Source organism: Vigna unguiculata, chromosome 4, assembly GCF_037176805.1.
Source record: "Vigna unguiculata cultivar grain cowpea cultivar isolate G323 ecotype 2 chromosome 4, ASM3717680v1, whole genome shotgun sequence".
NCBI lineage: Eukaryota > Viridiplantae > Streptophyta > Magnoliopsida > Fabales > Fabaceae > Vigna > Vigna unguiculata.
The window spans coordinates 6,167,758-6,239,846 of NC_140795.1; the positions used below are offsets into that span (position 1 = coordinate 6,167,758).

General features: G+C 31.5%; 5 protein-coding genes across 7 annotated transcripts; 3 read left to right on the forward strand and 2 right to left on the reverse strand.

Annotated features, from left to right (window-relative positions):
• Window positions 1-1,618: 1,618 nt before the first annotated feature.
• LOC114181548 (TPX2 (targeting protein for Xklp2) protein family) lies at window positions 1,619-4,640 on the forward strand. Its single transcript, XM_028068028.2, has 8 exons — window positions 1,619-2,615; window positions 2,939-2,981; window positions 3,077-3,172; window positions 3,275-3,394; window positions 3,653-3,751; window positions 3,991-4,050; window positions 4,163-4,257; window positions 4,329-4,640. Exons 1-8 carry the CDS (start codon window positions 1,771-1,773, stop codon window positions 4,450-4,452), a joined length of 1,482 nt encoding a protein of 493 aa, XP_027923829.1. The 5' UTR covers window positions 1,619-1,770; the 3' UTR covers window positions 4,453-4,640.
• A 1,070-nt stretch (window positions 4,641-5,710) lies between these two features.
• Window positions 5,711-7,647, reverse strand: LOC114180310 (small ribosomal subunit protein eS19z). The gene is made up of 4 exons (XM_028066604.2): window positions 7,455-7,647; window positions 6,686-6,776; window positions 6,417-6,600; window positions 5,711-6,023 (listed from the first exon to the last, which is right to left on the reverse strand). The coding sequence occupies exons 1-4, from the start codon at window positions 7,536-7,538 to the stop codon at window positions 5,951-5,953; spliced, it is 432 nt and encodes a 143-aa protein (XP_027922405.1). The 5' UTR covers window positions 7,539-7,647; the 3' UTR covers window positions 5,711-5,950.
• Window positions 7,648-21,039: 13,392 nt separating this feature from the next.
• Window positions 21,040-25,150, forward strand: LOC114180378 (biotin carboxyl carrier protein of acetyl-CoA carboxylase, chloroplastic-like). Of its 2 annotated transcripts, XM_028066687.2 has the most exons (8): window positions 21,040-21,201; window positions 21,355-21,667; window positions 22,503-22,535; window positions 22,679-22,848; window positions 23,114-23,423; window positions 23,566-23,637; window positions 24,634-24,699; window positions 24,800-25,150. In XM_028066687.2, exons 2-8 carry the CDS (start codon window positions 21,509-21,511, stop codon window positions 24,821-24,823), a joined length of 834 nt encoding a protein of 277 aa, XP_027922488.1. In that variant the 5' UTR covers window positions 21,040-21,201; window positions 21,355-21,508; the 3' UTR covers window positions 24,824-25,150. The 2 variants fall into 2 exon arrangements, with proteins under 2 accessions (XP_027922488.1, XP_027922487.1); XM_028066686.2 differs by having other exon boundaries at window positions 21,049-21,667.
• Window positions 25,151-29,812: 4,662 nt separating this feature from the next.
• EMB2773 (PHD finger family protein) lies at window positions 29,813-48,787 on the reverse strand. Of its 2 annotated transcripts, none has more exons than XM_028067649.2 (28): window positions 48,320-48,787; window positions 46,453-46,562; window positions 45,907-46,043; window positions 45,728-45,818; window positions 45,330-45,589; window positions 39,660-39,767; window positions 39,332-39,443; window positions 39,002-39,095; window positions 38,689-38,875; window positions 38,132-38,563; window positions 37,513-38,027; window positions 37,225-37,435; window positions 37,096-37,146; window positions 36,815-36,973; window positions 36,514-36,681; window positions 36,000-36,299; window positions 35,772-35,924; window positions 34,775-34,944; window positions 34,246-34,354; window positions 32,832-32,993; window positions 32,649-32,753; window positions 32,346-32,579; window positions 31,727-31,860; window positions 31,353-31,643; window positions 30,866-31,277; window positions 30,591-30,683; window positions 30,342-30,467; window positions 29,813-30,252 (listed from the first exon to the last, which is right to left on the reverse strand). In XM_028067649.2, exons 1-28 carry the CDS (start codon window positions 48,568-48,570, stop codon window positions 30,013-30,015), a joined length of 5,415 nt encoding a protein of 1,804 aa, XP_027923450.2. In that variant the 5' UTR covers window positions 48,571-48,787; the 3' UTR covers window positions 29,813-30,012. The 2 variants fall into 2 exon arrangements, with proteins under 2 accessions (XP_027923450.2, XP_027923449.2); XM_028067648.2 differs by having other exon boundaries at window positions 39,002-39,098.
• Window positions 48,788-63,263: 14,476 nt separating this feature from the next.
• Window positions 63,264-63,979, forward strand: LOC114181664 (uncharacterized). The gene has a single exon (XM_028068173.2). It carries the CDS (start codon window positions 63,356-63,358, stop codon window positions 63,710-63,712), a length of 357 nt encoding a protein of 118 aa, XP_027923974.1. The 5' UTR covers window positions 63,264-63,355; the 3' UTR covers window positions 63,713-63,979.
• Window positions 63,980-72,089: the final 8,110 nt, after the last annotated feature.

Below are 72,089 nucleotides of genomic sequence, written 5' to 3' on the forward strand. Positions count from 1 at the left end.
GTACAGTCCTTCATTACGGCGTCACAGAAAAGGATTAAATTAAACACAAATTGCAAAAATGAGGACCATTTAAAACATTTGATAAAATATGAGGACCATTCACAATAAATACTACGAAAATGAAGACGAGAAAGGTATTTAAGCCTAAATTTTTCATTTTTCCACAATTCTCGCCACAAAATGCGAATTCTTTTTGCTTGTTATTATTTCACTAATAAAAATGTTAATTAATTAACAACAATATAATATTATGATATATTATTAGGGATGTTAACAGGTCAGATAAGATACGGGTACCCTACTCGCATTATTAACATGTATCCGTTATTCGCGGATATCTATTTACGGTATCCATTATTTATCTTATGCGAGTTCGAGTTTTATTTGTGAATATTCACATATACGAATTTTTTGCTATTCGTATGTATTATTATAAAACAATTACAAATTAATGTGTTTTAAACAAATCAATAATATTTAAGTTTATTATATTATTTTTGTATTTTTGTATTGATATTTATTCTTAATATTATTTTGTAGTTTTTAATCTTTATCCTCGAAGTTAGATTATATGTAGCAGTAATATCGTTTAAGGCTATTAATTATAATTTTTTATTTGATCAATTTTTTAATAACTCTTCTATGAAGCAAAATCGCAACTTCCCAAATTTTTAATGACTCTTAACAGAATAATAATAATGTATAATCCCTCCTAAAAACTTAAATTTTTCATTTTTTTTTCTTCCAAATACAACCTCAATGCTTAATTCATTTGTGACTTTGAAAGGTATTTCCAATGCATTTCCCTTCAATTTTAAGACAGAAATGTTCCAAACGTAAAAACAATGGTAATTAATTTAATTCATTGTAGTATCAACCAATATTTTACAATTGGATTTGACAAAATGTTAAATGTTTTGAATTTACTTTTGCATAATTTTCAAAACATTTTTTTTTCATTTAACAAATAATAAAATAATCTGATACGTTATAGAACCTTATAATAGGATTAACCTGTTAGATTCACTCATAATTAATCAACAATCAATATTAACTTGTAACTTTTGTGCGTAACCAGAAATATCTGAAACATAATGATAGATTACCATTGTCAAAACTTGAATTTTGTTTTTTTTTTATCAGCACTGAATTGTGATTTATACTAAAATAATGATTTTTTATTGAGCAAATAGAAGAAAAAAACACAAATATATGTAAGTTGATTTAACTCCTCAAAACTATTTTTTTAGGGCTTAAAAATAATTCAATAAACATAAATATAAAACCCTAAAACTTAATCGTAGAGAAATTCATTTTAGTTTCAGAAATTTAATGTCGGTTAAAAATAACATTGTTTAAATTGAAGGAAAAATAAATAAAACTTGAGGTAGTAAAACTAAAATTATTCTGAACTTTAGAGAATAAAAATATTATTAAATAAAGAATCACCAAATTACTCTAATTAAATTTTAATATTTTAGAAATAAACAAAAGAACTTGTATATAAATAATTTCTGCATAAAAAAACCCATGACAATATAACGGTCCAAACCCTAAGTGGAAACAGAATTTCAGATTACATCACATGTATAAAAAACCTCACCCACACCAAAACTAGCCGTTAGAACAAAGAGCGTCTTTCTCTTCTTCTTACGCTCTCTGCACACACAAAATTTCATTCATTTTCTCTTCGCCATTTTCAATCCAATTCAATCAAATTCATTTTCTTCTCTCTCTCTCTCTGATTCTCAGAATCCATTTCGATTGCAAATGGAACTAGCAAGCAATAACAGTAATCAATCAACGACCGCCACTCCTTCAAAGAAAAAAAATTCAGAAAACACAGAGAATTTGAACCCTAATGTGCCTCATCGAGGCCTTTCTTCAAAATCCCCTGCTTTGAAACCTTTCAAGCCAAACAACACGAACCCAGTTGTGCAATCGCCGCAGAACAGGATCAGGCAGAGGAAGTTCGTGGTGGCCAAGAAGAATAATCGAAAGGGTTCTCGAAACGATGCCGTTTCGTGCAAATGCAAGCACAACGGTGGCGCCAAGTGTGTTTGCGTGGCGTACCAGACCCTGAGGGCTTCCCAGGAAGAGTTTTTCCTCAAAGAGAGGAAGGACTTCGGTGAGGAAGAAGAAGAAGAAGAAGAGGCAAAAGATGAAAAGGGTTATGATTTTGAAACGGAGGGAACAAAAAGTGAGACTGTGGAAGATGAAGAAAAAGAAGACGGAGGTTCCACTGTGAAACGGAGGAGGGAGAGGGACAGGTTGTTGGAAGAGGCAAGGAACAGTGTCCCTGAAAATGGGTTTGGAAAGGTTATGCATTTGGTTAAGGCCTTTGAGAGGCTTCTCACTATACCAAAAAACTCAAAGGAAAAAGATCACACGGAGGATCAAGATCAGGATCACGATCTTGGAGAGAAAAGGGATAAGAACAAGGTGATGAAATGGGCATTGCCAGGGTTGCAATTTGAACAACAGGCACTTGAAGCTACTTCTGGTTCCGGTTCTTCTTCGTTTTGTTATAATTCTGATTTGGTTTTGACGTCTGAGAACCTTGGTTTGGATCAGGGAATATCAGTTTCTTCGTCTTGGGACAGTAGCCGTGCAAGGTTTGACTTTAGGTTCTATTTGATTAGATCAAGGGCAAAACTTAGAAGCAATTTTTTTAACTGTTTTTGGTATTGTTCTCCAAACGCAATTTGTGTTATTGACTTTGGTAATAGTTACAGTATAAGTTTACATCTAGGTCAGCATATGTCCCCCAAGGTTAAACTTCAATTTTGATTAGAAAACAGTGCCAAAAGTTCCTCTGGGATGGTATCTAAGTATTTTGCTTAGATTAATGATGTCTTTTGGTTTGTATGTCATTTGTTATTATGTTGGCTTTTGTTTATTTGTGTATTGTTTTTTGTCTTTGTTGGTGCTGCTGCAGTGTGTCGAGTAGGACTTCTGGGGGTAGAAGGAGCAGGAGAAATGTAAGACTTTAGTTGCTTTTTCTCATTATATGATTGAGTAATGGTTAATGAATTCACAAATGGGATTTTGAATCTTAACTGTTGGTTTTCTTCAGAGCTCAGAGTCATCTGGAACTTTTGGAGGGAAGAGGTGGAAGAGGAAAGAGAGGGTAAGAGTCACTAGGCAACAACCATTTAAGTTAAGGACAGAGGTAATTTACGATGATTGGCTGAGTTTTTATGATCTCTTTTGCTTTTATTTTTTCAATGACTTTGGAGTCTGGAGAGTAACATTTGTAATGCAATGACTGTAGCAAAGGGGAAAGTTGAAAGAGGAAGAATTTATGAAAAAAATACAAGAGATGACGGCAGAAGAAGAAAGGATGAGAGTACCAATTGCTCAAGGTCTTCCATGGACAACGGATGAACCTGAGGTGAGACCATTTGTTCAATCAAGTCCTTAGTTTGGAATCATAAGACACATTTGGCCTGAAGATTACTTGTTTACCATTTGCACAGCTTAATTTCTTTTGGTGTCACTTGTTAGAGAACTTGTCATTTTTAATTACTTAGAACGGATTACTTAGCTTAATGTCTTTCAGTGTCACTTTTTACAGTTCTTGTCATGCTTAATTGCTAAATATTATAGATTACTTAGTTTGATATCTCTCTTTTGGTGCCACTTGTTACAGTGCCTGTTGAAACCTGCAGTTAAAGAAAGTACAAAGCCTGTTGATCCAAAGCTTCATAGTGATATTCGGGCAATTGATCGTGCCGAATTTGATCAGCAGGTGCCTCTTTTATCCATTTCTTCCCCTCTTTCTATTTGATTACCTGGTATTTTCTTTAGTTTTACTTTAGTTAGTGCAATATTTTGTGGGTGTATTTATACATACTACTAAACTAAGTGTTCATATTTTTAACTGCTAAATTCAGTTGAGCCACTGATATATCTTTCATTGGGTACAAAATACATGATTGTAGAGAACACAACCAATATGTATCATTTGATGGATTTTTAATTGTATAGGTTGCAGAGAAAATGAGCTTCATTGAACAACTCAAGTTGGAGAGGGAAAGACTACAGAAGGTACAATATCTAACTAGCATCTTTCTGTCTTTAATCAGTGAGACATGCACTGAGTTACCATGTTTTCTTTAATCCAAAATGCTGATTTCTCTTGTACTTCACTTTTCTACAGTTGGCAGAAGAGGAAGAGATCAAAAGATTGAGGAAAGAACTCATTCCAAAAGCTCAACCAATGCCATACTTTGATAGACCTTTTGTCCCAAGGAGGTAATGGCTGCAAAAACATAGAACATGTTTTTGCAAACTCCGTCTCTCATTTGTTTTTTTCTTCTGAATAGGTCAATGAAGCATCCAACAATACCAAGAGAACCCAAGCTTCATCTACCCCAAGTTCAACACAAGAAGATCAAGTGCTTGTTGTCATGGAATGACATGAACCCCTACTCCTCATATCTCAACTAAGCATCCAATGGACACTTGCTGATATGATGAAGTGAATGAATGTTCATTTTTCCATAATGCTTTTTTGTACATGGCCAACTCAATATATATGGTTGCAAATTCTTTTTTGCCAAGTATATCAATGTTACTCCATGGACAATCACAGTTTGAGATCTTCATTGAAATGCAAATTAGTTCACTTTGTACTACATACAATTTACCTTTTTCTTGTTGTGAATTTGCTGTTAGGTCAATCATTGTAAAATGCATGTTACTTGTAGTATATTATGATATTTAGAAAATGGGTTCCAAACAAGTTCAAATTAATAATAATATTAAGTTTGTTAAATCATTTTGTAGTTTGTTTTTCACACTCCTCTAAAGTTAGAGAGTGATATGTATTTTTAAGAGGGTGGTGTGTGGGTCAAATGTTGAAGAAGAGGAAGAGAGAAATAACAGAACAATTATTTACTTTATTGATTTTATAGATTGTTTTGGTACATTTTTTAAAAAATTTCACACTAAAATTTTTAACTATTAATTGTTAAATTACATCGGCCAACACATGCTCGTCGCTATTTAAGATTTATATTTTAATAAAAATTAAACAATATATTTATTGGGAAATAATATACTTAATGAATGAAACACAATAATATATTTATTGGGAAATAATATAGTTATTGATCTAAATGTTGCTTCAATTTTCAACGTATAAAGTAATATAAACCAAACACATTAATGTAAAGTTCAACTGAAACAAAACAAAATGGATAAAAATTAAACGTTATGTTATCAGATAAAACTCAATAATACTATGAAATATTAATAATTATTACTTGAGCCGTGATTAACATGAAAAATGGGAATTAATATAATTATGAAGATTTCTATGTAAATTCATATATGTATTAACTACACAACAAACCTCCCAAAAAATTTATATCATTCCTAATCAATCGCCCTGTATCTAGACTTGTAATACCTACCTTGAAAAACATGCTACATATAGCGACATCTTAGAATTACCATACAAATAAATAAACTAAGTGGTGACTTATGATAGGTATTAATTTTTTAACATTCATATAAATGTTAATTATCTCGGTCTTATTACTTAAAAAAGACCAAAACCATAGCTTTGCTTGATCACTTTAAGATCCCTCACTGTTTACCTAGGTTTTATATCGCGCTTTGGTTTGATTTTCAGCAAGTCCTTTTTTTCTTATTATTTTGTTTTTTTTCACGTTTTCTTATAGGGCAATGTGCAATAGATAAATAACAGAGCTGAACAGGGAGGTTTAATATAATTATGAGATTGGAGAATATAACACAATGAGAACTTGAATCAAAACCTTAAGACCAAAACTCCAAATCCAAACTAGAAAAAAACTTCAACATTTAACAAAACAAATCATAAAATTCTCAGCAAACAATACTTAATTTTTCCTTGATTCCAATTCTACTAATAAGCAAACATACATCCTAGAGTATGCATTATCGATTCTCAATAACATGTTCAAGCAGCAACCACAATTCGCCCAGCAACTTGGTCAAGATCCCTTCGACCACTAGAAGTGATTTTCCTACCTCTGCAATGAAAATATAAGGCACAAAAAACTTTGAATACCAGAACAGAATTAAGATACAAAAGACAAATAAATGCTTAAAGAACCAACGAGAAGAAAGGATGTCTCAATGTTAACAATGGCAGATGGCTGAATATGGCACAAGGCAAACTAGCATCATATAGACACACCATTGCATTTACGACACCATCAAAACCATATAAAAACACCTTTGAACTTACGGCGCCACCTTAGTGGGCCTGCATATTCAGAAATTGTGTATGGTGAATGACAAAAAGCCAATATGCCAGTCTGCCATGGCACAACCATTGAATGACAACATACTTAAGTTAAAAAACTTGGTATTTACTCCATTAGAACTTTTGGCATGTATTTAAGAATTGAAGCATGAATTACCCTTTAGTATCAATCTCAACAATGTTCATGATCTCCAACTGTTGCAGAATGTGTCTGGCGATAGCACCACTGCTCTTGCAGAAATGTGGGGGGCGACTTCCATTCCTCTTGCTTCCACCATAGATCCTCTGGAAAGCACCAACACCAAGACCACCTCTCAAATAGATCTTTCTTGCCATTGAGGCTGCAATCAAGGTTGAATTCAATTAGTCCAGCAGAATAGAATGACCAAAGTGAATATTATATAACTTTTGTTACCATAAACTCACCAGCTCTAACGTAATACCAGTCAGGATCATATGGGGCCAATTCCTTAAATTTGGCTGTTTTTACAATATCAGTCCACTCAGGAAGCTCCATCTGTTGAATGAACTAAACTTTTAGAAACTAGAACAAAAAATCATTCAAGGTTCAAATGCCAAACACTTAGTTACTACTCAAGTAAACTCTAGGAATCAGCGGATACAACATTGATAGACATTTGCAGTACAACAGAAACAGGATTCAACCTCAAATTAAGATGTCAATGAAATAAATTGTAACTACCATTCAAGACTATGGAATGAAAAACCAAAGCAAACAAATATCTTCCGTACACCATTATACAACACTTCTAACTCATATCACATCCAAATGTAAAATAACTCTACCCGGTTTTCCACCCACATAACCACTTTTGAGATCTCCACTGCCACAATTAAGGCCACGCTTGTCCGCAAAAACAAATATTGTTACACAAACACAGTCTCCATCAAAAATTATATCCAGAGGTATAGTTAATAACATACTTACACAAATTAAGAACATTAGGTCACCAGTACAACAATGGATCCCCTTAATACAAGACACGACATTTAATGTAAAGGTTTACCCCAGAATAAACATAATGCAACCAAAAAGATATTACTATCATAATAGTTAAAGAAACATCAGACTACACAAACAACCCAGACAAGTAAAAGAATTCGATGATGAGAAAAAGAGGAATTTCGAAAGACCGAGAAAGTAAAAACGATGAGAGACGTGGAAAATCTAAACCTTGCCAGAACGTTTCAAGTGGGAAGCGTAAGCCTTCACAAAATCGTGTGGCGACACATCCTTAACGGTCCTCGCTGTTGCCATTGATGAATCACAGAAAAAAGAAAAAAATAGGTCTCTCAGAACTCAATCTCACTCTGGTCACTCTGGTAGGGTGAAAGAGGCATTATGTGTTGTTCACAGTTGTTATAAATCAATCTCAGATTAGGGTTTTCGCTTCTTCTTGGGTCATGACCGACCCGATTCTATTGGGCTTAAATCTGTTTCATTTTAACTTGTTTTTTCCAAAGCCGAGTCCATTGGTATGCTAAATTTTCTTTTTACTTCTCTGTGAATATTTTTACAGATAAAATTATTCTGAATATAAAATCTTCTTTCATATATTCGAATATAAATAAGTAAAAAATATTTGTAATTACTTTGCAAATAAATTACTCCAACAATCATTTAGATTTTAAAAAAATATTTTCTTTTGTACGATAATAATATGAACTAGTTTTACTGATATTATATAAAATATTAGACCGACACTTTTTTTATATTAAATATATTTTACATACAATTTTATTTTATATTTATAAGGGAGATTATCATAAATATCAAGAAAATTAAGAATGATCGAAGCATGCATGAAAGGAAATTCCATCCAGTGTTAGACTGCAAAATTTATAATTTTTTAAATAAATTTAAGTTATTCGATTTAAATTCCTTTATAAATTATAACAAAAATAAAAAAAATGACTTGTCACTATTTACTTTGGATATATACTAATATTTATATCCGTGCAATGCACGGAATTTTTAAAAGAAAATAATAAATATTTTTTTTATTGAATTTTTGTATTATAACTAATAAACTGTCTGTAAAGAAATAATTAAATTCTTTTATTCGTATAACAATTATAAACAACTACGTGAGTGTAAACATATATAGTCCAATAAAATGACTTTATCATAGAAATGATAATTATCTAATATGTATTTCAATATTTTAAAATTGAGATAAAATAAAGATAAAAGAAGATTTTATCATATGTGTATATATATATATATATATATATTAAAACAAAATATATATTATCTTCATTCATATGTAGTTTTATTAAAATTAATAATTTTAATTATATAATAAATTTTAATAAAAAATAGCATATTATGATATATTTTAAATTTAATATATAAAAAATATAAGATTATTGTAAGATATATTTTAAATATAATAACTTAAGTTAAATAGAAATTTAATAAATTAAATGACAAATTTATACATTAATTTAGTTATTAATATTATTATATTGACATGTTATATTAATAAATGTTATTTTTACGGAATAGGTAAATTATTGTCCTTATATACTATAAAAGACAATTATTCATTCTTTCGTGTATTGTTGTCACTTATTTATCAATTTTAATGTTTTCAAGGATAACATTATCTTTGTTTCTAAAATGTCATGTAATATTCCGTAGGTTAGTCTTGTTTCTAAAATTTCTTGTAAAAATTTCTAGATTATTTTTGTTTTCAAATTTTTATTTGGGTTAAATTTTCTTAAATTTAAACATAAAATCTATATTTTAAACTTTGATATACCTTTTCTTTAAACTTAAAAGATAAATAAATTTAATTGTTTTAACCCGACGTGAAATGTGTTTTTAAGTATTAGATAAACTGATATTTAAACTTTTGAGTTGAAACATATTAAATAATATAAATTACTCATATTATTTAACAAGTAAAATAAAATTTACATCATCATATCTTTATTTTTATTTTAGTTTAAATATTGAAATATATGAAAAGTTATGATGAAAACGGATTTTAATTTTAAATTTAAATTTAAATATTAAAAACATATTTAATTAATTTTATATTATATTATATTATATTATATTTTATATATATATATATATATATATATATATATATATATCCATCCATCCGTATCATAAGCCATTTAATTCCTCACACCAAATCACAACAAATTATTATCTTTTGCTTCTAAAATTATATGTAATATTATTTATATTTATTATCTTTTATTATTAGTTATCATTTATTATTATTAATAATGCTATTGTTATTTTATTTTATTATTTAAGTAAAATATATATTATTAATAAACTCATATTATATATACAAATATATATATATATATATATATATATATATATATATGTATAATATAATATAATTTTATCTAAAATTCATCTTTGTAAAATAAAATTTTGAATAATTTGTAATAAACAGTAAAAAATATGTAATTAGCTTTTTACACTTATTTTTAAACACAAGTTCTAAATAATTAAGAATTGATTTGAATATTTTATAAGTAATTAAAAGAGATTAATTAATTAATTAAAAAAATTATCTTTTTCACACAAAATCTTGCTCAGTATTCATGATAAAGTAAATGTTAATATTTTTATTTTATTATATAAAAATAATATTGATATTTGTATGCTATAAATAGAATATATTATTTACCAAATTAAATTTAAATTTCACTTCTAATTTCATAAATTTTATTTATCTATTTTAAAATAACATTGAAAATTTTTATGAGTTAGTTTATAAAAATTAAAATTACTACAATAAATATAGGAAATATATATATATATATATGAATGTCATTTTAAATCAACTATTCATTCTATTAATTAAATAGAAAATATTATATATATATATATATATATATATATATATATATATATATATATATATATATATATATTATTTATCTATGATTTTTATTCATATGTAATTTTATTAAGATTAACAATTTTAATTATATAATAAATTTTAATAAAATTAGCATATCTATGAATTAAATCAGATGTATTTTTAAATGTATATGGGGAGAGAAAGAGGAAGTTCATTTTTTTTCATTATAAAAAACTATAAAAATTAAATTAAGATTACTGTAAGATAATATTTTAAATAATTTAATTTAAATATAAATCTTCATCAATTAAATGAATATTTTATACGTTAATATACATATTAATATTATTATTTTAAAATATTATTTATAAATGATTGCAAATTATTATCCTTATAGAATATGTAAATCATTGTCCATGTAATATTCCTAATTTTATTGTGTATATTTATTATAATTTATTATGAGTTTCTTAATTATTATTATTATTATTATTAATTATGTTATTGTTATTTTATTATTTAAGTAAATATGTATAATGACTTGATTTTATTTGTTGTTTGGTCACTTAATAATGCAGCATAATAAGGTCTTTAGGACTCCAAATGGAGAAGTTAGAACTACTACCTGTCATTTTTCTTCATTCTTTCTTTTTGTATATTTTTTTTTTTTCTATTTTGAATATATTTTTTAATTAATTGTACAAGAAGATGAATGGTGCAACTCTGATGAAAAACTTTAAAAAGAATTAGAACTAAAATTCAGGACATTCATAAACCTTTTCAAGACCTTTAACTTTATTTTTTCATCAATATCATTATTTAATAATTAGGGTTAAATATGATTTTGGTTTTTCGAGTTTCGGTGAATTCTGGAATTAGTTTCTCTTCAAAATTTTATACCAATTTAGTATTCGTCTTTAAAAATGCATGAATTTAGTCATTCTTACCAAATTTTATCAAGTTTATTTGACATTTTAAACGCATTTATGATAATATTTGATTTTACATTGAAGCGAAGATGTGCCAAACGGTGTAAACAATTCATATACTATCATGAAATGGGCTTGAAACGTCATATAAACTTAATAAAATTGGGTTAAAATGACTAAATTCATGTATTTTTAAAAATGAATAACTAAATTGGTCAAAAGTTTTGAAAAATGGACTAATTTCAAATTTGACTGAAATTTGAGGGACCAAAAACATATTTAACCCTAAGAATTATAATATTTTGTTAAATTAAGAATTAAAATAAATTATTAATCAGATTAAATAATTTTTTTTAATTCAAATTAAACTATTCTGATGAGTTGATTTGTTGACCAAGTTTAGATAGTATCAAGATAAAATCATTTAACTAAAATTCTTTATAAAAAATACTATTACGTATTATCTTATTATCCATCTAGAATTTTGTTTTCTATTAGTTGAAATGTATTTCAAAAGTTGTTATTAAATAGCATTTGATCTGTTTTTCAATAATTTTATGATTCTTAGCCATCATAATCTATCTACTGCTTCACTCAAAGAAATCAACAGTAATTATGGAATAAATCAACATAACACTTGGAAAATCAATGTTAAGAAATATTATTTTCTTTGAAAGTGGAAAAAGAAATAAAGACCATTGTTCTTTTACCTAAAGTGGTTAAATTTTACCTCTCGTTCTTTTACCTAAAACATTCATAAGCTAAATTAATGAAATTAATTATTACTGCTCCATGCTTCAGTTTAAAATAAGCAATGTTTACTATTCCTACTTTTCAAAAAATTAAACATAAAAACAAAATACAATATTTATACTCATTTACAAAATACAATATTCTATCAACAATTCTGTAGTTAAGCACGTGATTACCAAATCTGATAACATTCTTTGTCTATCGGGAATAATAATTTGTATTAAGCTCTCAAAACTTGCACTATATAACATAAAAATCTCATGAGAGAAGAATTATGTACAGACAAAAAAAAAGTCACTTAGTATATTTTGGTAAGAAAATGTTTTAGCACCTAAACAAAATACATTATCTAGAGTTCACAATAATCATACTTTATGTTCCTTAAAACCTTGTTGATATGTTATAGAGATATTATGTCATAGAATTAATAGGTTTCACATATTTCATTTCATTCATTAATGTTTTGTCATTTACATAAAAGCAAAGGTTATATATATCAAGATGAAGGAATCATATGTACATATCAAACCTTACACGTAGACAAAGGATAAGACAAAACTATAACAAATTCTAACAATAAAAGATATTTATTTGGTAATATCCCCTCTCAAGCGGGACAATGAACATCTAACAGTCCTAGCTTGGAGACATAGTGTGTGAATGTTTTGGGATGAAGAGCCTTAGTAAACATATCAGCTAGCTGTGCAGAAGAAGGAATTGGCAGCAGATGAATAATACCACTTTGGATCTTCTCACGAGTGACATGACAATCAATTTCTATGTGCTTTGTTCGTTCATGAAAGGTTGGATTGTGAGCCAAATATATAGCAGATTGGTTGTCACAAAAAACTGAAATAGGAGCAGCACTAGAAACTTTTAAATTAGTGAGTAAATAATGAAGCCATTGTAACTCACAACTCAGAGTTGCAAGAGCTCTATATTCAGCTTCAAAGGAAGACCGAGATACTGTGGTTTGCTTCTTGGTTTTCCAAGAAATTAATGAAGAGCCAAGAAAAACACAATATCTGGTAATGGATTTCCGAGTTTCCATACAATAACCCTGATCAGAATCTGCAAAACTTGAAGGAATAAGAGATGAGTTGGCAGCAAAATGAAGACCTTTAGCAGGAGATCCTTTGAGATAACGTAGCACTCTCATGACAGCATGATAATGAGTATCCAAGGGTTGAGAAACATATTGGCTCAGCTGTTGAGTGACAAAAACTAGGTTTGGTCTGGTGATTGTAAGATACATCAGCTGGCCAATCAACCTGCAATAAATTTGAGGGTTAGATAAAGGATTTCCGGAGGAGCTATTTAGTTTGGTGGAAGGCTCCATAGGAGTGGAAGGATTTCCTCCAATATTTCTAGTGCATATTTCCTCTGATTGACCACAATACCAGATGAAGAACGTGATATTTCAAGCCCTAAAATATAACAAAGTTGTCCTAGATTTTTAATGTTGAATTCATTGTCCAGATGTGTCTTGACATATTCAATTTCATTAAGATCATTTCCTGCAAGAACTATGTCATCAACATAGATTAATAAAGCAGTGAAAGATACCCTTGTATTCTTTATGAAGAGAGAATGATCAACCGACAATTGGGTGAATTTAAAAGCTAATAAGGTTGTGGTAAGCTTGGCATACCACTATCTACTAGCTTGTTTCAGCCCATACAAGAACTTTTGCAATTTACAGACCTTATTTGGATGGGAAGGTGCTATGCCAGGGGGTAAATTCATGTAGACTTCTTCATGTAGTTCACCATGCAAAAAAGCATTATTAACATCTAACTATTCAAGGAACCAGTTTTTGGCAGCAGCTATGGCAAGGATGACTCTTACTGTTGTGAGTTTTGCAACAGGAGAAAAAGGATCAAAATAATCCACCCCTTTAAGTTGTGTATATCCCTTGGCGACCAATCGAGCCTTGTGCCTTTCTATACTACCATCAACATGAAATTTGATCTTATAAACCTACTTACAATCAGTAAGCCTTTTATTAGGGGGAAGATCAACTATTTCCCAAGTGTGGTTTTGCTCCAGAGCTGCAATCTCATAATTCATAGCTTGCACCCAATAGTCCAATTTAGAATCTTGAGTATATATTTTTGGCTCAATTAAAGAAGATACAGAATAACAAAAATTTCTATAATTGGGAGAGCATTTTTTATAAGATAAAAAGGAAGATAAAAGATAAGGAAGGGAAGAAGAATTGCTACCGGATGACATATCAATATTGCAAGCAGCAGACATGTAGCAGTGATAATCTCTCAAGTAGTGTGGTCGTCGTTTTTGTCGCATGGAGTGTCGAGGCGTTTGTGGAGCAGGGAGGTGTGATGTTGGATCAGTAGTATGATTTGAGTCATCTACTTCTTCTTCTAGATTTGGAAAAATGATGGGTTCGTTTTTATCAAAGAAGACAGTATTATCACAAATTGGTTTTGGCATACTTTGACTAATCATATTAGATTCAACTTCTGATTTAAAAGGAAAAGAAGTTTCATAAAAAAACACATTTCTTGAGACAAAAATTTGTGTACATTGAATATCATAGAACAAGTATCCTTTAGTCCCATCTTTATATCCAATAAAAACAGTTTTTTCTAGCCCTTGGAGATAATTTAGTTCGACCATGTTCCAAAGTGGTTGAGTAAGCCAAACAACCAAAAACTTTTAAGTGATTTAAGTCAGGTTGTTGTTTATAAAGAACAATATAAGGGCATTTATTTTACAGCAAAGGTGTAGGCAATCTATTAATGAGATGAACTGAATGAATGATAGCATAAGACCAAAGAGATTTTGGTAAATTAGCTTAAAACATCAAAGCCCTTGCAACATTCATGATATGTTGATGCTTTCGCTCAACAATACCATTTTGTTGTGGTGTTTCAACACATGTTGTTTGATGATAAATTCCTTTGGCAAGATGAAAGTCTATCATCAAAAATTCTGGTCCATTATCACTTCGGATTGCCTTAAGCTTTGCATCAAATTGGGTTTCAATGTAATTAACAAAATTCTTTAAGTGATCTCTGGTTTGACTTTTATGTTTCATTAATTTAATCCATGTAAACCGTGAAAAATCATCAATGATGGTTAAAAAATATTTATAACCCGTAATGGAGGTGGTGGAACATGGTCCCCAAATATTAACATATAAAAGTTCAAAGATTTGCATTGATTTAGTTGTACTAGAAACAAAAGGGAGCTTCCTTTGTCTAGCAAATTAGCATACATCACAAGCATATGAATTTTGGAAGGTTACTAAAGCAAACTGTGTAGACAATAACTTGTGAAAATTGTTCGTTTAACCCTTTGAGGAAACGAATGACATAGTCTTGATCTCTATATTTCTTATACGCTTGGGTTGCTTCGCATGTGCAGGGTATTGAACACTTGCAAATTAAAATTGGTCTATAATTGTCAAACTCATCCCATAGACTTTTCAGTTGAGTGAAATATTGACAAACATTGAATGTGTCTTACTGCAATCGAAAAATTTCTTCTTGAAGGTCAGAAACACTAAATATATCAGCTTGAGAAAAGTGATCATGAAGATCCTGCCAAACCTCTGAAGGTCAATCGATCCAAAGAATGGACTGTAGAATGGAGTCATCAATGGATCTATGAATCCAGCCGAGAACCATATTGTTGCATCGCTCCCATGCTTCATAGGACGTATTTGTTGGTGACAAAGGTTGAAGGCTGTTGTACTACACCTAGGCGGCCTAACAAAAAACACCTACACTTCTCATCCTTTGCCGCTATAGATACACCGACACAGGCTAAAGGACTAGTGTACTACACCTAGGCGGCCTAACCTGACTACAACCATGAAATTCGCATATATAACCCCTCAAGGACGCAAACAATCACCATATATGTCGAACAAGCAAGAGTAAGCGGCCTAAGCCGCTAACTTAAGAAAATCAAACGAGAACTTGATAGACTTAAAACACTAGTAGCCAGGCCCTTAGGGCCCACAATAATCAAATAATGGGGCTTGGGCTTGGTCCAGGCCCATCTGCAGCCCAATCAAGAGCCTAACCCATGACATGGCCAGACATAATTATTAATATATAAATATGCATGGACTCCACCAATTAAAGGTACGCATTCATTAATCCTTTAATCACGAGATTTGACTTTCTGAGAATTCTTAGCTAACTTGAGCGTCAGAGTTTCCTCCGCAAGTAACCCCTCCCGGGTCTAGATCGGTCCAAGCCGGGGCACCAACAGATAGCATATGCAAGCCAGAAGAAAACTTACTAGAGAGATTGCGGATTGAGGTAAGGTGATATTCGTGTCTGACATCTCTTATTTATTCTCCGCAGGAACAATTGCCATCTACAAGCTTCAACTTGTTTTTGGAGAGAAGAGCGAGCTTCATAGCTCTTGCCCAAGCATGGTAGTTTCGTCCATTTAGAGGTGGTGAGACTAAAGCTTGTGAGGGTGATTCATTGGCATGAAGATAAAGAGGGTTTGAAGGGTTGGTGAGGTAATCATTGTCAGGAGAGCTCTGGTGAGCCATCGTGATTTAAGAAAAGAAAGGAAAGACAAAGATTTGTCAATATTTTGGCCACCAGAACTCCCTAGGGAGCTCTGATACCATCATAAAATTCATAGGTTTTATAGATTTCACAGAGAAAAGATTTGTCATTCATTAATGTTTTGTCATTTACATAAAGGCAAAGGTCATATATATCAAGATGAAGGAATCATCCGTACATAACAAACCTTACACGTAGACAAAGGATAAGACAAAACTGTAACAAATTCTAACAATAAAAGATATTTATTTGGTAATATTATATGAAAGTTAATTTACAACGGCTTACTTTATTTAAATAATTTTGAAACAATTTTTTATATTTAATTATAGAAAAAATATATTTAAATTCTTTATTCTAAGAATAAAATTAGCCGAAAAAAAATTGAAAATGCAAACATAATAAAAATTAGAGGAAATTTGATTCGAATCCTCTCTTATTATTTTCAAAATTCTAACATATGATAGAAAAATTTCCATAATATTATGTAACCTATATAGTTTTCACTAGGTATGTCGCATGTAATCATGAAAAAACAACTACTTTTGCAAAAATAATTTATGATGTTTTTTTCTTCAAAAGGAATTTACTAAACACGCCTATTGTCTCACGTTAAAATTTAGCATTATAATAAGAACCAACAAATGAACAAAACTAAATGAACAAAACTAAATTGATAACCAAACAAACTTCACAAGGTATTGAGAGTTTTATATAATGACTAGTTATTTATTTTAATATTTTTAAATTATTATTTATCTTTTTGGTAATAAACATTTTTAAGATAATTATCGATTATCCAAATAATGACAAAGTAGTGTATTTGGAAAACAAAATCTTTATTAAATGAATGACTATATATGTCCGGTACCAACATGACTTTTATGTTTGGAAACAAAATAATTGATATTTTCTTCATCTTATATATAAGAAAATTTTAAATTAAAAGTTAAAACACTATAAAAGGTGAATTTGGCAGGTAGAAAGAATAAAGGAGATTTTTTTTTACAAGAGAATTATATTATTATCCATAAGCAACAAGAGTGCACCCAAAAATCGCTTGGCGGCTGTTGCGGCTATTAGGCGACATGAAGGGTGTTGCCCAATTTCTGGGTTTTTATGGGTTCCTGTGGCACATTGGGTTATTTTGTGATTTCATTCTTTCTCGTTGGAATGCTTAGTGCTATAAATTGATTTGATATGCTATTGTTTGATGATCATTTGGTACCTAATAATTATATAAACATGAGGATTCAATAAGGGTTGAGGTTGATTTGGAAACATGATGTGCATATTTCAATTATGTGAATTTCATGATTGTATGAGTTAATTGTATATTCATGCATGTTGAAAACGTGATTGGATCTGGTTCCTATGCAATTAGAGAACTAGATCGCGTCTTTGGGGGATTTGGGGTTCCTCGCAAGTGCAAAATCTTATTTTGCTTACGAACCTAATGCACCGCCTAGTGGTAAGGATGTACCGCCAGGCGACGCGGGATAACACAACAGAATAAGTGGTCTATGTTGTGTTGGTGCAGATGGGATACTTATCTGAATGATTAATTGTGAATTATGTATGTATTAATGGGATCAAATTGGACCAAGTGTAATGTGGTGGGTTTAATGCACCAATATGATTGGATAGTTATGCTAAAATTTGGTTTTTGGGTGATGTATTAGATTAAAAAGGAATGTTGCAGGTATTGTTTTCGGGGGTAAGTTTAATGTGGCATTAGTTGGAAGTGGGTTCTATTTTGAGTCCTTCTTGAGCATGAATGTTCCTTTGTTGATTCACATGTTGGATAGCCATATTGGCACATGTATGTATAATTGATGTATAAGACATGTGTTTGTGCAAATTGAGTTGAATTGAAGTGTGTGATAGTGTAGTGATGTATTTGGCTGTATGCATTACATGATTTGATGTCGGAAAACTATTTTGGACCCTTAAAACTAGAGCTGACACGATACTTGTATAACGCTTGGTAGTATAGTGTGGACCGTCAGGTGATAGGAAGGACCAGGGAGGCCTTGGAGCATGTGGCTCCTGGCGGTGAGTTGGGACCGCCAGGCAATCTACATTGAACTATCACCTAGCGACGCTTAGGCTACGCCAGGCGACAATGCAGTGGTAGTGTGTGTTTGTGTTGGATTTTTTGTGCTACATGGTGATACTTTTGGTCTGGGATATGCTTGGATAAATTACAAGCGGGAGGTTCATAATGGAGTTTGAACGCGTGGTGATCACGGGTGGGAGGTCTATGATATCATAAATCTTATGTGAGAATACGAGCGGGAGGTTTGTATTGGCTAGCTTCACTTGATTGTTACGAGCAGGAGGTTCGTAATGAGATGGTTCACACATGTTAGACTACGAGCGGGAGGTTCGTAGAGGTTGGACAACGAGTGACAGGCTCATGGAATCATATGAAATTTCTATGACCATGGTTGAGTATGTGCGAATCTCATATAGGTAAGGTTGATGATTTTAAGTGTTTTGCATGCTTGGAGATGACGACCTTGGGCCAGGATATGCTTGACATTATCACGAGCGGGTAGGTTCGTGATTGGTGATGAAATGTGTGATTAATCAAAGCGGTCCATTTGGTGTGAAATTCACAGGACTTGATCCTGGTCCACGTGGGTTGGAGCCAAAAAAGGTTATAAGGCCAAAAAGCCCCCTATTAAAAAATTTCATAGGGACAAAAATTTCACAAAAGTTTTGCGTGTCAAAGCTAGACCATGAATTTCCCTTTAAAACATGAAAAATAGATTATTAAACTTTCGATTTAGGTCGGTGTTTCGACAATCGGATCGACTCGGCCACTCTCAACCTTTGCCACGAGCTTGGCCGTCTCAACGTTCAGCTCGGACTGGTCTATCCCGACCTTTAACCCAGGCCAACCCTCTCGACCTTCAGCGACTTTTGACCTGGGTTGGCCTGTCTCGAAATGGGCTCGACCTTGTCCGTCTCGACCATAGGCTCGACCTAACTCATCTCAACCGTAGGCACAGGTTGAGCTATTTTGACTGTAGGAATGGATTGGGTCGTCTAGGCCTTGGACACAGGCTGGATTGTCTCGGTCATCAGTCTGAGCCAACCCATCTCATTCGTCGGCCTAGGCCAACCACCTCGAGCTGAATTCGATTGAATTTTGGTTAGGACTAACTAGGCCAAAATTCAGTTGAGGTCGGCTCAATCGAATTCGGCCAAATTTCAATAGGGACCAACTCGAATGAATTAAACTAAATTCTGGGAGGGACTGTCTTGACCGAATTTTGGCTGATGTAGACACGACCAAATTTGAGTGTATTCAACCGAGTCAACCCCAACCCAAATTTGACTGCATTGAGCTGAGTCGCCCCCAACGAAATTTGGCCGTATTCGGCCGAGTCAACTGCGACAAAAATTTGGTCGTATTCAGCCTAGTCGCCTCTAGTCAAAATTCGGTCGTATTCAGTCGAGTCAGCCTTGATCGAAATTTGACTGAGTCAGCCTTGACCCAAATTTGGTCGTATTTGGCCGAGTCAACCCCATACAAAATTTAGTAGTACTTGGACGGGTCAGACACGACCGAAATTTGGTCGTATTCAACCACGTCGACTTCGATCGAAATTCAGTCGAGTTGGCCTCAACCGAAATTTGGGTGAGTCGGCCCTGGCCTAAATTTAGCCGTATTGGGCCGAGTCAACCCTATACGAAATTTCACCATATTCAATCGAGTCGGCCGAGAACGAAATTTTGTCGTATTCTGTCGAGTCAGCCTAGACTGACGCATTCAATCGAGTCAATCTCGACCGAAATTTGGTCGAGTAGGCCCTTACCCAAATTTGGTCATCTTTGGCTAGGTCGGCTTTGGCCGAAATTTGGCCATATTAGACTTAGTCGACCTCGACCAAAATTCAGTGAAATCTAGTCAAGTCGATCCCAACTAATATTTTGGTGAGTCGACGATCCTAGCCAAAATTTGACCGAATTCTGTCACCTGCATATGCTAAGAAAGATAATAAAATTACTTTAGTAAAATTAGTCTTTTTTTGTTGCCTTGGAATAATGTATTACTTATTATTTTTGGGTAAAATCTTTAACAACAAAATAAATAAAATGGAGTGAGAATTAAATGTTGATGATTAACTTAAATTTTCGTGATCTTGTGCTGAGTTAAAGCTTTATGAAAAGCATTATCAGAACCTATGTGGTTAATATCATATCTTCATCTGAAAAAATGGTGAATAACAATATTGTTTGGTTTAATAGAACCATGAAACTTTAACTCAATAAATCAGTCAAAAACCTGTTCACCTGAATTAACAAATAATATTTTTAAGTGTTACTTTGAATTTCTTTTCTTAAAAATTACAATTTTTTTATAATTTTTCTCAACAAGTTTATTACTTTTAAATAATATTGTTAAGTATTATTGAACCTTAATGCCATAATTCCTTTTTATGTGTATTTTGAGCATTCAAAATTTATTAAAAAAATATATTATTTTTTATTTTAGTAGTATCAAATTACCATATTTCTCTAGTATTATTTAATAAAATATCATATTTGTTTATTACATCATTATTGTGCGTCATGCACAAAATACTTGCTATTGCTGCTGCAAGTTATAGATAAGTATACTCTTTTGTTATAGTGGTAAAGTCAAAACCTACAAAATCGGCCATAATAATAGCAAAAGCGGTGGCCATTGATCCGTGCACATGGAAGCTGTAACAAGCGTTGATCTTGTAGACGAAAACACCAACGTTGTCCCAACCAACTGCATCACACATGTAAAAGCAGTGACTACGAGGAGACACTCACTACATACTTCATTGTTTGTTGCTCCAAGTTAGGTAAAACTGTGACACTTCGATGGTTACTGCACTTGCATCGTAATCATCGAACCTGCATTTGTAAAACCTGAACCAAATCGAAGTGTTTCAAATCTCCTTTGTATTCTCCATCCACCTTCTTTACAAGTTTGTACCCTTTTCGTGTCTTCTCAGATTCATCACACGCACACCCTCTTCGGTCTCAACGGCTCTTGGCTTATATTCTCACCGACCCACATAGCCATTCTCACCATTCTTAGCAGATCACGCACCCCTTTGGGAAGAGAAGAAGGAAAGTCTGGTTTTTGGTTCGTGGGGTGCTTTCAAAATGGCCTCATTCTCGGTCCCATGCCCCAAGTGCCCTTCTACTTCTTCTTCCTCTCTGGGGTTGAAATCCCAACTTGTTCCCTCTCAAAGTGGGTTCAGCTTCAAGCCTTTTCTATCCTTCAGTTCTTTGTCTACTGAATCTGCATCATCTAGAGTTCAGGTATCAGTTTTCACATCTATGTATATATCTATATCTGTATCTATTCATAAAAGAACCAGAGAAACAGAGAGAGAATTCTGTTGTCTGTGAATATTTCATTTCTGTTTGTTGAGCAGCTTATGTTTTGAGGATGACACATTATGTAATCGACAGAAGAAAAATAGTATTTCTTCTCTGATTGTGTTAATGTTTTGTTCAATTGATTTTAGTTGTAAATGAAGAAATGGTACCTTTGTCAATGATTTAAGGATGACAAATTATGTAACCACAAGAGAAATATTTATTCTCTGGTTATTTTGCTCAATTGATTTCTTGTAGTGATAGCGATGTAATGGTACCTTCATCAATGATTTTCCTTGAGTTTTCTGAATGTTCATGAAAGAATGAGAATATTGAACCTAGTGTTGAGAGCATAAATGCTCTAAGTTAAGACAATAATCAGAAAAATGTAACAACACTTTGTTAGACACAATTTTGTTGTGGGTGATCAATGTTTTGAGAACAGTCGTTTCAGTCATATCCAATTTTTTATATGTTGAAGCATGGTAAATATTAATAGTTTATGATGCCTATTAATTTTTTTATTATTCTCACATTACTCCTCTCATTTGATTTTTCCTACTTGGGAACTACAACTGAAGTTTTTCAGCATGTTATCACTTGTAGAAACATTTTCACTATTACTGATGGCTCTCAATGAAGCAGAACTGCAACTAAAATGCATTCAAGTTGTTGTGCTTGTTATGTTAGCTAATCTGCCATTTGTTTTCAATGTGAATAAAATTGGAGAAATTATAACTTGTCAATTGATAATGTTATTTGTTGTCTCTTGCAGTGTTCTAACAGGAAGCAATTTTCTGTGCTGAAGGTCAGTTTACACTTAGCCTTTTGTTTTCTGTTTTATTAGTTCACATTGAGTTATTCTAGTGAAACTTTATCGCCATGTTCAAACGTGTCCTTGATTAGATTCAGAAAATTTTACCATAACCTACCCTGCTTTGCATATTCTAGGCTGCTAAAGTTGAAAATTCTAATTCTAATTCTGACCCGGTAGCGGTCAAGGAACCTAATGTTGCTTCATCAAAAGAAAAAGAAGTGCCTAATGGAAAACACTCTGGTGGCACTATTGCAGATGAAGCTTCAGTTACTGCATTCATGTCTCAAGTTGCAGACCTTGTAAAGTAAGATTAAGTAGCTTCATTTTGAATTTGTATAACACTCATGGACACTGATTTTGATGTTTAAAAATATATTAAAAAGAGTTTTAATATATCAACATGAGTATTTTATTTTTAATACTTAACAGAGGATAGCAAAAAAAACTCAGCAGAGAATCTGAACTATTTCATTTTGCATGCAATCTTCTATTCTTTTGTATTTATCATGTCTAGTGCTAGGGTATGCATTATTTCACTCAATTTCATTTAATACCATTTCCATGGCTAGACTGGTTGATTCAAGAGATATTGTGGAACTTCAACTTAAGCAATCAGACTATGAACTCATGATAAGAAAAAAGGAAGCACTGCAGCCTCCACCAGTTGCGGCGCCAGTATCACTACCTCCTATGTATGCCGCATTTCCACCGCCACCGGCAGCACCAGCCACCGCTCCTACTAGCTCTCCCCCTCAAAAAGCACTGCCTGCCTTGCCTTCCCCTGCAAAAGCAAGCTCATCTTCTCACCCGCTGCTGAAAAGTCCAATGGCAGGAACTTTCTACAGGAGTCCAGGACCTGGTGAACCTCCATTTGTCAAGGTTTGTAGACACACATAGTTTAAATACCATTCTCTTTTTTCTGTTGAGGTGTCAATTTGCAAAGGAAAATTTATGAACTAAATATTACTTTGTTTGCTAAGTTAATCAATGAAGAGACTAACTATGTCTGCTGTTGCTTCAGGTGGGTGATAAAGTGAAGAAAGGGCAGGTTATTTGCATTATTGAGGCTATGAAATTGATGAATGAAATTGAGGTATGTGTATTTGTTTTCTCTATCTTTACTTCATGTTTTCCTATAGTACTGATACAAAAATCTGGCAGTTAACAAATCTAAAGGCACGGACCTGGTTGAGCTTCTCAAATATGCTTCTGTTTTAGCTCCACTCAGAGTTAACTCACTAATCATTTTAAAAATCCTAATTATCCTAACTTAGTGCCACAAAATTTATTTACATCATTTAAAAGTTTTTGTTTAATATCATCAGACCTTTTTATGGTTTCAGATACTCTTCTCTTTTCTTTGAACTGGAGAGGTCCTGTTTAATAAATCACAACCATTCATTACATTTATTACTCAATCTACCATCGAAACAAAAACCGACTAAAACTATGAAAAAGGAATGGAAAACATGCATGTCTGGTTTATTAGGTTTTTAGTTTTATTTTAATCGTATTAATAAGATTTAGTGAAGACTCTTCTTAACAGTAAACAGGAGAGAATTCAAATCTCTTCTTATCAAAAAAGAGTCTTTTAAAACCTTTGAAATCCTAATGCAATACACCCAGCATACATTACACTAGGAGTGCTGTGAAGGAATTTGAATTCTCCATTAAGTTTTCAGTGTTGTTCCTCTGTCGAGCCTTCAAAATACATTAGTTTGCATTAATTTTGATATTTTGAAATACATTAAAAACTCTTTTAACATATCAAAATCAATATATTTTGAAAGCACGACAGAGGAACACAGTAACAAAAACCAAGCAGAGAATCCAGAGTCGGTATGAAGGGACTAGGATATAAGTAAATCATGTGGCGGTGGAAAAAGTAGTAAAGTCATAAAATGGAAAAGAGTCATTCAGAGTGTTTTGTTATGAACATGTTCTCAACATGGTGGAAACATGACCCTCTAAGAGCCTATTGGATTCACATTTTGCTACTGTAATATAAGGATTCTCCTTCAGAAACAGTTTCTATTAGCCAGAAACCAAATCCTCTAATTTATTGGTTATCTTCATTACTTGGTGACAGGCTGATCAGTCAGGAACAATAGCTGAGATATTGATTGAGGATAGCAAACCAGTCAGTTTAGAAACGGTATTCCCTCTCTACATTTGTGTGTGTCTCCACACATGCATGTTTCTCTAGAAACTACATGTTTCATTGTTCTAACTGATATACTTTGTTTTCCATGCAGCCCCTTTTTGTATTAGTTCCATGAGCACTTGAACCTTGCTTCAAAGATGATGTGAAATCTCCATTGTTGGATATCATAGTATTGGATGAATTAGATTTTCTGTTCAGAATTTTCTTGAGTGAGAATGTTTCTCTATTGAGAAATCTTTAGTACCTTCTTTATACCCCACTCATTATTAAGATATTTTAGGCATAAATGTTCCAACATATCAGTATGAATATTGGACATTCCATTTTTAGTAGTATTTATGTTTTTTTTTTTCTTTCTGATGACACCCTCTTGTTGTATGAACCTGCTGGTTGGATGTTGGGTTATTCAAGTAACTTTGTTATACATTTTCTGTTGGCCCTATATCTGATTTATGTTCAAAGACTCCTTCCTACACCACCCATAAATTATAGTATCTACTAAGTTTTCCTTATGAAACTTTTTCTCTAATTGGATTCCACATATCATTTTAAGAGACCCTTTTACAAGTTTTGCTTCAATAGAATGATTTGTATATCAATTGAATTACATAATTAAATGTTACTAAGTCTTAACACTTAGTTTTATATAATATTTGTGTTTTATATGTCATGTCTTTCTTTAAAAAAAAAACATTCTGTGACAATTTTAACTTCAAAAGGAAGTTTGAACAGTGATATTTGTAATATAGATGTTCAGAACATTTCATGAACCGAAATATCGATATTCTCAAGCTTAATATTTGTAATATGGCAATCTTTTTATAGATTTTGGCCCTTCCTTTCATACTTATAACTTTTATTTGAGAATAATCAATTTATTTCACAAGTGGATAATTCTTCTAACACCTATTAATCATTGAACAACATAATGTACCTCATTTCTTGGGGCAGTATTAAAAATGGAGCTTTATCTTCTCGAAATTTATTTTCATAAAAGGATAAATAAAGATTGATTGAAATGATAAGCAACAAGTTCATATCTATAACTATGAATTCAGTTTGTATTGTCAACGTGACAACCTTGGTGATAATTTGCAAGTATTTTTGAGTCCTTAAAACTCATCTTGCCGGAACTTTTATATAAATTTTTTGATCGAGTTCAATATTTAGGTTTTGTTCACTTTGAAGGATAAATTTTGAAGTATAATTTTGACAGAGAGCGAATGAATAAATTTGAAGCGATAGAGAGAGGACTATGATATTGTTTATTTTGAGCAACAGAGAGGTGAAAGTGAATAAATTTGAAGAAAAATTTTGTAAAAGATATGATGGATGTGATAGATAAAAAAATATTTTAATAGATAAAAAAATATTTTAATAGATAAAAATAAAATATTACACATTTTTCCTTATGATTAAAAGTAATATAAAAGATTTTCTGAGTTAAAATTAATTTAAAAAAAAATATTGATGATTAGAACATGCAAACTAACACACACAAAGCACGATAAAAAAGTGGATTTATGGCAAGAAAAATCAATTTCCTTCAAACTGTTAAGAATAATTCAAGTGTGAGTCAAAGTCCTATATTGGATAGAAAAGATAAAGATAAACATCATATAAAAGTAAAGACCCGTAAACATACTGTCTTGATTTTGTGATAAAAGTGGTGTCAAATGTTTTATATGTGTAAAACTAATGTCATATATCTATATTCATATAATCACAATCTCTTAATGACTATAACTTATATGATAAAATAATCCCAACACAAACTAGAATCGATCCCAAGGCTTTAGAATCGATTCCACCTGTGCCACAATAATCCCTCACATGTATAATCAATTCTTTCTTGTCACAAACCACCCATAATCGGTTTCCTCACATGTAGAATTAGTTCATTCACATCCAAAGTTGATTCAATATAACGTGTAGGGCATTTATGTAAAAACACCCTCACATCTCCTCCAATAAAAATCCCTTCTCTCACTTGTCCCTCAAATTATCGCACTCAAATGTGGAAATCCACTGAAAGTAACATGCAAACTACTTCCCATTTCATCTACCTATATAATAAATGAGGAAGTGAGTAGGGAATATTTTATTTGATTAGATTGAATTTCACAACTTAATTGATGTTATATGAACCACTAATTTAATTCAGATATTTTTAATTAGTTAAGGTTAACCTGATTGTATCATCTTATTCATGTTTAATCATTAAAGAGTTTTATGTTATATTATTTTTCGTGTTTCTTAATTTTAAAATTCCACGAAGGAAATGAGAAAACTGAAAATGTTGACCATATATATATATATATATATATATATATATATATATATATATATATATATATTTTATAAAATAACCCACTAAAATTTTTAAACTAACATCTCTTTGAAGTATCACTCTACTTGGATATTTATATTACAATTTCCTATCATTATTAATTTCAATTTAAACAAATATTTTAACAATAATTTTTGGATTAAATAAATTTAATATTTCTAAAATTATCCTGTACTGAAATTGGAACCATCATTTTTTTAAAATTCAATATTTAATAAATATGTAAATTTTTCGTGATAGTTATTTTATTATTTTTAAATTAGCCGTGTTTTTGTATATGAATATCATATTATGATAATTATATAACAGTATTATTAATTCAAGAGTAATGAAACTATTGATAGGAATAATTGTATATTTATTATTATTTTTTTGAAAAAAAAAAGTATTAATGTTAATATGTATAAGTTTTAATGATCTAAATTTTATTTAACCCATGATTGTTTACATGCTTTATACACATATTAAATTCAACATACATTAAACAATTGTAAATATTTTCTAAAATAAGTGGTTAGGAGTGAACTTTAAACCTAATTTAACTCTATAAAATCGGTTTGTAGGGGGAGGTTTGCACCCCACCACCCCACTTATATACTGTGAATTGACCTTATCTCTAGACGATGTGAGACTTCCAACATAAATAGACGTTATAATGAATTCCCTTTACCCAATGTTAGCATGTATACTAGCAAAACTTCTTTTTACACTTTTTCAAAACTTCACTCAAACTTTTGATGATCTCAATATATCAAGAATAGACTATTTACCCAAATTAAGAATGTAATTAGCTTATCTCCATCGTTACCTTGCTACCTCCTCAAGCAATGATAGTAAATTTGAAGGTTATGAATATTCTTGAAGAAAATAAAGCTTATTTGTGTTGGCTTGTTTTGGATCTTTCTTATAGCCTTATGCTCTCATATAAGAATGTTCAGTGTAAAGGCATTATTATGTGCTTCATGTGTTCTTTATGCAAGTAGTAGAAGAGAGTGCTTTACATATTTTCTAGTGCAATTTTGCTCTTAAAATATGGTCCAGGCTTCAACAAGCTTTTTTAGGTTTTTTTTTTCTCCCTCCTAGTGATATTTTGCAGTTTCATAAACTTGCAAGTAGTCTTCTTGTGAAAGAAATTCTTCTTGCAGTTGTTACTTATATTTCTTATATATGTTGTGGAGAATGAGAAACCATGTTAGATTTCAACAAAGTTCTGATTTGGATATGACCATACTCACAATTCAATGCTAGATCAAAGTATCAAGGAATTCTTTAAAAAAAAAAATGATTAATGATATCAATAAGTTTACTATTAGAAAGAAATTATGTTTCCACATATCATTTGAAAGATGTATGATGTTGGATGGATTAAAATATAATATCGAGTGATGAATACATTGGCAACTTATCCTCTTATCTTGGTGTTAATAAATACTTTATGCCGAGTTTGAGTGCTATTTTGGTTATAGAGATTTCATAGGCTTGTGAGTTAGAATATGACTCCATCTTGGTCTATCAAGTTTTTCTTCTCTTCGGTCTTTTCCTTAAGCTCTCAAAGGAGAATGGATAAATACATTAAAAGTTGTGATGATATGTAGGATAAGGTCCTTCAAATTTATCGTGAAGGCAATATTGTGCTAGCAATTTTGCTAATTTTGAAATTAATAATAGAGTGAATTTTAATTGATTTATTATTCTGCATTTTGTTTTTAGTTTGGAATTTTTCCATAATAGGTATCAACTTCCTAATTTTTGTTTTGTTTAGTTCCTTTATAAGAATGTAATTTTTTGTTTTTGAGTAGGAATTTAGTTTGATATGTGTAAATTTTTTCCAGTGATGACGAATTATTATTACAGTCTAGAGTATTAATTTAACTAGAATTTCAAAATTGATAGTGATGTCTAACATGTGAATTTTAATAAAAATAAATAAATTTTATTTCATTGATCTCGATTATAAATTGATAATGAAGCATTAAAACTGTTTAAAAAATTTCCTTATAATCACTTACAGAAAAATAAAATAAAGAAATTGGCAAACTAAAATTAGCTTGGTATGGCATGGTGGATCCTTATACATGTGATTAAGAATTCTGATTCTGAGTAAATACAAAACATTTGCTAAAATATTTTGATTCAATAAATCGGTATTAGGTATTAGAATAGTGAAAAATTAGTTTGACAGTCCCTTAACCTAGATTTACTTCTAAAAAGTCACTTATACAAAATGTGATTGAAAAATCTCCACTTAGCATAACAAATATTTTCCACTGGCGTATATTCTTGTCACATTTATTAATTTCACCTTGTAATTAGGTATTAGTATTAATTTCACCTTGTTATTACTTAAATAAAAGATCTTACTTTTTCAAACCACCTTCTAGATTATGTGTTTTGCTTCAATTATGAATTATTCTATCCAAAAAATACACTTCAGATTTGTTGTTTTCGAAAACTTTTTATTATTTTGTATAGTATTTTACAAATTAGTTAATTTAAAATTTGTATAAAACTATATTGTGAATTAAAAGATTTAGAAGAAAATGTATTTTTTTTATACAGTGAATGGTGAACAAAGGTAGCGTGGTGAAAGAAATTGTATCCATTCAAAAAGGAAACTCTAAAAATAGCTGCAACGTCCCCGAACGAACGATTTTCCACTTGTGTCGTTATCAGTTTGTTTGATTAGAGATGGAGCTAAAAATAGAGAAGAGAGATGTTAAGAAAAGCGATATAATAATGGAAATAAGAAAAATGTTAATCAACAAAAGAATGCAGGCACTATATTAAAATGGAAATTACAGAAGGAAACAGAGAAAAATCATTATAATGTCCATACTTAGCCTAAATTCTGTTTCCTTAACAACCCCTATGCTGTAGGCTCTCATCCTATTCTGTACTTTTTTTCTTCCTATTTAATGTACAAGTTAGCCTATCTATCATGTAATTACATCAAATCAATATTGCCTAGAGCTTCTAAGGCTACTCCTGCGGCTGCCGCTAAATGTTATATGCCGCATCGTACTTCCACCGCTATAATCCGCATCGTCATCTTCCTCGTTGTAGTTCCCACTTGACACATATACAGCTTTCCGAGCTTGAACTTTCCTTGGAGTACTTGTAGGTCTCTTACGTTTTATATTTGCAGTGTAGTGTGAATAATCAACGGTGTCTTCTCTCAAAGCATGCTTAAATTCCTGGTGCAACAAATCACAAACAATGGCTAAACAAACCCTCAATGTCACAAGTTTATCAAAGGGAAATACATTCTCAGAAGCTATCGTACCTGATATCTTTGTACCAATTCTTGCGGTGTCGTAGGCAAACTGAATTGGGATTCACCTATACTAAAGCCTATATTCTGTCTGGAGATAACCTCTCCAGGTTTTGGTAGTTCAGTAGGAGAATATGCCTGAACAAGTGGGAGCACATTTCAGATTGAGAAGTTAGTTTTGTACCCATAATATCCGAGTCAAGGATGAACAACATTTAACTCTTGCGTAATTGATGATGAGAGATGCACTGTATAATTTACCTGACAACGGGCATCGTCCAGACTATACATGATTTTTAGGTGTCTCTTAAGCTTTAAAAGAAGCTGCAATGCAATTGCTGATAAACAGTCGGCCTGCACAATCACAGGTAACAAAATGAGCACATATACATATTCTGATGTTTAGGCAGCATTCTTAAAACATTTGACATTCTTAGTTTGGGCAAGGGTTTCCATTAGCAAAACTTTAAAACATTTTTCCTCGAACAAATAATTACCGACCAAATTAATGACCGTGGGTTCCAGTTCCAGAATACCTGAACTTTCTCTAGATCATCTTTTGAGAAGTAAAAATCTGTGTAACCCGTAGAATGCGGGTTTGTATCTGGGCTACCCATATACGAATAATCTAGCTGCTGGTGATTTGATCCATTTAAATCCAGGGATCTCAAGTCATTGGAATTGAGATGAGCATCTATATTTTGTTGTATTGATCCATTCAAATCCACTGACATTACTTGGGTTGTAACAGTAGACTCTTCTGGCGCCTGTTGATGCATTCCATTTCCATAAGGTGTACCGTAATTTGAAATGCTTGAACTCCAGGCTTTAAAATTCGCTTCTAGTGGTCCGGCCCTTACTTGAACTATTCGATTGATAGCATAGATTAAATAAAGGGGCTCATCGGGTGAAATGAATGGCAGCAATGCTAGGACTTCCGTGCAGTATCTGTGGAAAAACCAACTAAAAGGTCATGTAAGAACCTATATAAAGAAACAAAAAATAGCAACAGACAGTACTTACGTTAAGAAAGCAATTACTAATTTATTCCATCTTGGATTATCAAATTTCCTCACAATTGAGGACAAAAATTTGTTCCTTGATACCCGGTTCCCTCGGATGAGCTTGTATATTCGAGAAACCCCAAGTTTTGCTTGAGCAAGCGGCCCAGCCTCAGGCTTCCCTTTTCCAGAAATAGGCATCTTAGATTGGATCTTAGTGTCAACATTTTCAGAACCACCACTGATAGATTGCATAAACATAAATGACATTTGAAGTCCATCACCCAAGCGGCTTTCAAAAAATGCAGGATACCTGAAAAATTCTTTAACTAGCTTAGCTAATACAACCCAAGGTAACATGCATTACATCACCAGAACAATACACAAGAGATATACTTTTCATTCATGTTCATCAGGAGATGATGAGCCAACTTTGAATTTGACTCCAGAGGATCTGTTTCAAGTGCTATTAGATACGGAACACAGGTGATTGGATGAACAAGACCTTGACGCAGCACAATTTCAACAATCTGCATTATTAACAAATCTCTTATTTTATATGTAGTAAAAGAAAACTAGACCATTTTAAAAGGAATGCTTCAGCCCTGATTGTTTTAACATTGCCTACATATTCAAATGAAACTTGGACCACGGCAATAATTTCTTGCTTTCAGAGAAAGTCCATTGGATGTCACATCTCTTCGTTCGCAAAGCTAGACTCTTAATCTTCCAAAGAAAATAAGCTTCAAAAATAATTTAGACCACATTCCAAGAGACTGATAACTAGCACTTGCAAGATTCACCTTTAAACTCCTCTGAAAAGCATCTATCTAATTACTCATATCCTTTACCTCACCCCATCATTCCAAAAGACTTGGAAGAATTTAAACAATAGTAAATACAATACACACACATGCATATGTTTATTAACCGTCTCCAAAGAAGTGATTTAATTGTTCGATTACATTTGGATTAAGAGTATTGAATCTGAACCAATATAGAAACTAGATCTGACCTTCAGGGCTGATTGACGAACTTGTTCATTGAAATCCAAACATCTGCCCAAAATATTATCCCAATATAACTGAACTATACCCCCACATATGTTTGTATCACCGGCACCAGCAGCAACAGGGACAATCTGTCCAGCTCCTACTGTGTAACCAGCAACGTTATCATCACCTTTATCAGTTCCCATTTGGCTTTCAGCATCTAGAAGATACTCGTACATGTTTTGTAATCCTTGAATCTGATTTACAGCAAAAAGTTTAGTATATACCGAAGTATAAGTACACATATATCAGGGAAAATATATTACCTTAAGACGAGTATCAGCAGCAGAGGATAATGTTTCCTCCAGTATTTTTCCAACATAACTTTCCAACATATATTCCGGCCTAGCAATTAAAACAAACCCTAGTGCCTACAAGAGTTACAATAAAACATTAATACACTTCCAGATTAAACTGGGATAAGAGCAAAGTTAAAAAATAAATCATACCTGCAAAGATCTAACTTTGACAACAAAATCCTCCGCAGACAGATGCTTAATAAACAGTCTGACACTGCTTCCAAAATCAACAAGTTTATTACTGGAGTTTGCTAACAATCGATTACCATAACGGATAAGTAACCCAAGACAAAAGAGAGATCGTCCAACTTTCTGTAAATAGCATGGAACAATAAATTTTATTTTAAATCCAATTTTAAAATAAAGCATTCATCAAAATAAATATAAGTATAAAAACTCCATAACAAAAAAATACATTGCAAGTTTCATGTTCATAACCACAATTCTCTAAACGAGCTATAATCTACAAGAAATAACAGCCTCCCTTGACACTAATTAAGTTGCCACTTGTCAGATGAATGGTCCACATAACAGGAAGAGTTCATTATATATAAACTACATCATGCATCTTTTAGCATGATCCTACAACTTTTTAAAAGACATAATTAAATGCTGAAATCAAATTCATTTTATGTACCATAAGAAAAAGTACCAACCTCACTCACCCCAAAAAAATGCCCCTTCACCAAAAAGGAAATGTTAGAAATGAAGTAGAACAAACTCAAGCCCAGAAGTTAGCTGAAGGTGAGAGGATAGGTCCTTAGGAGTTATGAAGCACCAATACTTCCATTTGTTTCATGTCTACGTGTCTAATACATATCTGATCACAATATCCTAGGATACTTTACCGTTATATTTTTTATGAAGTATCCAAACTTATGAAGCACAAATACTTATATAATGACAATGACTTTTTATATTTTTATTTTGGAAATGTTTAAGAAATGTAATTTCAATTTAGATGCACACAATTGCAATTTATATTTATCATGTTTTAAGAACTTCTATACATTTTTAACTATATATATAACTATATATATATATATATATATATATATATATATATATATATATATATATATATATATATATATATATATATCTTATAGCATGCGCTTATATTAAAAGTGTATCACCTAGTAGGATATGCATCGCACAGTATCCCATGCATGTATCATATTCCTGTACTAATGAGTATTTTGACCATACTCTAAGCCTATGTGGAACAATTTAACATCGCTTTCAAGCCCAAAAGTGGACATGTGGAGTCTAAGGTTTCTAAGACCAGACATTGACTAGTGACCCATGCATGTTAAGACTGGGTAGGCTCTTACCATGCACAGACACCTACCCGCCCTCTTAAGTCTTGTCAGGAAAACATTTGCCCTACCTAGCCGTGAAACACGTAAATAAGGAAAAAATGAAAACAATGCTACAGAATGATTTTGAAATACAATTTCATATTTTCTGAAAGTTGAAAAACATTGCTAAGAATTGGAGGTTAGCTCCAATATTAGATACACTATATCAAAAAATAAATTTTAATATGAATCTTTCAATAAACCTGCTTGTTATCAACAGCCTGAGTATCCAAACATTTGAAGAAGAACTGAACAAGTTGTTCAACCACAACAGCCCCCTTTCCAGACATTTTACTCGCAGAGCAGAGGCATCTGATAAAGAAAAAGTAATAAGATCAATATATAGATGAAAAGGCAAGCAAATTCCTTCTGTTAAAGGAAAGAAAAACAAATTTTCTACGATTCCAAAAAGTAACACATACTATAATTGCAAATTAAAACATTACGTGCAGTTCAAAGATTTCAGAAAATTTTCACAAAATAAAGTCAAAAAATGCTGAAAGTCACATGTTTTCGCATTGGTATTTATGTATTACATAAGAAAAAACATTTAGATATTCTAACATCAAGCTTCACAGACTTATTCAGCAACTATAAACTATTATCCATCAAGAAAAATCAGAAAACTCCACATCGCGTGAATCTATCAGCTAGTCAATTGCAGGATAAGGCAGAAAATAAGTAAAATAACAGAGCTAACTGAGGAAAATAATGGTAAGAAACTGTAAGTACTTGATACAGGCATGGACAACAGTCAAGAAAGAATGCCGGACAATCATTTGTTTTAAATCTTGCTCAAGTTCCCCAACAATAATTGGAGGTAACTTCCCAAGCATGGGCAGCACAGCATCAATTATGAATAGTATACTCTCAAGCAGCTGCGCAACCATACGATTGTCAACCTGAAAAAAATATATGGTGCCTTTTTGTCATTTTCAGATTATACTTTCTTGTAGGCTAAAAAATGAAAACTACTAGAGAAATATAATCAAACATCATAGACCAAAAGCTACATGAGTAATAAAAAGATCAAGACCAAATCCAAAACAAGGTGTGGAAGAGAATTTTGCTTAAAAAAGGATAGTCTTTAGATGTAAATCAACCTCACAAAACAACTTTGTAAGGTAAGGTTGGCACCCACTTATATATTATGATTTGGTCATTTCTCTAGTAGATGTAGAATCTCCATCCAACATATTCCAATTCTTTTTCTTGATAACAAGTCACATATATGGGACTAACTGTGGCATTGGTCACACTATAAAAGACATTTTAGATGCACATTAAGGTCCACCCACAGGCTAAGGTCATAAAGTTCTACATGAGATCCCTAAATCGTCATGGCATGCTCAATTATCAACTAACCTAACTATTTTAAGCTCTTTCACCATAGTTGCAGCTCACATACTATTGTATGCCTCCTTGTCCACATCTAGATACTATGATACCCAGCTGCCATGGTTTACTTGGGTGAATTGTTGGATTTCATAGTTGGTGCTGCTGCACAATACAAGCATCTATTATCTTCTACCTTCTAATCTACTGGTACAATTTTATCAAATATACATTTTAGCCCCATAGCTCACCCAAAGTTCAAAACAACCACCCCAATATGGATATGACATAGCATGGCTGAAAATGACCTCCAGTACATGAATGATACTAATTAAACCAATAAAAGAGGAACATTGCTCAATTCACAATAACACCAGAGCAGGTCAATATATACCTGAGTCTTCAGATATGGCTGCAATGTAACAACAAATTGGGAAGGGTTTGAAGCTGGTGCACAGAGAGTAGGGTCCACAAGACAAAATGCATGCAGGAGCAACACATATGGAAGTGCACGCACTTCAACTTCATCACTGTTCATTTCCTCAACCTGATAATGAACAAAAACAGTCATGTTAACATCAAAGTAGCCAAACGTAGTGGCACAACCAAAATACTAACATACCTGCAACATCTTCTCCAGCAAGCATTTGCACATTAACTCACACCGCTTACGTACTGTAGCAAGAGACACCGGATTGATCCCTGTGGCTTTTGCAGACTGAGGCAAAAAATCAAGTGCCAAATTGCGCTTTATTACAGTTACAAGAAGTTGATTATTGGGCATTCCTCTTAACATTTGAACAATTTGCTCTGTTTTCTTAACTATCTCAAGTGGAACAGTACTACCATCCCCAAAGCTCTGAGTTTGGGAACCATGAGGCTCCTCAAACCAGAATTCACTGAAAGTTTTGCAAACAAGGTCCTGCACAACAAGGAGAACATCTTAATATAATGCGAGTGAGAGCATTGACAAAAGAATTAACACACAGTTCCCAGGCTTAACATCAAATAAGTACACGCTCATAACCAATGACTAGTATTAAATTAAAGAGTACAAATGAAACGCATAAATATTACATATCATCACCAATGCTATAAAACACGGCCATATGTTGGGAAGAAAGAATTTAAAATACCTGGATGCTAGCTTCATCATCACTAACACGTGTAATTATCTCTGTGCAAGCTCTTGTAAATCCAGAGAAGTTAGCATCTGAAGTGCACATATCTCGAATGATTTTTATAGCTCGTTTTCGAACACTTACACCAGTATCCTTTATTCTCTCAGCAATCTTCTCAAAATACTACGAAACACAATTGATAAAAATGTTTTAACAATTCATCATGGAATGTCTCTTCTCCATACCAGTTATGTTTACAAAAGAAAGGACCAGTTTTCTCATTGACCATAAAGGAAAGATCCGGTGACCCACATACCTTAAAACCCACATCAGGATGTGAAGCAATATGCCTACCAACAAGTTCCAATGCTGCTTCTCTAACAGATATTGCAGAATCACAGAACCTTCCTTCAACAGCTGACTGCACACGCTTATCTCCCAATACCTCTGGATCAGCCTCTACAATGATACTTACCTGCTCATTATATTAATTGTATTAAATGAAAATCAGAAAAGATTACTTTGGTATCAAGAAACTATTAAGCATCCCGTTTTCACTGGAAAGCAGAAAACTTAAAAATAATATTCTAAACTTACTGCTTTTAAAGCCTTAGCCCTAATAACTGGAGAGTTCTCCCTCAAGCTTGCCTGCACACATCATAAGAAAGATTAGCAAAGAACAATTTTTAAACAAATTGGGGAAAGAAAGGATGAATATCAACAGACCAGAAGCGTGTGAAGAATTTTATCAAACCCTCGGCAAAATGAACTGTTTTGGCCCAAAGCTAAAGTAATCTTCTTGATTGAATCCCTTGTCAGCATAGAAGATACAGCACCAGAATCCCGTACTATGATTTTTGATTTCATTCTTGCAATGTAATAAATAGACTTCTGCTCACAATTGGAATCATCTTTGTACCACAGGCAAAGATAAAACCTGCACATTTACACAAGCATTACCTTTGCATATATATAACAAAAATGTCAATTAGAAGATCTGTCACAAATACTAACCAGCAAATGAAAAGATGCAGATCATCAGGAGAGGTGACATCTTGAAGGTAATTCAAAAGTAACTGTTGAACAATGTCGTGCATAGAAACTTCAGAATCCTTTGACGCTTTTGAATTCTTTTTCAGATTATTCTTGTTCTGCGAATTGCAACATGATTGCAATACCAGTAGTTGCTTATGACAGATGCATGTCTGGCAGGACCAGTTTCGGCTTGAAATTTCATGTTCTTTAATGCCCAGGCAATCAGCATGAAAAAGCCTCTGGCAACCATGACATGTAAACAGGTTTTCAACCCTTCCCCCTAAACAGACGCAACATATATCTTTTGCTTGATGCTCAGCATGAGCATCAGGACTAAGGAAATCCTGAAGTATCCATAACTTCTCCTGGCTACAAACCAAAGCATCACGCTTCAACCTTGCAGCAATTATACCAAGAATATCAATTGCCATGGTACGTGCAGAGACATCCTTAGATTTTGGCCCAGCATTCTGAAGTAGTAGGACACAGAGAACCTGAAACAACTCTCAAGGTAAACTAAGTTAATGCAATTTACCAAAATAATACGTATACAAATAATATGCAGATCCCAGCAAGAACACACCCACACATGATCTACCTCAAGAATAGGAGCTGAAGCAGGATATTCAGGTAAATTTAGAGTCGTCAGTAAATCGGTAACAAGATTCTCTATTATGGATTTCAGCTCAGAAGCATCCTGAGTCTTTACACTTGCAAAGCGTTGAAGTACACGACTCCAAAACAGACAGCAGGCTTCTGTAACTGCCTCGTGGGATTTAATTGGAGTACTAGCATCAACAGAGGCTTCTAATACAGAATTACCATTTGATGCTTTTCTTAAAGCATCAGGCAGGTTAGCACTACAATGAATCAAATGAATCAGCAAAGCAGTAACCATTTGGATCTGCCTTGGCTCTTCCTCACGTACATGATAAGACCTTAAAGCTCGTTTTGAATAAGGTAATTTCCATAGAAGCTGAACCATTTCATCTATCACATAAATGCGATGTTGTATATATAAATAGAATATCTGCACCACCATATTGGAATAACAAATTATATAAGAGCATATGCTCAAAATTATGAAAGAACATTAGAACCACCATATGTGCATGAAAGATAACAATCAGAGCTGTAAAAGAGAAGTATCAGTACCGCACTGAGTAAACTGATTGCCTTCAGTTGCAAAAGCTGGATATTATCAACCAAAAATGTTGTAATACTTGTTTTTACAAGTTGTAGAATGCAACTATCTGATAACCTCTCTATTAACAATAAATCTTTGAGAAGCCCAAGAACAGTGCATAACTTCTGAAGGATAGTATTCACAGCAGTAGAGACCCTAATAAAGCAAGGACCAATAAGAAAATAATGTGAACAAGAATAATACCAACTAAACTAACTATAACTGTAGATGCACAAGAAAACCAACATAAAGGATATATGATGAGACCAAAAATAACCAGACCTGCTTGATGCCGATTTCTTCAACTTCAAAGTCTTGTTAGTGCGTCGTTTCTTGCTCGCTGAACCAAATTCAACATCATTTTCTTCATAATCATCTACTGGAAAAAAAAAATATATAGAGATTAGGAGTTTGAAAACCACCGAGGAATTATCTCCCTCCATTTCAAGGTCCCCCAACAGGCCCTGTAATACACTTTATGTGAACTGTGCCATCCCACGTTGGACCTCGGAGAAATTGAAATATGACATTAAGTAAAACAACTAAAGTCAGATACCATTTAAAAGAAAAGTATTGCACTTCCAGTAGCATACTAAAACTGGTAGGACTAACCTTCAAATCCAGTGTTTTCACCAGGTCTATGTAAGGCCCGATATGATGGGTCACATGCACACATAACATCCATTATCTGACGCCTAGAAAACTCCAGAATTCTCTCAATTATCTGGCATGCATAAATTACTTTCAGACATTATAGACTATAGTTTAAAACAAAAATGAAAGCTAAATAAATAAAATCATTGATTTCACACATAGACAAAATACTTTCTCCAGCTGAAGGAGCTTTTTCTTTGTAAATACCTGTTTCTCCAGTTCTAATAAATTCCTGTTATTCATAGTAGTAAAATTTGCTTGAAAATAGCATAAACAAAGAAAATACCTCTTCTTTATAAAGTTGCTTTGGCATATCAGTATGAGCCATCACTGCTAATGCAGCATGAATGGACTCCAACGCAATAAAAACAGATGAAACTAATTCTGAATCTGACTGAAAGAAATATCAAAAGCAAAAAGAAAAAGTCATTAATATAAATTCAATACATAAATTATGATTAAAAAACAGCCTGCAACCATATGCATTAACAAAATAGTGTGTTCAACTACATGAACCAAACAATACTGTTCAGATCTATCAAAAGATAAATTTTAAATAAATCCATTCAGTATATATAGCAAGGTCATTTCTAATGGTTTCTCTAACTGTTGTATTTGATTATCCTGACCAAAGAAAATAGAATAAAAATAGCTTAGAATGTAAAGATTCTAGGCTTATATATTATGAATAGTTTGTTCATGAATGGGAATAGTAAATGACAAGGCAACCTAGACACATGTAAATCACAATCCATTCTAGCAATACTAAGATTGACCGTGCCTAGTAACCTAAGCGTTAAAGATTTCACATCAACTAGAGATATGGCCAAATTATAGCACATAAGTGTGTGCAAACCTCACCTTTCAAGTTAATGTTATGAGATTGAGTTAGATCTTATTAAGATGGAATCAAATTCAAGGACTCATCTCATGTTTGATTCCCAATATAGCAAATGCTAAGGGGAGATGGTTACAAGTTTTATCAATTGTTTCATAACAAAAGTCAAGTTGTTGAAGTCACAATCAAAGAGTTTGATTCCTAGAGGGGTGATTGTTGGAGGGAACATCAATTGTCATGTGGCAGAAGTCAAGTAGGTCAAGTCACAATTGAGTCATAACATTTGGGGTACTACACTCTTAAGTAACAAAAGTTGTATCTTGAATATAAGTTATAACTTTTGGTCTAATAATAAGCGTTCGATCCAACAATTTAAGCGCTCTATCCAATAGTTTCTATAAGAGTTCTTGATCTTAGACGCTTTGTTTCTGCTGCCGTGTAAACAACCACAATTGTTGTTGGCCACTACTTTGTCAATCTAGGGTGAAAATCATTCCTTTGGGTACCTAATGATCTTTGGAGCATGAAATTCTCCGACACATGCTCTTTCCTGACAATAAGTGGGTCTTCATAAGATCATATACGAGAGGGAATATAACTTTAGAATCGTCTATTGCAATACTCAACTTTGTGTTTTTCATCATACGAAAAATTTAAATTATTCAATAATGTTTTCCCTTCTTAATGTGTATTCCACGACATTACACTTCAATAAATAAGATGGGCAAAATTCAGTGTCTTCAACTAAACATTGTTTTACCTTTTATTGATGTGTGTACATACATACATACATACATATATATATATATATATATATATATATATATATATATATATATATATATATACACACACATATGGTTATAAAAAGTGGCAAGGTACATAACTTACAGCCTAACCCTAAAGTTGGGTACATACAAAAAGAAATAACTAGTGTAGTATGTATGTAATAAGTATCTTACTATTCACGATACGAAATGATTCAGGTCCCTAGCAATATGAATCGTGAGTTGTATAGTTTTACTCCCGTATCGTACTCATATCATATGATACTAGTGTGAATCGTGCGAATCATGATTCGATTCACGATACGAATTTATCCCAATTTGAAATCCTAATTTTCCGCTTAAAGATTTACCTCCAATTTGAACCCTAATTTCCCCCCTACAGATTTACCCCCAAATTGAAACCCTAATTTTCCCCCCTTTATTTTTTCGCACATTGAAACTTATTAACGTTACTTATTAACATTATTGTGCTTGAAAACATGTGCTCGAAAACACATTTTGCATTCCATAATAGAATGTTTTTGAGGTTGTTTAGGATACAAGGAGCAACAACAGTTATTTTTTGGATGGATATAATGCATAATTTGTTCAATAGCATATAGCCATAGTTAAAGAAATCTTATGCAGCAACCACATTGTTTTTTGAAGGTTGTGTTGCTGAAATTGTGAAACTATGTCGTATATACACATAGATACAACCACTATATTTGACTATGAGATTGTTTTATTATTAGTTGTATCTTTGCATATTTATATATCTTATATATTTAAGTAAAAACTGAATTTTTTTAATGTTTATGAATCTTACAATTCATGATACAATATGATTCATGATTCAAAATTTAAGCTCTCTGGTATACGATACGATTCATGATTCAACTTCCATGGAAATAACAACAAAGTAACATTATATATCAACACTCCCCTTCAAACTGGAGCATATAGATCATATGCACCAAGCTTCGACCATAGAAATTGAATCCTAGGTCCTCATTGAGATTTATTTAGAATGTCTACAAGTTGTTCATTACAACTGACAAACTCTGTAATGAGATCCTTGGTCAATAATTTATTTCTAACAAATGACAATTAATTTCTATATGTTTAGTTCTTTCATGAAACACGAAATTGGAGGCAATATGAAAAAGAGCTACTTGATTGTCATAGTATAACTTAATATGATAATTTTCTCAAAATTTTAACTCTAAAGTGTTGTTTAATCCACACAAGTTTACATGTAGCCATGGTCATAGATCTATATTCCACTTCAACACCAGATCAGGCAACAACACTCTATTTCCTACTTTTTCAAGATATAAGATTCCCTCCAAGGAATACACAATATCATATGGTAGATCTTCTTTCAATGGGACAACAAGCCCAATCTACATCACAATATCTTAAGACTTTAGTATTTCCCTAGTTCTCATACAACAATTCTTTTCATGGGTTCCCTTTTACATATCTAAGAATGTAAAGCACTGCATTCTAGAAATCAATGAGGGTTATGCATAAATTGACTCAACTAAATAAGTTTCCAATCAACCTTCTACCTCTCATGATTTGAGAATTGTTCACCTCTGTCTCTCATTAACTTCTTATTTGAGTTCATAAGACTATCAAGGGGTTTGCAATTTGACAAGCATATTTCCTCCAAAATATCAATAGCATATTTTCTTTGTCAAATGATGACACCTTTTAACTAAACTTGAATACCAAGAAAATATTTTAGATAGCCCAGATCTTTGATCTGAAAGTGGTTGAATAAATGCTTTTTTAACCAAGTAATTCTAGTGATATCATTTCCTATAATAACAATATCATCAACAAAGACCACAAGATAAATGCACTTGCCAAGAGAAGTAATGGAATAAAAAACTAAAAGATTTGTCTCACTCTGTTTTTGTCCAAAAATTGACACAATATGACTAAACTTACCAAACTAAACTTGGGGTGATTGATTCAAACCATATAGTGAATGATGTACTTTACAAACCAAACTAGACTCTCCCTAAGCAACAAATCCAAGAGGTTGTTCCATGTAAATCTACTCCTCCAAATTACCATGAAGAAAGGCATTTTTTATGTCAAGATGGTTAAGAGGCCAATGGAGAATGGCATCAATAGCAAGGAAAAGACAAATAGTAATGATATTAGCCATAGGAGAAAAAGTTTCATAGTAGTTGAGGCCATAAACTTGAGTGTACCCCTTATCTACTAGGCGAGAAAGACAATTTTAATCACTAAAGAGTAAATTGGGTTGTAAATAGTAGAATACAAGGACAAAGAAGGTCATTAGCTAACAAGCAACATCAAAATCACTGGAAAGTTCCAAAATATGGTTTCAGAAACATCCCTCATTCAGCCTTATCAAATCTTTGTCCCTAATTAGTTTACTAAGGAGTTTGTTACTTTTATTGACAACTATACCCATGTCACATCATGCAAAGTAAATATGGGGTATTTCAAACCTTTATTATTTCTTTTCGTCTTGTCAAAAATCAATTTGAAAAAAGCATCAATGGTATTATTATTATTAACATATGTTGCACTCCACAACAAAAGTGGAGTTTCACAAAAAATGTAGCTGGAGCACCCGTTTTCCAGATGTTTGTTCCAAAAATCTATTGGGGAAAAGTAGTGCTACCCACCACATACCTCATCAACAGGTTACTCACCCGTGTCTTAAATGACATGAGTCCTATCAAGTCCTTACTGTCTTTTATTATCTTTTCTCCCTTGGTATCAAGTCTACCTTGCCAAGTCTTTATTGTTCTTGTTCACTCTCATAATCCAAATTGCAGTGAACTAGATCTTGGAACTCTTAATTATGTCATGATTAGTTATCCCTACTAAACAGGAATATAAATTGTTATCATCATCAAATCATCGTGTCTTTATCACCATAGATGTTACATTGCTTGAAATAGAACCCCTTTTTGTCGACCTTCTACTTCAAGAGACAAAAACACTTGAAGCAATGGTTTTTCTTTCTACAATGAGGTAGAAGACATTTTTTGAAAAAATATATCAAAGAAGGAAACAACCCACTTTGGCTCTGGAGCAAGAAGAGTTGCCTAACTTAGGGGTGAGGATCCCTAAAGATAACAATGACAACGTAAATGATATTTGGAATTAACCCATGCATCGAAATAGGAAAAGATCATGTGTTAAATATCTTATTTCTCAATAAATATGTTTGCATTAACAATCTCTCTTATAAGCATCAAAGTTTTATTATTCCTATTGATGCCACAAAAAACTGCTACCACAATCTAAGAAACCATAAAAAGTGAACATTGAAGGCAGTTATAAGAGAGGTGATGACTGCATTAGAAAGAAACTCAACATGGGAGATTGTCAATAAATAAAGACACAAAAAAGGGTTGTAGGGTATACATGGATATTTATAATGAAATATAAAGCAAATGGGAATATAGACAAATATAAAGTCAGGTTGATTGCAAAAGGATACACTCAAACTTATGAAATTAACTATGGGGAGAAATTTCCTCCAATAGCAAAGATAAATGTAATTTGAATTGTTCTTGCTCTGGCAGCTCATTCTGGTTGGAACTGAAGTCAGTAGAGTGTAAAGAATTTTTTTCTTCAGGGAGCTTTAGAAGAAGTGTACATTGAGATACCTTTAGGATTTGAAACTCTTAGTAGAAGGGATAAGGTATTTCTCCTAAAGAGGGTCTGAAATGGTCTTAAACAATCTCCATAGGCGTGGTTTAGAAGATTTACAAAAGTAAAAGTTTCCTTAAGATAATAAACAAAGCCAAGGCCATCATACATTACTCATAAAGCACTTTATTAGAGGTAAAACACTATAGTGCTAGTCTATTCAGATGATATGATTATTGCATAATGATAAAACAGAGAAATTGGTTTTGAAGAAAAAATCGGCAACCCAATTGAGATGAAAGACCTAGGAAAACTCGAGTATTTCCTTCGAATAGAGGTTGCTTATAAAGGAGAGTTTCATCTCACAAAGAATTTATGTATTTGATGTCCTCAAAGAAACAGGTAAGTTGGATATAGAACCTCAAGAGTTCCTATAGACCAATATCATAAAATTGAAAGTGAAGAGAACTCTCAAATAGAGCTTCAGCTACAAAACTCGATTCTATGATGATATTGTCGGAACTGCAAAAAACTGACATATAGCTATTTTGATATTAAGCTTTTTCTTACAGCTCAATAGTATGTAGAAGTTAGATTTTATAATTTTTTCGAAATTTGAGGTCATATCCAATGTCAACTAAATCCAAACAAGCCAAAGAAATTCAATACAAAGTAATACAGAAGAAGTGCAACATGAACTTACACTATTATCACATTCCTCGATTGACAAGCCCTCGGCTCTATGTATCTGGTGATCTAGAACTTTTAATAGTCTAACAAGGACTTCTATGGGAACCAAATGCAGAAGTTTCTTTTCACGAATAGATGTTATTTCATTGACAAGTAATCTAAGATCAGAAAGAGGCAGTGACAACCATTCTGCTTCATCTCTGTCATCACTATTTAGTTCGGATTTGCTGCATAAGTCCTCCAAAAGCTCACAAAACTTTTGAATGTGGGCACCTAGAAAAAAGTTACAAATACCAGTTGATTACACATGTAAAAGCAGCACATTTGCCAGCAGAAATGTGATTACAAACATAGAGATAGCGAACAGACAACATTAAAAAGCAAGATTTCAGGAAACAAGTATGCATCAACCTTGAAGCTCAGCAGAATCAGGTGCTATAGATATTCCATCGCCACCTTTCTTTTTTACTTTTGATTTTTTAGAAGACAACGTGGAAATATCCTGCCAAGTAATTTTGAAAAATTAAAAAATGAAAATCAAATATCAACTAAAACTATAACATATATACTATAATATAATATATTAATACATTTGTCGAAAAATTATCAAGCTGGCGACTATGTGTTGCATTATAGTCTTTCTGAGTCTGACTTGGGACAGAAAAACTTGATTCAGATTGCCTCTTTTCAGGTACTGCACTGCCAGAGATCTGCTCCTTAACAGGACCTGAGAAACTTGACCAATACAATAAACAATAAGCAGAGCACCATTAAATTATTTAATGGAAAGCCAAAAGAGCAAAGTAAAACATAACTTTTTGGTGGAAAAGGTCAACAACTTTATAAGTTTGACATCACAAAACAAAGTTCTAGTTTAATCAAACAAACAAATCACATTAGGCATCTTAAAAGGTACAAAGGACAGTAATTTGTCAACATGAAATCTAACTTCATTCTATTATGGCAGTTTCTCTTCATTATAATTCTCAGTATGACTAAACTTTCCCAAGTGCAAAGAAATCACATCCTCAATTTATGTCAGACTATTATAGAACAATGAGCAACAGCAACTCCATTAGATTTGAAACAAAATCCACATTAGTGATATTCGGGGTAGAAACCAAGCACTCTTTTACCTGCAGTGCTGTATTCAAATGCTTCAGGATTGCACCTGAGAACTTCATCATGGAGTTCTAAAGGCTCAACATATATATAAGGAACACCTTTGGCTTCATCTCTTAAATTCCTACAGAAGAAAAAATTAAACAGAATTGTATTAAATTCAATAATAAATACAATAGTTACGACACAATCAACATTGACAATAATGGCAACAATATTATCCCTTTACTGAAACATCAAATTTTAACAAAACAAGAGAAATTGGACACGTGGAAACAGCTTGAATGAATGCCGTTTCCATTACATTCAACCAAAATGGTGAATAAAACTCCAAACTCGTTGGAGAAAAATGTACTAGTAAACTGTGGTAAAAACTTCTCCCATTAATTTCATAAGATATGAAAAATTTAAGTAAAGCTCTCAAACTAAAGTAAACCTTATGCACAGGGTTTTGAAAAGAAGCCAGTGACCCAAATTTCAGTCAGAATATCAAGGACTTTTAGTGTGCACAAAGCAACCCCAATTGTGGCCATACTTGTCTGCATTATCCCCAATATGACAAAATGTAATCAAACTGTAACTGCAATTCAAGACCTTGCATATGCACTTATTACAATAACATCCAACGTTTATTTATAAGTCCAATAGTAATCTGCCTGAAACCTAAGCATGCAAACTTCCCGTGAAAAGGCAACAAAAACTAAATCTAAATAAATTAATTTAATTTTCTTTAGAGAGAGAACTATAACTAGAGGTAGGTTTGGTATGCGGGAAAAATGGAGGGAAAATATAGAGAAGAAATAAAGAGATGATGGTATCGGTTTGGATGTATGCGTTTTGTTACAGATTTTATAGCCTTATCGGGAATAATTACCAATCAAAAGTATCTTATAATCACAAAAATAAGACATTTCTTTTCTCTTTACCCTTTGCATCTTCATCTTTTTCGAAAGCCTATACCCATTCTGCTGGATCTTTATTAGTCCTAGGTACAAAGCTTCTTCAATCAATAAAGACCTTTTTCACCTCCATTTCTCATTAACCCTTGGCTAGGATCCTGGCAGCAACTTTGCTTCTAACCGTCAACACAGTCTCAGTATGTGTTAGAAAAAGGAAAGGAAGCGGGGAAGAGTTTAGTAAGTCTAACAAATTCTTTTTCTCCACGACTCAGTGTGAAGATTCTACTGTAACATTTCCAGTCACCTCAGTGGTTTATAATGGATTATCAATAACTTTTATATGAGAAATCATTAGTTTTCCAAAAACAATCGGTAACGAATTGTTCATAATAGATTATCATCCTATCACAATTAATTTTCAATTTTTCATAATCAATTATGACTGGTTCATCACCAGTTATTTAACTTAAAAAATAATTTGAAATATATATATATATATATATATATGTGTGTGTGTGTGTGTGTGTGTGTAGTGTATGTGTGTATGTATATTAATGTTTTTATTTCACTCGTTTTTCTTCAGAGCCAAACACTTATATTCCAACTTCATGTCTCGCCTATTTCCATTTGCGCTATTTGTATCTTTTCTTTCTTCATTTCCTCTTATTCTCACATATTTCTCTATTACGTACTAAACACATCGTAAACAAGTACCTAAGACGCAAATTTCGTACGATAACCAAAAGTAAATTCTCATCACATATGCTACACTAAATCACATGAAAATTCGAATTCAAGTAACTTCAGCTCGGAACTGCGAGCTTCAGTTGCACGAAAAAAGTAACAACTATTCAGTCGAAACTTCGAGCCTAATTCAACACATGCTTATGAGATTCACTGATTCAACTATTCAACATACTGACGACTAAAACCTCGACGTGCAAAAAATGTAGAACGCGAACGGAAGGTAGAGGAAGCTTACAAGTACGACACATCGGTGTGGCGAAGCAGCTCGGCGATCTTGCCGGACTGCGCGAGCACGTCTACGCGATTGAGACGCGCCGGCGAGTCAACGAGGCGGAGGTCCTGGTCGGAGGCGCCGCAGAAAACCGGGAGCGACGGCAGCGGGAGGCAGGCGGCGAGCTCGGAGTGGACGGTGTTGGAAAGGCCGATGCCTCGGGAGCCGGAGAAGGCCGCGGCGGCACCGGCGTCGGAAGTGACTGGGAAGCTCATGTATTGGTCACGTGAAGGGCATGAAAGCGTGGAGAACGGTGAAATCTGGACTGAAATTGAGGGGAATTAGGGTTTACGTGGAAGGGATTGGGAGAGAAAGAGGAACGGAGTGAGAGCCCTAGAGGGACAGATTTGGAAGAGAAATTGCGAAGTGAATGGCGGGGAAAAGAGTGGATTTGCGAAAAGTGTGTTGGAAATTATTATCAAGAGAGGTACTCCAAAGTGGATTTGGTTTTTATGAGGTAAGAAAGAAGAAACCGAGTTCACCGAAAAATTACCCGAATACCCTTACCCTCTGTGCCAAGATTGTCACGGAAGCTATTATCCACCTGAGAGAAGGAGCCAAAGCAAAATTCCTGAACAGAAAATTATTTAGAATAAAGATATTACCTCATGAATTATTATAGGATTAATTATGGTTAAGACTAAACTTGAATAATAATTGTGTGCGTTTAAATTTTGTATTTTAACGTTAAATAGCAGTTAATTTGAATTTCAATATAATCAATTTTAACGTGAAAAAAAAAAAGTTCTTTTTGTTTAAATTGGATTTCAATGTCCTCAATTTTAACACTTCATTAACTATAAACAAAAATTTACAGATATAAGTAATATTAAATATTTTTATCCAAATAGTTACTGAAATGTTATCCTCGAATAAATCGATATTTGTAAATAAGTATAAATTATGTGTTGATTTTCATAAATTAATAAAAATATAAATGACGTGACGTGACATCATAAGTTTATAAATAAAAATTTAATTGCCATTTTACCATTAAATTATCTTTATCGCATGAACCTGTCAGGATTTAGTTTTCAAAATTTCAATTTTCATAACTTTTTATTGATTGATTTGTTAAGCTCTTATAGCTGTTACTGTCATAAGTAAACAGAAAGAACTAAACTTAGTCCACGTTTTATTCTTTACTTTACCTTTTAAGTGATATTTTTTAAAATTAATTTTACCAATTTTACTCTTTTTTATTTTATCAATTTTGTTTGTAGACTAACATGTTAATAAAACAATATAACGTAAGGGGACTCATTTTTGGAGTGCTTTAAGGATCATTGGTCAAGCGGACCTTCTCCCAGGTTATTGATGTGGCAATATCTTTGGAGTACTTTAAGGGGACTCGCGACCAAACGCCTCTGGTGTTCTTTTCCAGTTGAACTTTGTCTCCACCTATGTGGAGACACCCTCAGTTATGAAGACAACCGACAGGACGTATGGCCCATCGATCGGGCAGCCACACCAAAACCTGGATGAGCAGGTAAAAAGTGAATTAAGATAATACAAGTCAGTAATCATGTTTAAAAGGCAATTGGGCCATGATTAAGAAACCCTAATCACAGGACCATACCAAAAACTATAAATAGATGCCCAAGGTAAGTTAGAAACACCTTCAACTCGCATTTTATTACAGCATTTACTGCTACCTATCTGTCGGTCTTAAAGTGACTTAAGCATCGTACATTGTAGCGTTTTAGATAGGTATCCCGACCAGCCGAACGGGAGGAGAGAAGACACTAAGCAAGAGAAAGAATTGTATAAGCTCGTTAAGGAGGACGTCAAACAAAATGACTCGAGGGTAATTTGAGTGTTGGAAGTATGTGCTTGGTCCCTACACCCAAACAAAAAACTATTTAATAAAATAATTAATTGTTAAATTGTCTTTGAAATTACAAGTTTTATAGCTGAAATTATTTAATTAAATATATAATGATCTCAACTTCTATCTAATTTTCTATGGTGTTAAAATCTATGTATCCTTAAAAGTTTTATAAATAAATTGTTATTTTATATAACAAATTAGAAGAGAATTCATATATTTGTATGTGTCGTGAAACTTTAATACTCTCTAATTAGTAAAATTGTGTAATTCGTTTGATCACATATTTATATATAAACTTAGTTTATTTGGTCAAGAATGATAGCTTCAAAAAGTACTCGATCTTTTAGTTAATAATAATTTTCATCCAAACAATACTTTGTATTAACCAGGAATAATTTTATTTTAAATAATAGTCAATGGGTAAGTTAAGAGTGGCAAATTCCAAAAAAAAATATTCAAGTTATTTAGCCAAAAATGGAAAATGCAATGATCAACATTGCATTATTGGAAACCTTCCTAATGCATGAAGCTTTCAAACTTCTTGTACGTCTTGGAGCTTGTTTTAAACCACACAAGCGCTTCTTTAATCTGCACACCATATTTTTTTCCTTTCTTTTCAGAAACCTTCAGGTTGATGCATATAAATATCTTCATCTAAGTCTCCATGAAGAAATTCAGTGATTACTTCCAATTGCTTAAGGTAAAGTCCTTCACTAGCAAAAATACTTAAGATTGTGTTGATAGTATTGAATTTCACAACTGGTACAAAGATTTATGTATAGTAAATTCCTTTCTTTTGTTGAAATTCTTTGACAACTAATTGGGCTTTATATCTCTTGGAGCCATCATGATCCTCCTTTACTCAATACACCCATTTGTTGTGAAGTGCCTTTCCCCCCATAGGCAACTCTACTAGTTCCCATGTCTAATTTGATGTTAAAGACTTCATCTCATCTTTCATAACAAGCTCTCACTTACTAGCATTTGAAGTTTGTCATGCTTCCTCATAGTTTTCAGACACCCATTCACCAGTCAATAATATATAATTAAGGTATTTCTTATTAAACTTATGAGGTCGAGAAAACCTTCTCAAAGCAGTAATTGGAGTAGAAGGCTCCAGTGTATCAATTTGTTGGTCATTGTTATTTTCAATTGATTCCTTTGGTTGAGGAGTATCAATTATAGGAGTTTTTGGGACATCATCCACCTCTACATACACTGGACCATTATTTTCTAAGTTTCTAGTGTACGTGGTGTCCCTATTCTTGTACATTACTTTTTCATTGAAGATCACATTTCTATTACGAATAATCTTTATATTTTCATTGTTTCATAAGGGGTAGCCAAATTCATCTTCACCATAATCGATGAAAGTGAACTTCTTTAATTTACCTAATGTGTACATATGTTACGCAATCAAACACTCTAGGATGTGAGAGTTTTACCTCTTTTCCACTCCATACCTCTTTTGGTATTTTGTGTTGACTACTTCTGCCCAAAATTGCTATGGAAAGCCTGACTGCAAATAATTCTTACTTATGTTTTAGAAAGTAAACTCATACCTTTCTAGAGTGATCATCTATAAAAGTCACAAAGTATTGTTTCCCACCAATGGAAGGGATAATCGTTGGCCCCCAAACATGAAAGTGGACAAGCTCAAGTCTCTCTTTCTTTGAGGTTCTTTTACTTGTATGAAAGCTAACTCTTTTTTCTTTCCTAGTATACAATCTTCACAATGTCAATTTCTACCGACTAAAGACATGGTAGTTTATCTTTTGAGTGCATGATTTTCATTAATTTCTCACTTATGGCCTAGCCATAAAGTGGAATTATCATATGTTGCAACTGCAATCAAATGACATGCTCTAGAAGTCTTGTAAAGAGTACCACTATTTTTACCCTGAGCAATAGTCATTGTTAGAAATCTTCCAACGATCTCCATGGAATATTGGTGTATAACCTTCATTGGCCAACTGGCCTATTGAGATTAAGTTCTTTGTCATGTCATGAATATGTCTAACATTCTTCAATTCTCATATCGACCCATTGAACTTAATCTTAATCGTACCTTTGCCAACAATCCCGCATGATTATTCTTTACCAAGAATTATAGGGACATAATTCTCGAAGAATACTCTTTGTGAAATGACATGAAAGGATGCTTCGGATTCTAACACCCAAGATTCTTCCTCGCTATTTAAAGAACAAATCAATGCATCATTTGCTCTTGAGGTAGAAGCAAAATTTTTCGTTGCCTTCACATCTTGATTCTTCAGTGCATTCTTGCATTGATTTTTGCAATGCCTAGTCTTTCCACAATTTAACACTCAATAGTCTTCGAGTTATGGAAGTTATGAGGGTTTTTGGACCTAGACCTCCTTTTCTTGGATTTCCCATGTCCTTATCCTTTAGTCAAAGTTCTCCGGCTTGATTATGTATGCAAAATTGAAGAGGTTGATGATTCACCTAACTTTCTTCATCGGATCTCTTCATTGAGAACCTAATCACGAATCATCAAATTTTAACTTATTACTTCCCAACGAGCTACTCACAGTTGTGACAGTAGCATTCCAACTTTTTGGTACATAAGACAAAAGTATCAAAGATCGTACTTCCTCATCAAATTCTACTCCAACAAAACTCAATTGGGTTGTGACTATATTGAGTTCATTGAGATGTTGTGTTGTTGATGCACCTTTTGTCATTTGTAAATTGAACAATCATCTTATCAAATGAACTTTGTTTGAGGCGGAAGGCTTTTCATAAATTCCATAAAGATTCGCCACAAGACTTGTTGTGATTGTTTCCTTTACAATGTTGAATGCAACATTGCAAGATAACGTCAAACGAATAACTCCAAGGGCTTGACTATAAGAAGATCCTAATCTTCATCTTTCATGTCCTCGGGTTTATTTCCTGAGAGAGGTTGATACATCTTTTTCTGACACAAATAATCTTCAATTTGCATCTTCCAAAAGCCAAAGTTCGTTCCATCAAACTTTTCAATTTTCACATTTCCCTCATTTGTGGGCATTGCTCCTACTCAAATATGATTCCCTCTAGATCGTTTATAACAATAAATAATAGTAACAACCAAACTCTGATACTGGTTGTTAGGAAATGACACACATTTCCTATAATCATATTTATGGAAATAATGAAGAATAATCACACACAAAATTGATAACAGACTTAAACCAATTATGCTTATATCTCTGGTTTGCTGTAGAATTTTTATTTGAAAGACAAAATTACAAAACAAGTGTTTATAAAACACTTAACTCACAACAAAAAATAAATAAATATTATCTCTCTCTTATCCCTTTTTTTCTCGTTATTGGAATTACCTAATAAACTTTTTATGCAAAGTATTTATACATAACACAAATGTATATAATCCTCACATTTTTGTTTTTCCTATAATTATGCAATCATTTTAATTCAATGGTTTTAATTTATCTTTCTCAAAATACGCTTCTCCACCTAAAGTATTAGTTGACCAATTTCAACACTTAAGAATGAGGCCTTTTATTTAACTTTTTTTTTGGATTTTTTTTATGCAAAATTATCTATAAAATTATTGTAATTAATTTCATTTAACTTTCACGTTGTTTTCCAATTTCAACTTGTGTTATTTCATCAGAGATTTCATCTCCATTATCCACCAAAAGACTAAACTCTAATCTAGTTAATAGTTTTGTAATTTAATTCAAACAAAATTTAATAGGTGTATATTAGTATTAAAAAAATTGAGGCATTTTTTTATTAAACATAATTTAATAGAGAAATATCAATTTAGATCTTTCTATTTTGGTAGTTTAAGACGGATGTATTACTTACTTTACTCTCGAGTCCACTCTATAAGAGGCCGAACTTTTATAATAGATTTTGATTTAATAAAGACTTATAAATAAAGTTTATGTAATCTAAGGAAATATTTTAACAAAACAATAAAGAGGTCTATATCTTTAACTATTTTATCTTGTAGAGATCAGAGATATACGATTGAAAGTCTTTTATTGACACTTTTTTAACTTTAACGCAATGTTAACTCAAAACCAATATTTGTCTCTCATAATTTCTACACAAATTATTTGAGTGTTTATCATTTTCTTCCAAACGATTCATCAATATTAAAGTACTTAAAAAAATATTATTACATGCAATATTGCAGTTGCAAGGAACGAAAATGCGATGGAAATAGAAAGAAAAATATCCTAGTGATACTTTTTGAGATATTTTTTCAGACTCATGTCATGTAACTTATTTTTATGTCGATATATCATTAATCTATTTAATTGTATAAAAAGAATATTACAGTAACCCTTCTGATAGTGCGTTGTTTCTTATTTGTTTGAAAAAAAGCATTGTACGGTGTGTTCTTGGTAAGAAGTTGTTATAGAACTAAAATTTAAAGAATTAAATATGTTTTTAGTCTTTCAATTTTCAATGAAAATTAGAATTAGTCATTCTTTAAAATTTTGATCAAATTTAGTCGTCCAATTTTAAAATTATAAGATTTAATTCTCTTAAGTAAATTTTGTTAAGTTTATTTAAAATTTTAAACGTGTTTCATGATAGTTTCTTAATTAATATTGAAGCAAAAATATGTCAAACGATATAAACAAATCAAATGCTATCATGAAACACGTTTGAAATTTGAAACTTAAAAAAAAAACTTAACAATATTTGATCAAAATGATTACATTTACACATTTTTAAAGTTGATGAACTAAATTAAATCAAAATCTTAAAAATTAACTCATTCTAATTTTTACTTAAGGGACAAAAACATATATAGTCCATATTTAAATAATATTGTATAATTTGAAAGATACAGTCTGAAACTACGACTATTGTTTATTCATATAAAAATAACACAAATGGTGCTTGAACAATAATAACACTCATAGTTGCGAATGATAGCATCGATGTGGCCCAACTTTGAAGATGATGCGAAAAAAGAAACCCAATTCCGTAAGAGCTCTTTCTTTGTTTTCTAATTGCTCTTTACAACCGGCAATTTCTTCATGCACCTACATGAAGTGTGTAAAAGACTAAAATCTCATTGTTCAATGCGTAAAAAAACCTAATTTTATTTAGCTCTCTCTACATGCTATACATTCTATCTGTTATGAACCCCTGTGCGTTATTGAAAAATTAGCTCCATTTTTCTCTCGCTTTGATGCTTTGTGTGAGTTTTGATTTGTGAACTTTTTTGGAGTGTAATTTAGAAAATCATTATGAATCTTGTTCTTATGTACATTGAACATTAAAATATATGCTCTATTTTGCATTTAAAATGTTTTTATTCAAAAATTTACATAATATCAAATTACATTTCACTCGCAAAATATATATTTTGCTTTCAGTAATCCTGAATATATTTAAGTTTTTGATATCCCATTTAATAAATTAACTCTAATAAATAAAACATCACATATCATAATAAAATATACCAAATAGAGGAAAATATATCAGAATTTAATTATTACATTTATTTCAAAATATACTTAAAACAGAAGTATTATGGGCATAAAATAATGCCATAAACATGTTTTAAAACATAAAATAAAATAGAATAAGATTGCTCAATAGAGCCAGATTTTTCCATTAATCTAGATTAAATAGATAAAACTGGTCTTATAGTTAATTATAAAAATACTTAATGAAAATATTTTGTCTTGAGAGATAGCATATCAATGTGAATTAATGAAAATATTATTAAGAATTTAAGTATGAGTTTCAAGTAGAGATAAGAACTTTGAACATGATATAAAGTAAAAAAATCTATAAATAAATTATCTTAAGATTTTAAATTAGAAGTGATATTAATTCTTTATAAAGTTGAAGTGGTATGAATCAGTCATAATCTCATTCACGTTAATTCTCTCAAATATATCCAGAGAAAAACCCATTGAGTAATAATTGCTAAAGTTATACTTCCATTATTAGTATTAATTATACCCCACAAATCTATCAAATTAATGAACATGGTATTAGATTTTGTTTTAGGAGTGATTCATTATGGATTCAATCATTTAACTTTTGCAGCACGCAAAAGTCAAATACTTAATTGACAACATATGTTTTCAAAGATAAATTCTCTCATTAAATCAACAATCTTAATCATCACCAACAAAGGTACGTATTCTTGATTAGATGCTCTAATATTTTGTGCCCACATATACGATTTAAAATATTAAATCCTTTAATCTTGACATATAACAACAACTTTTTGTTAGGAAACCATATTTTTCTTAATTGAAGCAACACGTACTATATATAATTGTAGATTTATTAGAGAACTGATTTTTCTATATTCCAATTTAATATTCTTCCATGACATATTTTATCTTTCTTGTTTTCTGTTTATATCAGTTACACAATTATATTTTCAATTAAAAAAAAATCACTCAAATGAATAAAACTAGATGAAGATAGTTCAAGCAACATATCAAATTCAAAATTTATGGATGAAAACAAATATAACTGAAAAGAGAAAACTTTATATATCAAAAGTTGTTAAATTTTTTGAACATATATATTAATTATCAATAAAAATAAAATTAGTTAATATTTCACACCTATAGCATAAAATGACAAAAAAAAAAATCTATCAAAGGGGTCAAGTCTAACCAAACGAATCAATCATTTAGAAGATAAAAAGATCATATATTTTTATATAAAAATGACATTATAATGTTTGTGAATAAAAAAATTCAAAATAGTTGGTGGGTAACTAAGATTCATTGTTGGAAAATAGATTTTGAATTATACACATACATAAAGAATTATCAAAAAGGACAAAACCTACTTTGATGACCTCTGTCTGAACCTTGAAAGAAATTAGTTCATTACTATTAGTTGGGAGACATTAATTGTAAGCAAAATAAATTTGTGGGAGAAAGAAGAGAAGAAGAAGAAGAAGAAAACCCTAAGTTCTCTATCAGCATTGAGCATGGGCATGGGCAACCAGAAACAACATGAACTTGCATGATTATTACAACCATGTCAAAAGTGAAGGTGTGTCATGTTAGACAAAACATGTTGGCATATGTGTGGGTCATGATGGTCCTACAACAAAGAACACAGAATTGAAGAAGGTACTTTTGTGACCAATGACTCTCTCACTCATTTCTCATGAATCACACACACATAGTGGGAACTAATGAACATTTGTCCCTCTGAAAAAACAAAAGGAATAAAGGCATAGGAAGCAGAGGAACCAAGGTGCACATGATGCAAGCAATGGTTAAAGTGGTGAAAGAAACCCTAAAAAAAGATGTTACATCACATCTCTTTCTTGCACTTCCATTCCCTCCATCATCTTGCTCCTACCATCCATACAAACCTCATTCTGTTTCCACAGGTTAGATAGTGACTTCAGCTACATGCACCGCAAAGGTATACTACTATTTATACATACATTATTCATACATATTATATATATATATATATATATATATATATATATATGCATGCTCATTACACCATTTTTTTTGTTTCAGTACTTTGCTCCTGTACTATCATATATATATATATATATAACCTTTTTTTATTCAGTTTGTTCAGTTAATAAGATGCATATAGTTGCAGCAGAATGACACAGTGTGAACCTCAATTTCACAGAAAAACAAAAAACAAAAACATTATGGTGGTTTGATTCTGTTTTTTTTTTTTTCCAGTTAACTAGATTTTTGTGGTGTTAATTCAAAAATCAACACAAATTAGTCTCTCTCTTTAAGGAGAGAAAGATACGTATGAACAAATTTTAACTGTTCCTTTTTTACTGATTAATAATAGCATCTTAAAAGTACACTTCAATTCATTACCACACACTAATTTCCCTTTCTTATTTTTATATGTTAAATTTCAAGGTATTATAGGGGGTTTTTAAAATGTGATTAGTAAAATTAAATTATACTAATTAGCTGGTTCATTTTGCTTGTGTTTGAGTTTGGAAGGATAATTAGACTGATTGAGGACATAAAACTATAACTGAAAAAAAATTATGTATAATAATTTACACCAACTAGCTTGTTTAAATGTCATCCTTCTATAATTAGTGTAATTGATTCATATTTTTTTTGAACTGCACTACTAAAAGAACTCATTTCATGTTAATTTTATTTTGAAAATTTTTTCGTAAGAAATACATACTGTGAACAAAAATTTGTAAGAAATTGCTATTAATTTTCTTGCAAAATGTTTTGTATAAAATAAAAATTTTGTAGGAAATACTTGCAAATTTTATAATTTTGTAAGAAATGATTACTCAGGAAAAAATTACCTGTCAATTAAAATTATTCGAAAAAGTGACAGAAAAAAGTCTTTTCTTATCTCATGTAATATAAGAATTTCTAGTAGTAGGAAAAAGATATAGAGTTGAACTCTTGAACCAATTTCCTTATACTAAAACTGATTAACTTATCACATTAACACTGAAATGCATTATTATCTTTGTGAAATTTTTGTGTTTGTTTTTTATGTGATCAAGTATAATTGCCACACACTAAAATTTGATGAATCAAATGATTATGGCATCAATAAAAACTAATCCAGTTTTTAAATATATATGATTTCTTTTTTGAATATAGTAATCAATTTTCTTTTCCACCCAAATCCAAATGGAACTGGATAAGGCTAAAGACACCGTTTGAATCACATGTAGAACCCCCACACATGTGACACATGCCAAATAGAAAAAGTTTGGAAACCAAGTACATGCATGTGCCTTGTAATACACTTTATATAGAAATACAAATCTACTAAAATACGTTCGTTGATACGCATCTAATAATGAATTATGTATTAATAAAATTGTTATTAAAAAATGTGTGTAATAAAAGATATTAATTAGTTGGTAAATAGTGGAAAGTATGGAATATTTGAATTGAGATGTAAAATAATGAAATGGTGAAGGAAATGTAAAAATGGGGAAAGAGAAGATTAGATTGGTGTGCTGCGATTTGATCAGTTTGATGCAGGGAATGTGCAGAACATGGTGTACATTTGATGCTGCCTCACTGTCCCCCCTTTCTCACATCACATGCTTTCTCTTCCTCAAAGACCAAGCAATCCATTCTCTCTCCTCATGTGCTACCCATGTGCTTTCTTTCTCTCTCTTCTTCCTCTTACCAAGCCTTGCTGTCCCATATCATCTCCACATGCACTCTTTAGGGCTCAACACAACACAACTTACCTCACTTCACCACTTCTACAAACATGTTCTTTTGGATAGAACGATTTGGGAAGAGATGGAAAGAATTAGAAAGTAAAATTGGTCTTGTTATTTTTTAAGAGATTTGGTGTTGATTTTTGAGTAGATTAGAGAGTGAAATTTGTGAATGATTTGATTGAAGTGATAGATAAAAAAAATTTAATAAATAAAAAATAAAATTGACTAAATTATCCTTGTTGTTAAAAATATGAAATAAATTTTAGACGAGTTAATGTTTCTAACATTATTATTCATTAATTTTGAAAAAAAATAATATTTATTTTTAAATAATTCCATAATTTTTTGAAAAGAAAAAATAAATATTTAGATATTAATGATTATTGTGAAAAAATAAGTTATTTTTTTATGACATAATTAATATTTAATTTGAAAACATTTTTTATCTTTTAAATCATAATATTTTTTTTAAAAGCGCAACTTTCACCTGCTCATCTCTTTGCACGAGGGAATATAGAAAAATACATCAATCCTACATTTCCACTCCTTCCCTCACCCGCAAATCAATTAAAAGGAAAAAAAAAAAAAAATCTTCAAATCCACGTCTGCTATTACTTTCAAACAGTAAATTTGTTTAAAAGAACACGGTCTAAGTATTTCTTTTTTATCGGTAATCGTTAGTTATTAATTGAGGAATTGAATCCACAACTTCTTTTCATTTTTCTTCATTCATTTGGTTAAGTGAATTTTTAATGTAAAAGATAATTCTTCAAAGTGACTTAGTTCGATCTAGGAGATAATTGAACATTTTAATGTGATTTTTTTGTGAGAGTGTGCAAGAGTAAAGTTCTATTTTACCATGGGTTTTTGTTAAGAGTATACTTTTCATGGAAGAGAGAAGCTTCCTTTGTGTTGGTGAAATTTGTGAATGAATGTTGTTCTTTTATTATGAATCCTTTTCACCGTTTGTTTTAAGAGTTTTGTCCACTATCGATAATGCCAAATAAGTAGTAGCATAAAAGGTACAATTCTTCAAATATCTTATTGTCTCAAATAGTACTCTTGATTTGAAGATTTAGCACACACCTTAATTCAACACCTATTGATGTTGCCTATAACCTTTTCAAATCTAAATCCCAATATTATACTTAGGGAGTGGAGTTGATTGTGAGCATATAAATGATTCACGTGCAAACATCACAATTCACTATAAGTCACGAGTTTTTTCTTTCTCAAACTTATCTCTTACAATACTATGTTGAATGGATTTACTCATATCTTATTTTCAATCAATTTTATTCAATTTTTTAAGTGTAGGTTTTAATTAAAATAAGTTTTAATTATTAATTTTATTTCTATATTTAAGGTTTACTTTAGTCTTTATATATTTTTTATTTAATTGATTTCAAAAATGTTCTAAATAGTCAATCGGGTATAATTCGTTAAATTATATTAAAATCATTCGAAAGATGTCACATGTCAAAATTTATATCATCTGTTTTCTAACTCATTTGGTTTGATATATGGTATTTTTTAGATTTTGTAATATTTCAAATTTTGACATATGATTTTTTTTCAAATGTAATTAATGTGTATATAATTAAATAGTGAAATTGACTTTATTTAATTAATATTGAAGCTTGATTGAATAAAAATAAAATATAGAAATAAAAATAAAACTTAAATATAAAAACTAATATATTAATTAAACCTCAAGATAAGAAAAGTGAGTTTCATCGTGTTATTTACTAAAGATATCAAATTCACACTTTGGATCATGATTTGTGTTTAAGTGAGTTGGATGGAACCTAAACATTATAAATTGGAATTAGGGTATGATCATTGAAGAATTTATATATATACATATATATATATATATATATATATATATGTATATATATATATATGTATATATATATATGTATATATGTATATATATATATATGTATATGTATATATATATATATATAAATATGTATATATATATAAATAAATATATATATATATATATATATATATATATGTGTGTTTTTTAATGTATACCTAAGCAAATCCTTGTTATAAAATTATTTGCAATATATGGTATAGTTCTATCAAAAACCACATTAAATTGACCCCAAAAAAATAATAATAATCGACTGTACTTTCTAGAAACGTGGTCTATACAGTATATTCTTTAGAGAAGGAAAAGAAGAACTTTGATTTTCAGTTTCAGATTGGAGAGCTTGCATGCTAAAAAGAATTGGAGTGGAAAAATCACAAAAGCATTAGTAAAAGAAATTGAAAAAGGATGGCACAAATCAAAAGCTACCACCACATGACAACATACTTTGAGAGGTACAATGAATATTTTGAAATTGCCCACCAAAGTTTACCACTAAAATACAAAAAGTGATGTACAATCTCATCACACATTTTAATTTTTAAACCTCAACCAATTCAGTTTTTCAAATGTGTGATATTTTCACCCCTTTATCAATTGTTAAATAATCAATAACCTTTACCATATAATCTATATATGCATTAGTCTTACTCAATTATATTTTTATTTTATTAAATATGATAATGTGAATATTAAGGAGGTATTCTCGATGAGTTTGGATTAAATTTTTTGTATTATTTATCTGTTATTTTTCAAAATACATTAATTATTATGTTTTAAAATATATTAATATTAAGATTAAATATGATTTTGTCCCTAAACTTTCAGTAAAAATTGAAATTAATCCATTTTTGAAACTTTGATTCAATTTAGTCCCCCAACTTCAAAATTGTGTGGATTTAGTTCTTTTAACCAAATTTTGTTAAGTTTATTTGACGTTTTAAATATGTTTCATGATAGTTTCTTAGCTAATATTGAAGCAAAAATATGTCAAACGGTGTAAACATATCAAATGCTACATGAAATACGTTTGAAAATAAATTTAATAAAATTTGCTTGAAAGGACTAAGTTCACGCAGTTGTTGAAGAATTAAATTGAATCAAAATTTCAAAGAAAGACTAATTAAAAATTGAGGGACTAAAAACATATTTAACCCTTAATATTAATATTTTTTTAAAGTTAAGTGAAAAAACTAAAAAATAAAAAATTATTGGAAAATCCAAAATCTATTATTGACAAATAAGTGATATTTGATTTTTTTTTTGAATAAAAATTATTAGAGAAATTTTGTATAAGTAATGATATAATTATTTATTTATTTTAAGAAAATATAATGTAATTGATATTAAAAGAAATGATGAGAACGGTAAAATGGTAAATAAGAACAATGTGAAGTTCCCGGGACCTTCACATGTGCCGTTACAGAAGGACAGGCTTTTCTGCCTCTCTGGCTCGCAAGTTGTGCCTCTCTTCTTCCCTTCCCGCTTTCTCTTTTTTCATTTGGGGGCACATATGGAATTACCAAAATACCCTTCTTTCATGGAAATATCCCATTCTTTATGCCCTTTGGTCCCACTCTTTTCTTATGCTAACAATGCATGTTTCACCAAATGAGTGAGGATTTATTGCCATGGACCTTATATATTTGGTTGGTTGGGCAAGAAAATAAATAAAAAATTCTCTGTATTAATTTCATGCTAACTATGCATGTTTCACCGAATTAGGGGTTATACATACCCACATACATACATGCTTCAATTGTGCAACATTTTGATGTGATTTTTCTCAAGAACAACTAAGAAAAATGATGTAACAACAAAAACTTGACACCTAATGTTCTTGGATCTTATCCTTTATTGGCACATGATCAATTGACATATGATGTTTGTTTTTTAACCTATTCTCAACAAATTTGGTCATCAAAGAAAAAAACCAGTGGCATTTCTGTAGTAACCCACATCATCAAGTGGCAATTTTTTTAAGCTTCAGTACTTAAACCCAGAACCCCTCTTCTCTCATCACCAAAACTGTAACAAAAAAAAACACAACACAATCACAAAGTTACCTAAACCAAACCCACTTCCTTTTTTCTTTGTTCTGTTGCCATGACCACAACCACAAGGCACAGTTACAAACTCTCTCTCAAAAGAGCCACAAAGAGAACAAGAACAAGAACACCAAGAGGGAGAAACCAAAATCTCACCACCACAATTGACCCCTCCAACCATGAAAAGTGCCACAAAAAGTCTCAGAAACTGTCGCAGAAGCTTGAGGCTTTGAAGAACCTCATTCCGACAACGAACACCACCGAAGAAGAGGCTGTGAAACCAGACCAGCTGTTCAAGGAAACTGCAGATTACATCGTGTTGCTGCGGACGCGTGTGGTGGTGCTGCAGAAACTCATCGAGTATTATGGGAACGACAGCACCCAGAACGATGATGAACATGCTTTGTTGTTATAGTAGCTTCCCTTTCACTCTCTTTTATTCTTTTGCGCTTCTTCTAAATGTTTTTGTTTTGTCCTTTCGTTAATGAAAAAGAAAAAGCAAAGATCTTTGGTCTTCTGGGGTTATTTATTTTTTTGGGGTTTATGATTTTTATTTTCACTAGATTTGGGTAGGGACTATGGTAGAAGAGAAATTTGAATGGGGAAATGGAGAAGGAAAGGTTGGGAATTTCAGAATTTGTAAAGGAAATCCAATGCATGTAATGTAACCATTTTTATTCTATTTTTCTTCTGTTTCTTTCTTTCACATTTGGTTTTCTTCGTTCTTCCTCCATTGCAAAAGGTAAAATTGCTACTATAAATTATAGATTTTTTAACATCAGTAGCTGTTTATTGCAAATTTTATAAGCAGTTAAAAGAATGTTTATTTTTTTTTTGTCAAATGGGAATTTTAAGCACTTTTTCTTTGATTAAAACATTGATTTAGGGGTAATGATAGTGTATTCATTTCTAAATGAACTTTTTATTTTCAGAACAGTGGTTCTTGTTTTCTTTTGGCAGCAAGTATGCCAGAAACACATGGAGCTTGAATTTGATGCTTGCACTGTTACATTTAGATGACTCATCTTTAGAAAAATTAAACTTGTATACTGGTGGTTATTACACTGTACTGTAGTAATTACACTCTGTTAATAAAAATCATTGAACTAAAATATAGCTGTCTAAGTACTTTTATACTGTTCATTAATTAGGGTTAACCTTTTTCTGATAATTTTGCATAGTGGAAATCTACATTCAATGTAAGAAATCTTCTCACAGTTAAGAGTCAGAATTGTTTGCTTACAAATCAAGTTAAACATTAATTCTAACTGAAAAAATACTATTAAAAGAAGTATCTTTAAGTTTTGAATTTTTGAATTTGAAAATATTTTAAAAATGTTTCTTTAGTTTTGCAAAAAATTCAGCTCTTAACATTTCTATTTTTACATTTGATAAATTAAATATTTACAAATTTAACATTTGCTTATTTATTTTCATCCCATCTCTACAAGGTTGATTCTTTTTAGTAATTTTTGAGATATTATTTGGATTCTTGAAATGCTATACCAATTTATATGCTTTTTAAGTAACAAAAATAATATAATGATAAGATGAAATCCAAAATAGTAAAAGAAGTTGGAATCAGAAGAAAAAGTTCACAAAAAAGTATCAAATAATATAAAAAATGAAGTTGGAATCAGATGTAAAAGTTCATCAAAGGGTAAAACAATATTTAATTCTTAAAACTTAGTGTAAGACCTTCCATGATGCTAAACACAGGTTTTGAGTTCCAATGAAAGCGTGACATATCTTTGTGTTCAGGTGGTGAGCAAGTGACACGCATACAGTCTCAAAAAAGAGAACTTTAAATTAATTTCAAATCTTAAAAAGGAATTTTAAATTTAAAAGAATTAAATATGTTTTTTCTCCTTAATTTTGAATGATTTTTTAAATTAATTTATTTTGAAACTATAAACCAAGTCCTTCACTTTTTGAAATACGTAAATTTAATTTTTTTAATCAAATTTTATTAGATTTATTTAATGTTTAGTATGTATTTCAGAATTGTATTTAAATTTTTTATACTGTTTGATATATTTTTACTTTAATATTAAATAAAATATTATTATGAGACGTATTTAAAATATAAATAAACTTAATAAAATTTGATTAAAAAATTAAATTTAAATATTTCAAAAAATAAAGATTAAATTAATCTAAAATTTTAAAATAGATTAATTCTAAAATTCGCTATAAATTAAAAGAAAAAAAACATATTTAACCTAATTTAAAATAATATATGAAGTGAGATTTATAAAAATTTATATTTATTATATATATATATATATATATATATATATATATATATATATATATATATATATAAGTGTGCAGTGATGTTCATTTAAGAGGATGGAGGTATTGCATGGGAGGAACAGAGTCACAGTGATGTTAGTCTCTCTCAGAGAAAAGGGTTGGGAAGCAAAGTAGAGAGATTGAGAGTTACAGAGACAGTGAGTGCAGGTAGCTATGTGTAGTGTAGCTGCATCAATCTGCAAGGAATTATGGAGTGACATGCTCTCTCATCATTCTCACTCTTCATTTTTTCAGATAAAAATATCTGAGTGACATTGACACCTATACCACCTTTTTCATCATTCCAAATTATCTTAATTACCCATAATCTAATTAATCACACACCCCACTTTTCTTATTTTATTCAATTTTAGTGAAATCTTTTTATTTTTCTTATTTACAATAATTAAATTTAAGAGTGTGGAGAAGGGTGAGTGAATCCAATGACATTAATAATAGCTTTTGCATGTGAACATGGTATGTGCGGTTGTCATGACCATGACATGTCGACTCAGGGAGTGAATGAAGGCATGTGCAAAAGCCCAACATCCAAGGGTGTGAATGTAAAATCTCCAAACTCACTAACAATTGTGGCTTCAAAATCCCAACTAATTAAACCAAAAATGGTTTGCAAACATCATGTGGGTTATCTATTTTTCACAATCTACTTTGTCCCTTTTGTTTGTGGATTTGTGTGCATCTTCATTTTGTTGCCATTGTTGTTTCATTCACTGACATGCACACTGTTTGCTATAGGAAACCTATTAAACAAATATTAACTATGTAGTGCTGCTTTGTCCACTATATTTTTATCCATCAAAGGAATTTTCTTTTGTCCTATGTGTGTTGGAACAAAGAAAATAAAATAAATTATAACCTACTTCTAGATACAATTTGCAAACAATACTAATCAAAAAAATTAAAACAAATATGTGATATTGAGTTAAATTTTAAAAACCTAATAATTATTAATAAACTCAAATGTATATTAATAAACTAATTTTTTAACATTTCTCTTCATCAAAATTTGGGATAAAAATTATCTATCCTACAACACATATTCAACAAGGGAACATTCATACATATTCATGAATCCAATAAATAATTACCATTTCAATCGAAATGTAAAGTTTAACACATATTAACCTCAATAAAAAATTTAATTGGACACCGAAAGTTATATGTAAACAATCACATGTAAATGGAAATGTAAAGTTTAACAAACTATAACATTAATAAAAAAATAATTATATAAAAAATTGTCAAACAACAGAAGCTCACTACCAAAGAAGCAGATTTGGTCGGCAACAAGTCCAACAAGTACAATAAATTCTTCGGAGAACAACCTTGAATTTAAAAATAACAATAATTTTTCACATTAACTTTGTTTGTTTTTTCACATAACATTTTAGTAATTATTTTATAACATTTATTTTTTCTTTAGTGTGTGACCTTGTGCAAGGAATAATCAAAGATTTAAACATCAAGAGATTTGATTGGAAGTCAAGACAATGATTATGACTAGATCAATACCTATATATTAATTGTATGTTGTTTGAATGCAGCTTGCTTGTAGTTGTAGTTATTAGTGTTTATATAATATACTTTTATCCCAGATTTGAAGTCATTTCACGAAAGAAAAATTATTAATTGGTATATTATTTTTAAGTTTTTATTAAAATTGGTATTTTTATTTTAAAATTAAATGATGAAAATAAATTTATTATTGGAAAATTATTAATTATTATATAATCATTTAAAATTTTATAATTTTTTATTGTTTATTTAGGTTTATAAAATTGAAGTTATTTTGGAAAAATTAACTTTTTAAAGTTTATATTTTGCAACACCTCATTTAAATTTGTATTACGTTAATATTTTAGTGAGTAATTTTTTTTTAATTTTATATTTTAAAGATTTGTCTTTAAATAGTTTTATTTAAAATAAAAAATATATACAAATATTTGTAAGTATCCATGAGTACATGTTGGTATAATAAAAATTCAAGGATATTTTTTCAAGATACTTGACAAGTAAGGAAGTGAGTAATCAATTTTTTTTTTTCAGTGAGGCGGGTAGTGGGTAGGCACTACCCATACTTGACCTGATCTAATGTCATCTCTAGTAATTGCGAGCTTAAGGTTGAGGCAAGTCGGCCCAAACTTGGAGTCAAGGCAAACCGACCCTGGTCGAAAGTCGAGATGATTTAGTCCTGGCCGAAATTCGAAACGGGTAGGATCGAGCCTAGGGATGGCAAAAATACCCGTGCTCGCGGATATCCACGGATAAAATCCGCGACGGATAGTTAATACCCGCGGGTAGCGGGTATTTATTACCTGTGGATAGCGGGTATTTATTACCCGTGGGTAGCGGGTATTTTAATACCCGCTTATAAACGGGTCGGGTACGGGTATCATACTATCCGTACCCGCGGGTACCCGTTACCCGCAAAAAAATGAAAATGAAAATGAAAATTTAATTTATATTTTATTAAGTTAAATTTAATTAAAATTAAAATTAGCAGTATATTTTATTATGTCAAATTTAATTATAATTAAAATTTAATTCAATTTTATATTTTATTTTTATAATTCTATATTAAAAAATTTATAAAATATTAATTTTTTAAATATTTACGGGTATCGGGTATCCACGGGTACCCGCGAGTTTTAAAAATATTCGCGGATATTTTTTAAGCAGATACCCGACGGGTAAACGGGCGGGTAGCGGGCAGATTTTTTTGTGGCGGGTCGGGTTGCGGGTAGGCACTATATGTGCCCGACCTGACCCGTTGCCATCCCTAATCGAGCCGAAGTTGAAATAAAGCGGCCTAGATTGAAGGTCGAGCTAAGGTTGAAGGTCAATCCAAATCAACCCAAGCTAAAGGACAAGTCGGGGTCAAAGGTCAACCTAGGTTGACCCAGACAAAGGTCGAGTTGGGTTGGGTCTAGACTGAAGGTTGAGTTATATCGGCCTAAATCATAGGTCGAGTCAGGTCAACCTGAGTCAAAGGTTGAACTGGGGCTAAAGGTCGAGCTGGGTGAGTTTGAGGTGAAGGTTGAGTTGAGTTGGCTCGAGATCGAAGGTCAAGCTATGTCAGCCCAGATCGATGGTTAAACAAGATTGCCTAGGTTGAAAATTGAACCGGGTTGGCCCAGGTCGACCCAAATCAACTAGAACCGATGGTTGAGCTTGTTGGCCCAGGCCAAAGATCAGGTCAGTGTCGAATGTTGAGCTAGATCGACCCTTTCCAAAGCTCTAAATAGGAAGACCTAATTTGAAGATCATGCTAGGCCTACTTTGGCCGAAGGTTGAGTCGAGTTGGTCCAAGACAAAAGTCAAAAAGGTTCAACCCATGCCAAAGGTTGAGATGGGTCGGGCCAGACCGATGGTTTAGTCCAATTGGCCCAAGCCGAAGATCAAGTTGAGTCGACCCGCGTCGAGGGTCGAAGAATGAGACAAGTTGGCCTCAGTTGAAATAAGTTTGTCTGGATTGAAGGTTGGAAGAGTCAGCTTGAGAGGAAGGGTAAAGTTGTTTGCTTTTTCTTATGTAAGCTTTTTGGCCTTGTGGAATTTTTTATCTTGACTCATGTGGAATTCGACAACTTGTGAAATTTCAATTCCATTCCTTTTTTAGTGAATTTCAAATTCTATTGTTTTTTATTTGAAATACCTTCTTAAAATTTCTAAATTTCAATTTCTTTTTAATTATCTCATCCAAACAACTTGTTCTATCTTAAAGAATTTCAAATTTACAAAATAAATGAATTACACTCTTAAATTGGCTCATCCAAAAACACTATTAAGTAAATCTAATGGTTGTAAACTACTTTTATGTGTCACTTTTAAGTGCATGTGAATGTTGCAACTACTTCATATCTCTTTTCAAATTTCTTAAACATCTAATGCACTAAATAGAAGATTAAAGAAAATAAATATATGTAATCATAGGATTAGGGCTCACACTAGATGTAATCTTTTGTTTAGTCTAATCATTATACTTATGTTTTGAAAATTTTATACTTCTAAGATCTAAAAAAAGTCTCTTTGTATTCAATATTCAAGTGTTTTTTTTGTTTGTTTCCTTAAGAGGAAACCTTTGTTTATATGTTTTATAATTTATTCAAAAGTCATGAAGAATGGGTAAAAGTAATGTGAAAATAAAGAATTCTAATTATGAATATATTAGTGTGAGCATAAGTATAAAATTCTTTCATTTGGTTCTTATCTTAGAGGAACTTCTTCAAGTAACAAATGTCCATGGCACATGTCATTTTGATTTCGATCTAAAGGTGGTGTTTTCTAATCCCTCTTGTAATCTTAATTCATTTTCTACTTTCATTTATAATTTGTCCTTATTTTTGGGTGTTTTGTCCATAATGTCGTAAGCTCCCATAGCAATCACAGAGAAAGGTTGTTATTCAACATCAAGTTGATGGATCTATACCCTCCAAGAAACACATAAACGCTAACCCAAAAAGAATGTGATTCTTAACGAACTAGCACCTAAAGCAGGAGCAACTTACGGAACTGAAAACAAAATATAGGTGAATGAAGATGAGGCTATAATAGAGACTAGTGTGGAACCAAAACTTGGAAATAGAAAAGGAACACAAGAGAGCTTGAGTTTCAAGTCCTACTTACCCGGTGGGGGAGTGTTCAACAGATTCGGAGGGGGAAAAGCTATGCCCTAGCAAAGCTTGTTGCTTCAGCAGTGGAAGGGAGAAATGTTTCTGTTTTCAGAGAATGGGGCAGAGCGAGGGAGTTAGGGCTGGAAAAGGATTTTACGACACCCTATAAAGTGACCTTAGATCCAATAGACATGCCCTTAAACATCAAGAATAGAAAAGTGGGTCTTATAGAGACAACGATGAAGTATATAAATTTTATGTATGTTATTTTTCCTTTTCAAAATTATTGTAATCTAAAATTTGTGTTACAAATATTTACTTATTTTTTTACTAAACTGGTGTATTTTGTGGAAAACAGATAAATTTTAAAAAATTTACTTAAATGGAGTACGTTGAGCCACGACTTCATCTTTTATTTTGCAGGAATGATGAGTTCAGAAGATGACTTTAAATTTTAATTTTATCCTGAAACCCTAAACTTTAAATTTTAATTTTAAAATTAAAAATCGTGTTAGGAACCAGGCCTTCATCATTCAAGATATGAACCCACGGTTTTCAATTATTTTTATTTTTTGAAATTAACAACGGCATTCTTAATGCTGTACTTGTATGTCTTGTATGTAAATTTTTTAAAAAAAAAGTCGTTGCAATGATAATGACTTTTTTGGTAAAAAAATTTTAAGTAATTTTTTTAATTAATGTTAATGATCAATTTAAAAATTAAATTTACTCTAATAATTGATTTGTAGATTAATTTAAAAATTATATTAGTTATAAACATTTTTTAATTTATAAATTTATATCTAAATTAGTTATTATAATAATTAATTATTTTTTATCATTAAAATTAATTATTAATTAAAAATTTCTTATAATAACTATGCCTAAATTCTTTGAGTTTGATAAATCTCTTGAAGCATTCTCTTACCAGCCTCAGTGATCATAGATGGAGATGAATGTACTAATGCATCATCAACCTCTGATGAGGTTTTGAATAGTAAGAAGCACGTATTTTCTACACCTATAATTACAAACAATTAAACTAAACACCACAGTTTCATAACCTAAGCCATTATTTACAATCCATTATACTAAACACCACAGTTGCAATTATATCTCCTATGAGGAGTCCAATCCATCAGAAAACCACACCAGACAAATTTTAAACCCACATGGAAGTGCACTCTTCATCCTCCTCTTGTTTTTCTTTTGTAATAGATAAATTTAAAAGAAAATTGCAAATTAATATTTTATTGATATAATACTTTTTTTTTCTTAAATTATAAGACATGGTTTTATGATTTTTATTTTTATTTTTATAAGATTATTTTTAATAAAATACCCATAATTATTTTAGTTCATAATAGTAACTACCATGGATAATTGTAATTTTTTTTTCGTTCATACACTACAAGAAAATGTCTTATTAGTAACCAATTTTAGTGACTAAAAGTTGTTAGTCACTATAGTAACCAATTTAGATACCAATTTACAAAATTAAAATTTATTGATTACTAAAATAGTCACAAATATAAATAAAAAATTATAATTGGTCACTAAATTTGTCACTAATTAATTAGAGAACAATTTAGTAACTAAGTTATTTTGGTAGCTAAAACTTAGGTAACTAATTTTTAGTGACCAGTTTTCTTTGGTATCCAAAACTATGGTAGCTAATTTTAAAAACAAATTTAGTGACCAATTATAATTTTTTATTCATAATAGTAACTATTTTAGTAACCAATAATTTTTTTACTCTGTAAACTTGTATATAAATTAATAATTATAGTAACTAACAATTTTTGGTCACTAAAATTGATTACTAATGAAGTATTTTCTTGTAGTGGTACATCAATTATCTAGACA

Coding starts and splice junctions, on each gene's coding strand:
- LOC114181548 (XM_028068028.2), top strand. CDS start 1,771: ATGGAACTAGCAAGCAATAACAGTAATCAATCAACGACCGCCACTCCT. Junction 2,982..3,076: donor GTAGAAGGAGCAGGAGAAAT/GTAAGACTTTAG, acceptor GGTTTTCTTCAG/AGCTCAGAGTCATCTGGAAC. Junction 4,258..4,328: donor AGACCTTTTGTCCCAAGGAG/GTAATGGCTGCA, acceptor TCTTCTGAATAG/GTCAATGAAGCATCCAACAA.
- LOC114180310 (XM_028066604.2), bottom strand. CDS start 7,538: ATGGCAACAGCGAGGACCGTTAAGGATGTGTCGCCACACGATTTTGTG. Junction 6,777..7,454: donor ACTTGAAACGTTCTGGCAAG/GTTTAGATTTTC, acceptor TTCATTCAACAG/ATGGAGCTTCCTGAGTGGAC. Junction 6,601..6,685: donor CTGGTATTACGTTAGAGCTG/GTGAGTTTATGG, acceptor CCTTGATTGCAG/CCTCAATGGCAAGAAAGATC.
- LOC114180378 (XM_028066687.2), top strand. CDS start 21,509: ATGGCCTCATTCTCGGTCCCATGCCCCAAGTGCCCTTCTACTTCTTCT. Junction 22,536..22,678: donor AGCAATTTTCTGTGCTGAAG/GTCAGTTTACAC, acceptor TGCATATTCTAG/GCTGCTAAAGTTGAAAATTC. Junction 23,638..24,633: donor AATTGATGAATGAAATTGAG/GTATGTGTATTT, acceptor ACTTGGTGACAG/GCTGATCAGTCAGGAACAAT.
- EMB2773 (XM_028067648.2), bottom strand. CDS start 48,570: ATGAGCTTCCCAGTCACTTCCGACGCCGGTGCCGCCGCGGCCTTCTCC. Junction 31,644..31,726: donor CTGATGAACATGAATGAAAA/GTATATCTCTTG, acceptor AGAATTTTTCAG/GTATCCTGCATTTTTTGAAA. Junction 30,253..30,341: donor AATTGGTACAAAGATATCAG/GTACGATAGCTT, acceptor TTGTTGCACCAG/GAATTTAAGCATGCTTTGAG.
- LOC114181664 (XM_028068173.2), top strand. CDS start 63,356: ATGACCACAACCACAAGGCACAGTTACAAACTCTCTCTCAAAAGAGCC.